Here is a 72089-nt window from a genome sequence, read left to right as displayed (position 1 = left end):
TTAATATATATAATAAGATTTGATTTTTCAAAATCATATTTTATTATTAATATTTCAGATTTATTATGTAAATCCCATTTTATTGTTTAATTTCTTTTTAGTCCTTTTCTACCTCTATAAATAGGGACTCCCATTTCACATTTACAATGTAATTTTTAGGTAGCAAAACTCTACCAAATTTTTGTCTCATTTCTCATATTTTCTCTCTAGAATTTCATGAGAATGTCTAGCGTAATAAGCTAACCTTCTTAGGAAGGTTAGGATGATCCTATATGCACTATGACTTTGTTTGGTATTTTTGATTCACCATGTGCTTAAAGTTTATATATGTGAGTGATTTATTTTCTTTCATCTCTATTTCTTCATCTTGTTATCTATAGTTATGTTTACTAATGGTATATAGATTTTGTCAAACACTTTCTATGTATTATCAAATTAATGAAAATAATATAGATAATATCTTTATCATTTTCTCCATCTCATTCATATATATTTACTTTTTCTAAAATCTATATAGAATTAGTCATGCTCTTTCTATGTATTTTATAAATAGTAAAAGTAATATTTGTGTTAGGTTTTATGTCCAATCTTTTATTGCATTATTGTCAATAGTATAATGTCTCTTTTAGATTTCTCATAAGATTTATCTCATCTTTCCATGGTAAAGAATAATAATCACTTGAATACAATTTTGTGAAACATATTTGTGCTTCAATGTTAAATCTTCCAAATAAATAGTTGGGATGTGAACTACTGATTTTTGTAATTTTTATGAATCAAAGAACCAAATAAATAAGGATGCAAATTGGTGACTCTTGATCCTTCCTACTTGTTACCTATTGTTACATCACACTTTAGTGTATCTTTATTTCTAATCTTTAAATCCCAAAAACAAGAAAAATATAACTTGTTCCATTTTCCTCATATTATTTATCTCTAAACTTATTTATTGATTAACTTTATTTCTTTACCTCCTTGTGGAATCGTCCGCCCGATCTATACTACAACCACCGCTTAGTGGATGCACGTTTTGAGCGTTAAACACCTAGTGATTTAAATTTCAAGTCTTGTAGTTTAAATTTTAAAGAGTTTTTGTTTAGATTTTAATGTGTTGTATGCTAATAAATGTGTCCCTTTATTTCTCCAACAATAACTTTCTCCATATAACCAACAATAACTAATATTCATGTATAAAATGTACCTCCAAAATTTGAGAAAAACAAACAACGCATCAATGATACTTCATTGTTTCTTGCTCATGTTCTATTTGTATTTATTTCAGTTTATGACTTTGTTTAGCTACATTTTGCTTGCGTACAGCACATGCACCTTATACTATAAGCAATAGCAAGACTAGCAACATAAAATGTTGAGACAAATATGAGAAGACATTACTGTAGTACCCATCTTCCTAGTGTTCAAAAGGTAGAAAGATAGTGTCACACAAAACAGTTTTAAGCATCAAACACATGAAATATAGTTGAGACATTTTATCTACGGACTAACTTATGTTTGAACATCTAATCATATTTATATTCCACTGTGATTACTTCACCATAAATATGATTAGCTATATGCTTGAGATTTAATAGAAGTTTATATTAAACAAATAATCATGAAAATAAGACATGTGAGCAAAGTGATCGAGCTTTATAAGTTTTGATCTTTCCATCAACACCTTGTTTCTTCTTATAGATCCACTTGCACCCAATGACCCTAAAGTCACTAGGTGCTTCACAAGATCCCAGACAGAATTTGAGAACATGGACTCCATTTCTTGTTTCATGGCTTCAAGCCATAGTTCCTTTTCAAGGCTAGCCATTGCCTGTTTGAAAGACAATGGATCATCGTCACTAGTGTCACCTGTTAGGGTTTTATGCCCTAATTAAAATCAAATTTCTTTGTAATCTCATTTTATTATAAATAATAGAATATAAATCATTTTTTGACTTGGTCAATTACTTTGCTCACATGTTTTATTTTCATGATTATTTGTTTAATATAAACCTTTATTAAATCCTGAGCATATAACTAATCATATTTATAGTGACGTAATCACAGTGGAATATAATATAATTATATGTTAAAACATAAGATATTCCTAAGATTAGTCAGTGCACAAGATTTACACTGACTTGCCAATTTATGATATGATCTACTTACACATTACAGTGTTATGTTCTTTCTAGAACATTAGCAAAGTAGATAAGATCGGATGTATTTGTTACATCGGACTGGACCGATATTGACAGTAGAAAAGATAAGTAAGTATAACATTATTATATATTCAAGTCATATCATATAGTTGACCATAGGTCAATTCAATCTCAATTATGATTGGTTAGTATTCTAACTGATTGTATTATTTGAGTTCTTTGACTTGTTTGTTACCAGCTTACCCTACAGACTAGCACATACTTACATCTTGGGAACTTGATAGTATAATTGAGTGGGAGTGTTGATCAATGATATGAACATCTATAACTTCTGATGAAGAAGTAAAATGATGGTTTCCTTTTAGTTTGGTTTAAGGTGCTAAATGATAGATATCTCATTTCAGTATTTAATATTAGTTTACTGAAATATCATTTACAAGGAACTAAGTATTTTAAGGTAAAATACAATGAGGAGTAAAACTATATTTTAGTCCCATTTCATTGTAGATCGTCTATAGAGGATTGAGTGATAATTATTGTTGTAACAATGGATAATTAATAACTATATATATTGCTTATAGAGTGTTCTATGAATTCAAGAGTGTAATTCTATGTTTTTAGTGGAGTCACGAGGAATTAATAAGTTAGTAAATTTATTTGGTAAATTTATGATAACTTATTGAAACTTGATTTCATAGGCCCATGGTCCCCACTGTACCTTAGATAAAATCATCTAAATAGTCTCAATTGATTGATCTCATTATCAAAGTTGACCAGATCAATATTTGATGTTTTCACAGAGTTATACAATTCAAAGAAGAAAAGAGATTTTATGGCAGATATATTAATTAAGACAAATTGTTGTAAAAATTAATAAATAAGTTTAAATCAATGTTAAAATTATAAATAATTAATTTGATAAAGGATTTAAATAAGTATTTAATTAATTAAATCGATAGAAAATAATACATGCCTTGATTTTAAAGTCCAATGGGCTTATAATTAAATGGGAAATTTCACGGGCCTAAAGCCCATGAAAATTTTGACTTAATGGATGATATTATCTGTTATTTTATTGATTTTTTAATTAAAGTAAATGACCTAATTGATCATATAAAAGGAATGCTAAGTGAGAGTTGAGATCAAATTTTTGAAAGACGATCTATCAGATGATCTGAAGATCTAGCTTCGATGTTCTAGGTTTTAGATTCTCTCTACAGCATAAGTCATTTTCTAAGCCTCAATATTCTCTTCTATTCGTCTTCTCTTTGTATCTATCTCATGTGTTGAGAATTTCCCACCCTAGTCTAGTTGATTCTAAGGATACTTTGGAAGACTGTGAAGAAATTTGAAGATCGGTTCAGTTTCTTGGTGATACCCTGCGACAGAAAGGATTCAAGGGTTAGAGAAACTGAAGGAATGACCATATTCTAAAATGATGTAGGCTAGGTTCATGACCATTCCAACATTCTAAAGGTGTTTTAGGGATTGGTTTGGATGGTATGATATGTAGAATGTTGTTTGAAGTTTCAATTGCATGTCCCCAGAATGAAGTTGGCAGAGTTAAATAACTATGTATGCAACTAACAATTTCCAATAAAGTTCTGTTCTGGCATTTCGCTACACTATTTTGTTGCGGAGTACCCGGGGCAGTAAGTTGTGATAAAATCCAAAGTTCAGTTAAATGATCTTGGAATTGCATATCCAAATATTCTCCACCCAACTTAGATCGCAAGATCTTTAACGTTCTACCTAATTGGTTCTGAGCCATAGCTAGGAATTCCTGAAACTTTGAAAATGTTTCTGATTTCCTATGCATTAGGTAAAGACATGAGTGTCTAGAGTAATCATCAATGAAAGTGATGAAATAATCAAAACCACCCCTGACTTATACATTCAAAGGTCCACAAACATCTGGATGAACAAGTCCAAGTGGTTATTTGGCCCTATCACCTTTTGCAGAGAATGGACACTTGGTCAGTTTGCCTTCTAGACAAGATTCACAGACAGGTAATTTACCCAAGGTGAGTTCCCTCAAAGGTCCGTCCTTTGTAAGTCTTTGAATTCTATCACAGCCAATGTGACCTAGTCTCAAATGCCATAAATACGTTATGTTATCGTTATCAGTCTTTTGATATTTATTGGTCCTACGTTTAGCTACTTTGAATAAATCATTATTAAGTGCGAGGGGTTTGTTAGGTCGCAGAATATAAAGCCCGTTTTCCAAACATGCAATACACAATTGTGATCCATTGAAAGAAATAGATATATTAGAACTTGTGAACGTCATAACAAATTGTTCTAATTACAACATGGAAACTGAAATTAAATTTCTACTAAAATCCGGAATAAAAAATACATCTTTCAAAATTAAATATTTATTTTTGAACTTCGGGCGAGCTCTTCCTCTAGCTTGGACCGTAACGAACACTCCATTCCTAACTCTAAGCTTTAAGCCACCTTCATCTACTTCCTCTCACGATTCAAGAAGTTGCAAAGAGTTACATACATGGTTATTAGATCCAGAATCAATAATCCAAATGAATTTATCATTGTCTAAAACAAATATTTCTAAGATAAATGAACTATAATCATTACATTTATTTTTTGTTGTTAGAAATTTGAGGCAATCTTGTTTCCAATGCCCATTCTCTTTGTAGTGAAAGCATTTACCTTTACCTTTCTTGTTATTCTTTTTCTTCCCCTTAGGCATCTGTGCAATTGGTTGTGCACTCGTCTTTGCAGCCTTTACAAGCTTGGGGTTGTTGTTTTGTCCATCTTTCCTCTTGTTTCCAGCTTTCAAAGACGAAGCTTGGTTAGCTTCAGCCTTAGCTGGATCAGAAGCAACAACAGTAGTCTTCTTTTCTCCTCCTTTACTAGGTCTACCCATGATAGACTCGAAAGTCTGAAGCTCATTTATGAGTTGCGTCAGACCATAGTTGAGTTGATCAAGAACGTGCAGAGACAGTGCCATCCGAGCATTGACATATTTCTTGGTGGCCACATAACGAGTCTACACAGACTTTGCACCAAACATGTCTTGGAGTTGATCCATGATTCCATAGGCCAGCTCGACATTCTCCATCTTTGTCTTGAGTGTGTCAACCATACTAGTCAACATGTAGTGTCGTGCCTTGTTATTAGCCGTCTGCCAACACTCATATTTCTCTTTTTTCAGACTTGGGAGCTCCTTCAGCTGGAACTTCTGGGGATTCCTCAGTCATGATGAACTTGGCGTTGTCACCAATCAACACTATGTTGATATTATTCTTCCACTTAAGGAAGTTTTCTCCAGTGAGTTTCTCCATAGAAAGTTGAGAAATGATGGGAGTAGACACAACCATATTTTAAACGACATATTATCAATAAAATAGAAATCAATCACATTTTCTCAATAAAACTTCTATTCACTCTAATTTCAAGAAATAACACAACATATACCATAAATATGTATGATATGGAAAAAAATACCAAAATACTCACATCTCTATTTCTTTAGGTTTTTAACTATTCTATGATATCGTTGTCCAGATGGGCAAGAGTCAAAAAAATATAATTAGTTAAATAGAGTTGTAATCTCATTTAATAATGGACACCATTATTAACAACCTATTATTCGATCAAAATAAGAAAAATCTTATTTTATGAGCTATACCCACGGTTTCAATAATGATAGATTTAGTCCTAGTAGTCACCGTAGGGGCGAGTCTAGCAGAATTTGACCTATAATTATCTATCTTTTGAAATCTAACCTTGCCAAAATAACTAATGAACACCTTCCGTAGGGGGACGAATCAAAGCGTCTCGATGCCCCATTAAGCTATTAAGCTTGTTAAACCAACGGTGGAGATCAAATATAATTCTTAAAATAAACTCATTATTTAATTAAAATAATATTTTTATTATTAATTTTCAAAAATTAATGACTATGGTTTTCCAAAATTGTTAAATTAAAATTTTAAAACCAAAGTACTATAATTTTCTATAAATTCAAAAAGGTCACATTGAAACAAATTCTATTAAATTATAATTAATTTGTTGCTAATCAATAGCTAAGTTTAACTATTATAATGAACCAATGCAATTATGTCCAACTCAATCAAATAGGCCTAAACAATTGATCTTGTATGGAGGAGGGCTGGGGCCAATGTAGTGCCTCGAAATTTTACTTAGCTAGATAGTAGTAGCAATATCTAGTAGTAGCTTGTAGTATTTTACTTATCGTGGCTATTGGTTCAAGCCGGGATTTAGTTGGAAACTCATAGAAACAATTATAGATTTTATAAGTTTAAACTATAGTTTAGAAATATTAATTATAATATAAGGTTTCATTAATATAGCTGGTCCTAGAAATATTATTTATTATAACCTAAGGTTTAGATAGAATTAATAAGAACGTGACACTTGTCACAAGCATGTTTATTAAGGATTTAAGCATTTTGGATGAATAATTTAATAAAGGATAAGTCTAGAAACTCTAGAATCTTCCAACAGCCTCAGACTCAGCCCCAGCCTCAACCGCGACAACAGCCTTAGCATACGGCTCAAGCACCCCAAATAGTAGGTCCATATGGGGGTTGGCCGATGGCGAATTATGCGCCTTATCCAGCTCAGTACATAGAGCCAAGTCTATGAGCATTTTCATAAGCAGAATGCTCCAAACTTTGAAGGGACAACCGACCCCTTCGAGGCGGAAGAATGACTCAGGAATGTAGAGCCAATCCTTGCACACATGAACCTCGACAATGCGGACCGCATATCCTGCGTTTCTTCTCTTCTGAAGAAGGATTCTAGAATCTGGTGGGATTTAGTACAACAAACTCATGACGTCGCCACCATGACATGGACTAGATTTGTGGAGCTCTTTCACAAGAAGTACTACAACTTGGCAGTCATCGCTACGAGGGTAGAAGAGTTCACCTGTCTGAAGCAAGGAACTTATTTGTAGTCGAGTATGCTCAACAGTTCAATCGACTAGCCAAGTTCATGCCAGAATTGGTCCCAACTAATTTCTTGAGGGTCACCAAGTTCACCAGGGGACTCAGACCAAAGATTGGTCTAGGAGTCAAGCTAGCGAATCCTGGAACCACTTCTTACGCTGATGCTTTAGAAATGGCTATAGAAGTGGAAAGGCTTCAGGAAAATGTTAGTAAGGAGGAGGCCAACAAGTCTAAACCTAAGCAATAGAATCAGACGCAAAATGGTCGGAACCACAACCACCAGCACAACAATAATGGCCAGAAAAGGAAGCATCTTGATAGTAAGCAGGTCGATGGTGACAAAAGAGAACGGAATAGCAATGGTAATAATAGATCGGGTTATGTAGAATATCCATAGTGCTCCAAGTGCTAGAAAAGACATCCTGGAGAGTGTCGGGTGAACACCAAAGGATGTTACAATTGTGGCCAGGAAGTTCATCGGAAGAAGGAATGCCCATAGCTCAGAACAGAAGAAAAGAGGGACAATAAGATGGCTCCAGCAAGAGTCTTTGCCTGGGAGAAGCCAAACCTGATAACAAAGTGGTCACAGGTCAGATTCCTATCCTCGATAATATATGTTCAGTATTATTTGATTTGGGAGTAATGTATATCTCGTTAGGAATGATAGAGAAATTAGACAAACCTTGTGAAAGATTTAGAACTAGGTTTGTGACAGAATTGCCTTCAGGCGAAGTAGTCTTATCATCACGAATAGTATGGGGTGTGCCAATCAAAATTGAGGACACAGAACTATAAAGAGACCTGATAGAGCTAGAGATCAAAGAATTTGACGCAATACTCAGCATGGATTGGCTAGAAAGGCATGGCACAATCATCGGCTGTACACATAAGCAAGTAATGTTCAAAACTCCTAACGGTCAGAAACTATGTTTTATGAGAAAGGTTTCAGGACTACGGACACCACTTATCTCATCTCTCAAAGCTCAAAGGATGATAGAGAAAGGAGGTCACACATTCTTAGCAAGCATCACAGATGTGGCAAAGGAAACACCACTAAAGGTTGGAGACGTCTGCGTTATAAAGGAATTTCCAGAGATATTTCATGACGACTTACCAGTGTTGCCACTTACTCAGGAAATTGACTTCACAATTGAACTAGTACCGGGAACCGAACCTTTCTCAAAGGCACCATACCGGGTGGCACCAGCCAAACTCAAGGAATTAAAGACGCAGTTGCAAGAACTCTTAGACTTGGGTTTCATTAGACCAAGCCATTTGCCATGGGGAGCATCGGTTCTATTTGTGAAGAAGGATGGAAGCATGCAGATGTGTATAGATTACCATGAACTGAACAAGATGATGATTAAGAACAAATACCCGCTACCCCGGATTGACGACTTATTTTTTCAACTCTGAGGAACGATCATGTTTTCTAAGAATGATCTGCGGTCAGGTTATCACCAGCTCAAGGTATGGGAAGAGGATATACCAAAGAAAACATTTAGAACTCGATATGGACATTACGAAATTCTTGTTATGTCTTTTAGTCTTACAAATGCTCCAGCCGCATTTATGGACTTAATGAATCAGATCTTCAAGGATTACTTGGATAAATTCATCGTAGTGTTCATTGTTGATATTTTGGTATACTCCAAGGAGGAAGTCGAGCACGAGGAACATTTAAGATTAACTATGTTTCGATAGAAGGAGGATCAACTTTACACCAAGTTCAAGAAGTGCGAATTCAGGCTTTCGCAAGTAGCGTTCCTCGACCATATAGTATCTAAGGACGGAGTCGCATTAGACCCAGCTAAAGTAGAGGTTGTGAAGGGTTGGCCAAGACCTTAGAGTGCATTAGAAGTTAGAAGTTCTCTCGGGCTAGCAGGCTATTATCAGAGATTTGTAGAAGGTTTTTCTAAGATAGCCACTCCATTTACCAACCTGACTCAGAAACAACAAAATTTCAACTGGACGGATAGATGTGAAGAGAGCTTCCAGTTGCTCAAGGATAAGTTATGCTCAACACCAGTACTTTGTATATCGACACCCAATGACAAGTTTGTAGTATACTGTGATGCGTCGAAGCAAGGTTTGGGTTGTGTGCTAATGCAAAATGACAAAGTGATAGCCTATGCCTCAAAGCAGCTGAAGGAATACGAGCAACGATATCCTACACATGATATGGAGTTGGCAGCGGTGGTCTTCGCATTGAAAATATGGCGCCACTATCTTTATGGAGAACGATGTGAAATTTATATGGACCACAAGAGCTTAAAGTATTTCTTCACACAGAAAGAGCTCAACATGAGGCAGCGCAAGTGGTTAGAACTAGTATAGGATTATGAATGTGAAATCCTATACCACCCAGGAAAAGGAAACGTAATTGCAAATGTGCTAAGTCAGAAGAGTTACAGAAATCTAGCAGCATTATCCAGACTAGAAAAGCCACTACAGCAAGAGCTGATCAATGCCGGAATAGAAGTATTCATTGATCAACTGGCTAACTTGTCCATCCAATGAAATCTATTAGAAGATATACAGATTAGGCAAGGGCATGATAACACATTAGTAACACATATGGCTGCAGTTAAAAAAGGCAAGGCCACAACTTTCTCTATATCAGGACAAGGGTTCTTGAGATATAAGGGCCAGGTATGCATGCTCAATGATCATGGAATTAAGATGAAGATTTTAGAAGAGGAACACACTACCCCATACTCAGTTCACCCAGGGTCCACCAAGATGACTCACGACCTTAAGGCACTATACTGGTGGCCGGGAATGAAGAAAGACGTAGCAGAATATGTGTCCAAATTCCTTCTATGCCAGCAAGTGAAAGCAGAGCATTAGCAACCTGCAGGCATATTGCAATCACGTAGTATTCCAGAATGGAAGTGGGAAGACATAGCCATGGACTCCGTGACAGGAATACCACGAACAAATAAGCAGCATAACTCGGCTTGGGTAGTGGTAGATAGACTAACCAAGTCAGCTCACTTCTTGCCTGTCAAGACTATGTACACTGTAGACCAGTACACATACATCTATGTTCGAGAAATACTACTACTACGTGTAATCCCTAAGACCATAGTATCAAATAGAGGATCGGTGTTTACATCGAGATTTTGGGGAAGCTTGTAGCAAGCCATGAATACTAAGTTAAGCCTTAGTACGAAATTTCATCCTCAGACCGACGGTCAGTCCGAGTGTACCATACATATTTTAGAAGATATGTTGCGTGCTTGTGTACTAGACTTCAAAGGATCGTGAAGTAAGTATTTTCCATTTATAGAGTTCTCCTACAACAATAGCTACCAGTCAACGATCGGTATGGCACCTTATGAGTTACTTTACGGAAGGAAGTGTCGATCGCCGTTACATTGGGACGAGGTAGGAGAAAGACAACTTCTTGGACCCGAAGCTGTTAGAGAGGCTCAGGATGTAGTGGTGTTGATTAGAAAGCGTATGCTCGCTGCTCAGAGCCAACAGAAAAGTTATGCTAATGCCAAGCGTCGAGATGTGGAATTCAAAGTCGGAGATCAGGTATTCTTAAAGATATCTCCTAAGAAATGAGTGAAGCGGTTTTGGAAGAAAGGAAAACTTAGTCCCCGGTTTATAGGTCCTTTTGAGATAATGGACAAGGTGGGAACAGTTGCATATAGATTAGCCCTACCGCCAGCTCTAGCAGATAGCCACAATGTGTTTCACATCTTGATGCTGCGCATATATGTGTCAGACACATCTCACATCCTCTAGTACGATACGATAGCACTCCAGAAAGACTTGAGTTATGAGGAACGACCAGTTAGCATCCTAGAGAAGGGGATGAAGGAGTTACGGTCTAAGAGTATTCCAATAACCAAGGTCATATGGAGAAATAGTTCAGAACAAGAGGCAACATTGGAGTAGGAGGAAGACATCTTAACACGGTATCCGGAATTGGTTGGTAAGTAAATTTCGGGGACAAAATTCTTTTACGTAGGGGAGAATTGTAGTGTCTCAGAATTTTACTTAGCTAGATAGTAGTAGTAATAGCTAGTAGTAGCTTGTAGTATTTTTGTTATCATGGTTATTGGTTCAAGCTGGAATTTAGTTGGAAACTCATAGAAACAGTTATAGATTTTATAAGTTTAACCTATAGTTTAGAAATATTAATTATAACATATGCTTTGATTAATATAGTTGGTCCTAGAAATATTATATATTATAACCTAAGGTTCAAATAAAATTAATAAGAATGTGACACTTGTCACAAGTATGTTTATTAAGGATTTAAGCATATTGTACGAATAATTTAACAAAGGATAAGTCTAGAAGTTCTTGAACCTTCCAGCAGCTGTTAGGATCACGTTTTACTCAGTCAAAGCTGTTTAAACAAATTCAAAATATGCTGAAATAGTGCAAAAACATGTTTGATATATCAACGTTTGTCGATATATCGTAGCTATATGGGCTGATATATTGCCTACAAAAGATACAGAAAACACGTCAACTTTGCACGAATGGAAGCACGGGACATAGGTCCAGGTGATATATCGCCTAGGGTAGGCGATATATCGGCCCTTAGGTCAGTTTTTGAAACTTCGTGGAATCTGAGCTAGAAGCAGGCCTCAACCACTTGGACTTGCTCTTGAACGTTTTTGACCGAATTATGGGCGTCTGTTGAAACGAAAATTCAAATCTTTTCAATTTATATTCATTTGTTTATTCAATTTAAAAGGGGTTAGTTTCACTCCTTGAACTCTATAAATAAGACCTAGCACTCAACCATTTTACTCATCATTCAAGCATTCTTCAGAGAATCCAAGCTGCTAATGTTACTCCAGAGAGAAACACTTGGGTTTTGAGTTAAAACCTTTTCCAATCTAAGCTTTATTAAACATTTGGGAAGTAAGATAGAGTGTTATTTTAGAATCGAGGTATAGATCAAAGTCATGGTCCATTCAAGGTATTCTTATCCTCAGGTTTAATCCATCATAGTTCTTTTATTTTCTTCCATTTTCTTTCAAATCCTAACTTGATTTTTCTGACTTCTTGGTTAGGTATTTAAGTTCTTGAAACTTAAGGTTCTTCGGTAAGTTTCTACTTTGATGATTTAGTTCTCTTTTTCATCTCCTTTTCTTTAGACACTCATGGTTTTACTGTTGGTTTTAGGAGTGTTCCAATCCCGCTCTTGTCTCCAATCTCCCGGTTTTTGGTAAGGAAAATAGGTTAGATTATATGTGGTATGATATATTTATGTGATATGTTATGTTATGATGATATGTTGTATATGTATATGAATATATGTTTTATGTTATTGTCGTTTGGGGCTTATTATTTCTTAGATAGAAAACCCCAAGATTTTTATCATTATCGTGGTTTAGAGTTATGATTTAGCCTACCTCGATTAGTAGACTGAGGACCTAAATGGGTTATCATATACTACCTTGTGATCTAACCTACCTCGATTAGTAGACTGAGTACCTAGATGGTTTTATCACATGCCATGGTAATGAGTTAATGGCCATTAATATTGTAGTCCTATATGATATGCATTTTTACGTCATATGTTTTATAGTATATTTTTTATGATATAGTCTTACAATTTATGATATATATTCTTAGTAGATTTTCCTTGCTGGGCATTGGGCTTATTCCTATTATTTTAGATGGTGCAAGAAAATGATTTTGGAAGGCGGGTTAGATTCGTGGTAGCTTGGCATGTGTATTGGGATGGATGGATTGAATGGACTGTTGGAGGATCGAGGATGACGTTGTTTTAAAGTCTTATAATTTTTGTTTTATGTGTTTCATCACTTATTATTTAAATAATTGATTAAATTTTATGTTTTTATGTTTTATGTACTAAACAATGGGTACCCATACCTTATTTTGTATTTCGTACCATATTTTGGATTTGTAATAAATTCTAATATTTTATGTATGTATGTATTCCAAAATAGAAGTTATGTTTAGTAGTTTTTAATGGTCCAAGGTCTAGAATTAGTCGGGGCATTACAATTGGTATCAGAGCCACAGTTCATATGCATGAAGTTCTCCTTGATACACACGCGCAAGCTCCAGATCTAACTGCCAATGTAAGTGTTTATGTTAATTGCTAGTGTTTTAGCCATTATGTTTTCAGTTAAAATGGATGGAGCCTTAACCTATCATGATATCCGAGCCATTAAGGCATTGAAAAGGATTAGAGAGCCAAGAAATACAATTGGAGTGTTAGAAAGAATCACTCAAAGATTGATCCTATTTCACAAGGGGATAGTTTACCTTCAAACTACTAAGAAAATTATGATGAGAGCTATGGAACAATATGTCCTTGTAATTAGGCTTTTTAAAGATTTTCCTTCTGTGATTTCAACATTAGAAGAATTATGGGAGACTATAGATGATGAAAATGATTTACCGGTAGCCACGAGATATTATTTTCTTATACTAAGGTTCACCTCTAAGTTTGAATTTCAATTCACAAATGAACAAAAGCATAATATCTTGATGAATATTCCCTGAGGTATTTTTGAGGCTCAAGATAATGATGATTATGAAGAAATAGATAATTGTATGCTAGATGAAGGGTTAGATGTAGAAGATCCTGATTTTTAGATTTACCCTAGTTACATTTTTTAGTATAGTTTCTTTAGGAGGAACAGCTGTGGGATTAACTGTAAATCCTTGAGTAACAATAAATGATTGAAGATCCATGAGGGATTCTTGCATTTGGCAGGTGTTTTCTTGTTGTTCTGCCATCCTTGCTTCTATGTCGAGGATCTATTATCTCAAACGGACCACCTCTGGGTCCTCCTGCTTAGTTTCCACATCATTTTTGTCGGTATTGACAAGATTCTTAGCCTCATGGTATTTATACCCCTCTCCATCTTCCTCGTAATATTATTCATCGTATTCACCCCCTTCTTCGAAGTTTTGGTAGTCGTCAGGCATGGACCCGTGATAAGGTATATCCTCTGGTTGGTCTTGAGGATGTTGTTGGTTTTGCAATGGTTCTCCATTGTCCTGTTGCTACTGCTGTTGAGCGGGATCGAACACATTATGTCTGGTATTCACCATCTTTGTAGATGACAAGGACTGGTTCAAGCATTATTTTGGCTCTCAACGAAAGCACCAAAATGTTTATCGAGTTTTTCGGAAACTACAAATATATTGAGAAATAATTGCTAGAAATAAAATAAAAGAAATGAACAAGATCACAGTTTTTACGTGGTTGGGGCGTTAATGAGCCTTAGTCCACGAGTCAATAGTATTGAGCTTTAGAGAGTTCAACAATGGAGGTTTTCTACAAGTTCATCAATGTTTATGCGTACATGAGAAAATCGGATCCCTACTACAAAGCACAAATGACCCTATTTATAGGTGGTCATGTGGCTTGGGCTGGACTAATCTGGGCCCAATAGGGATAAAATCACAAGTGCTCTCTAACGGAGCTATAATACATGAGTGTAACATGGTTACAGATTGTTAATCTAGGGCCACTGGGATGTCTTAAGCGTAGTAGAGCCTTACAATTTCCCTTTGTATGTTAGTACAGACTGATCCGTGTGGGCTACCAAGGCGATTCTGAGGACAGGATCTATCAGAGTAGTGGCGGTACCGTTCCCTAGGAACATCGTATGTTCCGTGTGTATCCCTTTCTATAGGTTAGCTAGGGAGACCAACTGTCGGATTTCTCGGGGACATGTCAAATGCATGAAGAACTGGCCTTGATCTACCCAGACACATGATCCAGGTTCGTTTACCGAGGTTCAGGTTTGTTTACTTAGGCTTAGGGCCATTTACTAAGGTTTGGGTTCTTCTACCAAGATGGACATCAACTAGTGATGACGGATCGCAGGGAAGATCCTGGTGGTGAGTTGGATCGAGAGGATAAAACTGAAAACTTCATTTGGATCCCACATGGTGGGATTTTTCCCTTGGGATGGACCGTCTTCCACAATTATCCAAACCCAGGACGGTGGAGATTGGGAGAGTCCAGGAAGTTGGTTCGGGCCTATGTCTTAGGTTCGGGCTCTTTACTATACGATTATTCACCAGTCTTTGAAGCTAAGACAGGTCTAGGCCTTCGAACCCCTAGCTGCTCAGTATTTGTTGGACCTTGACCTTTCTTGAGGGCCTATGAGGCCCACTGGGCAATGTTGCATGTCCAAGTTGGAAAATATGGGCAACAAGCTCAAATATATAATTTAATTATAGATTAATTATTCGCTAGTGAATTAATGGTATGTAAGGATCAAGAGGTAATTAGAAGGGTAAAATAGTAATCTTGACTAGCTCTAATTATCGAACAAATAAATGGAGGACAAAACTACATTTATTGATTATATTAGTGGACTACAAGAGAAAACTGTGTAAATAAAATTCTATAAATGTAACAACCCAAAACATACAAGACCAAAACCATGAGGAAATTTAAACTTTTACTTTAAATCATTGTACTGAAAATCCATATAAAAAAAAAACTTTTAAGAAACGATTGTGTGCACACACTTTCAGTTTAGCAAACGGAATTTCAACTACTCTTCCACAGAGTTATAGCAAAACAAATTTCATAAAAGAAATAACAAGCTCCCAGCTTTTTCTTTGAAAAATATTGTTCCATCAAAATCCTCCCCAAGTCAGGCCACATGTACATATCCACAAGCATACTCTGGCGCTCACTGCTCCTCTTTGCTTTTGCACTTACCTACAACATGAAACAACTAGGTAAGCGAAATTGCTTAGTAAGAATATCCTTACACACAAGTATACTAAAACCCAGTAATGGGTTAACCTAAGGTAGATATCGCTACCAGACATTAAGGTATTGGATAAGTTCCACCCCTATAATATAAATCTCAATAATAGCCCTAACAGAGAATCAAGCACATTGGTTGCGCCCAACAACCAATTTTCATACATATCAAAGCAACATGCATTCAGAAAATCACAGACATTCCAGATATACAACCATATCTGAAATAAATACTCTGGTTGTTTCTATCAACCAAGTTCACACATATCATGATAACCTACACTCAGAAAATTCCCAGAACATTCAAGATATATAACCATATTTGAAATAAATACCTTGGTTGTTTCTAACAACCAAGTTCACACATCACAATAACCTGAACTCAGAAAATTCTCAAAACATTCCAGATATATAACACACATCATAACTAATTAATAGATTAATAGCCAGGGAGGCCTCAACCCACTTCCCACATTTATGTCCTGGGTCCAACCCAGACTATATTACCATTGTCCTGGCTCCAACCTAGACTAAATTTTTACCATGTCTTGGCTCCAATCCAAACTATATTACCATTGTCCTGGCTCCAACCCAGACTATCTTACGCTAGGGTTCTGGCTCCAACTCGAACCTACTTACCATTTAGCCGCAGAATGCAAAAGCATTGTAAGAGTAGCCATTAAGCATACCCTGGTGTCAATGACCCAAACAAAACTAGTGTAATCTACTACTACAAGCACACACTAGTATATTCATGTTGTAGCCAAGAAAGAGAAAGGCTAACTTACTTGGAGTCCTTAGTTCCCAGATGAATCATTAACACCACTATTCGTTTTCCCTTTCGCACTTATTGTAATTAATACAGTGTACTCAGATTAAACATGGCAACTCTTATAGCTTATATTCTATGATAGCTACATGCAATAAGGTTCTCTTAGAGACTCTATACTATAGCCTCTTATAGGCCGAATTTCGTTTCAGTCTTTACGGTATCATGAGAAAATCAGTCGAACCGCAACACCCTCTCCGTGCTATGCATTTTAATATTATTTAACTAAAGAACTCTCTTATCAGATACTCGTATTTTGGTTTTTATAAAAATGAGTTTTAAAGAACTCTTAACTTTAGAAAAATACCTACTTTTCGCTCTCTTACGAAAGTTTACCATTTTCTACCATTTACCAAAATACCACTTTTTTCCCCTTTACAAATAATATCTGCCAACGTTACCCCTTTCTCTTAGAGTTTCTAAAAAACTCAAACTCCCTTTTTTACGATTTTTATCCATAACCTAGTATCTTTGTTTATGTTATTTTTGAAAAGAAGGGAAATTGGACCCTTAACATATAAAATGGTAAAAATTAACTTTAATTAACTTAAGTTGATTTGGGGATTGATTAAATCTCCAAATCCTTAGTTACCTTTGCACGAAGCTATTTCTTTTCATTTCTAAAACATTACTCTCACTATTTAAATTTAAAGTGGTAAAGTCTCATTTTTAAACTTTTGCCCTAAGTTGAGTTTTTTGGATCACAGATTGCTTGATCCGAAAATAAGAAGATGGAGGTTCCAATTTTGAAGATGAAGAAATGGAACCGTGTGCAAAAGACATCCTGGACGTTGTACTACCCAAGGGGTTCAAGATGTTGGATATACCCGCCTACAGTGGAAACACCGATCCTAAGGATCATCTATCCTACTACAACTGCCTAATGACTATAGCCCATGTTTGTGACAGTGACAAGTGCCTGCGCTTTTCGATCACCTTGGCCGGATTCGGTGAAGAGTGGTGGAAAAGGCTCAAGACAGGACCGATCCAATCTTTGTTTGGACTGTAATTGAATTTTCGTAAGAAATTCATAGCCGCCCAGAAACTTGACATGGAGGTTAGTACGCTGGCCAACATTAAGCAACATCCCACAGAGACCCTTAGGGCTTATATCCAATGCTTCACCGAAGAAGCTTCGAAGACTAAGGTGGATGATGGGCAACGGTTAGTAGCCCTCCAGTCCGAAATCAGAACTGGACCCCCTATTTGGGATGACATGCAACAAAGCAAGGCAGCCACTCTTGAAGAGTTTATAGAAAGGGCTGAAGGCTTCATCAACTGGGAAGAAACCCGAATCCAATCCTTTGAATGGCCTCCGACACCACAACAAATAACACAGAAAATTCCCAAGTATGGGACACAATACCCAGTAAATCCCTATTCGGAACCTCCAACAATATCCAGAATACAGTTCATGACATCGACTATCTATGTGCGCGCTCCATCGGGATATGCTCCAGCTTCTTCAGCCCCTTTTTTTGGATATGGAGTGGCCCCGAACGAATACAGTGTCGCTCCCGGAGTGGTTCAACAATCCCAGACTAAAGCGGTTGAGGCAAGCATAAACCCTTCCCGGGGAAAACGATCTAGCAAGAATTAGAGTCGGACCGAGCCCGCAAAGAAGGGAAATAGGGGGTACGAGCCCCAATACACATAATACATGAACTTGGTAGATACCTGGGAGAATATCTACCTTGTAATGGGCAACATAGCCCACTACCAAAAACCAACCCCCGTGTTTAAAAGGGGAAAGAACCCGAGGGACGTGAGCAAAATATGCGCCTATCACAAGGACATAGGCCATACAACTGAGGAATGTCGTCAATTGAAGGACGAGATTGAGAATCTAGTCAAGCAGGGGAACCTCCACCAATGGGTTAGAAGGTCGGTTGGAGTTCCAAGACAGCCCGTAGCTCCCGAACAACCTTTTGCCCAGGGAGAACTTGAGCAGTTCAGACCCCCTCAGGGAGGTTACGCTCCAGGACCGGGAGCATAGGCCCCAGTAGTGCGACCTCCTGGAGGCCCTATAGCTCCTGGATGCGGGATGCCATATCCTCTTGGAACTGTGCCCCCTCGAGTAGATGGCCACATCGCCACCATATCTAGAGGCTCGCACCTGGGGGGACCATCCTAGAATTACTAAAAGAGGTACCTCAGCGAACTCGACAATGACCATGAGATGTGTGCATTGGTCCAAACTCCTGTCCAGCACCCAAAGCTGGTGAATTTGCTGATAATGTTTACGGAGGAAGATGCCCAGAATGTACACTTCCCGCATCACGATCCCTTAGTCATTGACCCCCAAATCGCCAACAAAAGAGTATCCCGAGTTTTGGTAGAAAACAGGAGTTCTGTCAATGTCTTGTTCAAGCCGGCCTTCACAGCGACCGACCTAATAAAGGCAGACCTAGTATCATGTGCAACGCAAATCTACAACTTAAATGGAGATTCATTGCCCCCGATGGGCAAGATCCAACTCCCTGTTACATTGGGGAACGAGGTTCAAAACACGTTGAAGTACTGCACATTCATCATGGTGGATTGTCCCATTGCGTATAATGTGATTTTTTGGCATCCCGCTTTGGTCGACTTTTGTGCTGTTACCTCCATTTTCCACCTATGCTTGAAGTTACCACGTGATAATGGCAGAATAGGGACAATACGGGGATATCAAACTCTAGTCTGGCATAAGCAAAGGCCATTGGGCACGAAACGGGCAGAGGCCCTCAAATTAGAAATTGAGAAGTTATCCTTGACTAACTTGATCTAGGAAGCACTGTATCTCATTAGGCATCCCGGTGTTGGTGCCAAAACCAAACGAGACATGGGAAACTTGCATAGATTTCACGAATCTCACACAAAGCATGTCCGAAGGACTACTTCCCTCTGCCCCAAATAGACCAGATGGTGGATGCCACATCTGGGTACGAGTTTCTAAGCTTCATGGATGCCTACTCCGGCTACAACCAAATTTTGATGCACGTAGCAGACCAAGAATACACCAGCTTTCAGACGGACAAGGGTGTATACTGCTACATTTTCATGCCTTTTGGGCTAAAGAATGACGAAGCCACATATCAGAGGCTTGTTAACAGAATGTTCCGAAACCTACTCGCGAAGAACATGGAAGTATACATAGACGACATGTTGGTCAAATCTAAGACGTCGGCCCAACACGCAGATGACCTAGCGGAAGCATTCCCCATTATCCGGAAGTATGGGATGAAGCTAAATCCCAAGAAGTGCACTTTTGGCGTGGCATCCGAGAAGTTTCTAGGCTTCATCGTAAGCTCGAGAGGGATAAAAGGCAACCCAGATAAGATCAGAGCATTGATTGACATGCCATTGCCATGGAAACACAAGGATGTTCAGAGCCTGGTAGGAAGAATATCGGCTTTGAGCCGCATTGTGTCAAAGTGCACGGACAAGTGCATTCCGTTTTTCAACATACTTTGTGGAAACCAGAGGTTTGAATGGATAGCTCAGTGTGAAGAGGCTTTCCAAAAGCTGAAAGAGTATTTGGCTCAAGCACCAATCTTGTCAAAGCCGGTGGATGGGGAACCACTGTACCTATATTTGGCCATGTCAAAACATGCCATAAGCGCCGCCTTAGTGCGAGAAGAGGGAAAGGTCAGACTTTTGGGCTATTACGTAAGCAAAAGGTTGCTGGGCGTGGAGTCCAGATATCTTTTGATTGAGAAACTGACATTTTGCTTACTGACTGCCTCCAGGAAGTTAAGACCTTATTTTTAGGCCCATGCCATCAAGGTACTAATGAACCATCCCCTGCGACAAGTATTACAAAAACCAGAGTCATCAGGAAGACTTTTGAAGTGGGCCATGGAATTGAGCCAGTTCGATATTGCCTACGTTTCCAGAATCTCCATCAAGGGACAGGCCCTGGCCGACTTCATTGTAGAGTGTATTGGGATCATTGAGGACGAGGAGCCAATCGACCCTGTAGTGCCCTTTTGGAAGATATTTTGACGTAGCCTCTAATGAGAATGGGGTCGGGGCCGGGATCATCCTAATATCCCCCGAAGGCCATGAATTGTAAAGCGCCCTACGCTTCTAGTTTGAAGCATCAAAGAATGAGGCTGAGCAAGATGCCATGCTGGAGGGAATACACTTAGCTTGGGAAGTGGGGGCACAGAACATCGAAGTCCACGGTGATTCCCAGTTGGTGGTGAGATAGATTTTGGGAGAATACCAAACAAAAGGGGAGAAGATGGCTGCCTATGTGGCGCGAACCCAAGAGTTACTCCAGTCATTCAAAAGATATGTCATATGCCAGATTCTGAAAGAATAGAATCTGTTTGCGGACACATTGGCAAAGTTAGCCACAAATGTTGAAGCAGAAATCTCCGAAGTAGTCCCAATCGACCATCTATCGTCACCCAATATCCAAGCCCCCGCAATCGTAAAGGCCATCGATTACACAATGTCCTGGATTGGCCTCTCATCCAATATCTAACCACTAGAGAATTGCCCACAGATAGGGCCACCGCTAGGAATCTTCAGTACCATGCCCCCAAATACCTCATGATGGAAGGCAAGTCATATCCCAAGGGGTTATCCATGTCGTATCTTCGATGCGTATCTGGGACCGAGATGAGTGCCGAGATGTGACACAACCTTTTCTAGTAAAGTCAATGGTACTCTAGGAACAAGACATAGCTAAAAGGGTAAAATGGTAATTTTATTCACTTTTAATTATGAACCATTAATATAGGATTAACATTGTATGTAGTGATTATATCAATGGACACTTTATTCTTTAATAAAGTACTCTATAAATATATGTCTATAAATATCAAGAGTTCAATCTCATATTTATACTGGAGTAATCATGAGATTAATAAATATGATTATCTAATCAAAGAGCATTGATTAATAATCTAATATTTATTGGAGATTAATATTATAGGCCCATAGGTCCCCAGGTGGCTCTATCACCACCTTATCAAGGTAAGAGTTGATACAAGCGTAAAACTGTAATTTGGAAATTTGAGAAAAATTTTATTCTTTGGGTGAAGTGTACAATTATATGTTAATTGAGGTTAAATAATTAATTTGGAATTAATTATCAAATTTTCAAAAATATATTTATTAATTTAAATATATAATTTTAAAATTCATATATATAAATTATTAAATTAATTTTTTGAAATTAAATATTTTATTTGAGTAGCAGAAAATAAAATAGGTAAGCCAAAAAGTCTTCGATTCATTAAATTTTAAAAGATGATGATAATGATGATCATCAATTTGAATTTTGAATTTTGAATTTAAAATTTAAATTTTGAAATATGGTTGTCATCTTTTTCTTAAGAAGATAAATACCTTATTTTGTGGAAAATTGATTTTAGTTAAATAAATAAATAAAATAAAAATGAAATATCCCTGAAAAAGGAATATAGCAGTTCATGCATGACACAGTCCAGAGACTATGCCATACATGTAGCACTACACTAATATTGTATCAGTGTTGTTTTTATTTTATTTATTTAATTAATTATTAATTTGAAAATAAATATTTTCAAATTCAGTAACTTAGATATTTCCCTAAATCAATTTATGTCATCATTATGATATTAATATTATTTTACTATTATTATTAAGAGTAATATAGTAATAGAATAATCTCTATACATATGATATAGAATAATAATAAGAAGAGATATACAAGAGAGAAGTAATACACATATCAGTAAGAATTCAGAATCGTTTTTCGAATTTTTGTCAGACAAAAGATTATCTTCTTCTTCTTTATTCTAACCTTTCTCTTACCATAATCCAAGTTCTCATGTGTTGAGAAATACTTGTGATTCTTAAATTACAAACTCATTTTCTCTATGTGCCCACACACACTTTGAGGTGTAGAGAACACTCCGGAAGATCGTGGTTTGAATACTCAAAGATTTGGATAGGAAGATCGATATATATACGAAAAGACTCAAGGACACTTGATAGGCTTCAAGAGGTAAATCCTCATGTTCTTGAATATTTATGTATGTGTTTATATGATATATATATACACAAATATACTGTATATTTATATATATGTTGTATGATTAATAATATTGTATGTTAATGTTTCTGTCTGAATGTTTTCTTGATCATATAAACTGTTTATTTGAGAGATGGATATTTTTTGTTGTTAGGCCCACCACGCCCATTCCCCTGCGTACTCTAATTGTTTTTCCAACAATTTTCACCAGAGCAGGTCATTAATCTATGCATATTATTAATTATTGTGTGGGATTATGTGCATTTTTATATTATATATGATATATGTTTGAAATGATGGATGTTTATTTTCATGATGGCAGATTCTTAAGGGTTATTTAAATAATGGTGCTTTTGGATTTAGGAATTATTCATAAAATTTCTAGATGAAAAATTGTAAACCATTTTAGGGCATAGGAATTTTGTAATTTATTTTTAAATTCTAGATAAAATATTTTGTTGTGGCCTGAGCCCGAGCCTAGCCCCGAGCCGTGCCTGCCTGCGCCACCCACGCCCGTGCGCGCCTCCCTGCCCAGGCCTGCACCCCAGCGCCTCTCAGCCCTGCCCAGGCCTGCGTGCCCCTTTTGCACTTGCTTGCCTAGTCTTGCTTGCCCCTGCCACGCCTAGTCTGCCTAGCGTGCGCCCCTGCCAGCCTCCATTGGCGGACCTCCCTACCGTCGCCCCACTTGGTACACACCTAGGGTTTATCTCTTACAAACCCTAATGTGTTGTTACCTTAATTATTTTTATTATTCATTTAAATAAAAATAAAAAATTGAATTAAAATGGTTTTAATATGGACCTCAAAAGCCTCCTTGCTTCGTTTCAACTCCAGCTGGGCCTGGACCTCCAAAGCCTGGATTTGGGCCCGAGAGATGCAATCTTCTCCCTCTCTTGATGAAGTTTGGCCTTAGTTGCCTCCAAGAGTTTCTTGGTTGAAGCCTTCGAGCCGCGGGTACGGGACAATTTCGACTCCATGTTGTCCACCACCTTCTTGTGGTCAGCATCCTTCCAGGACAAAGATTCCTCATGTTGAGCTTGAACCCAGGGAGTCTCCTTGGTGAGGGCCTCCTTGGGAGCTTCTCGTTGGTTGACGGCCCCCTCCAGCTCCATCTGAGTCGTCTCTAGCTTCATGGCCTTCTCGGACACCAAGTTCGCATTTTTATGAGTTTGAAATGTGTCTTCGAACAATGCAAAGTTAGAAACAACACAAAAAGATAACATTAATAAAGAAACGAGATGAACAAGTGGTTTATCGCATTGGCCTGATGACAAATGGCCTGGAAGATGAAGAAGGCATCATTGTTAGCCAATGTGGTGGCGCATTTGAGCTGAAGGGAGGACATGGATGTCCCCACTTGGGCCAGTAAATCCACAACAAACGGGGCGACATCCTGCCCCAACCTAGGCCAAAATCCAATCTTGGCTCCCAACCGATCCACAATCTGCTGGGCAGCATTAATGGCCTCTGGACGTCCGGAGAACTCCATTTTCTGACGAATGATCAGGGCCTAGGCCACCTTGTCCTGTTTGTCGTGCCCCTCATCCCAGGCTTGGGATACCATCTTCATCCTCTCCTCTAGAACGATTGACTCCCCTTCCCCATGAAGGGTTGGGTTGATGGGAAGCTCGGTAGCTTCCGAGAGCTCCGACGTAATATTAAGATTTTCACCAGAAGAATGTTCCTCGATCACAGTGTAGTCCTCCTTTATCCTAGTCTTCTTGGCCCACTCTGCGGATGACGTGGCAACAAAGTCTGTCTTCCTTTTATTTGTCCCACCTCCTACCGAAGGCTCCTGCTCCAAGTTTATGATTTGGAGAGGAGCATGATGGGATTGATGCTGCTCAACAGGCACCACAAGGGCTGAAGCGACAGCTTGAGTTCATTCTGTGGCCCTTGAGCCAGTTCTGCGGCACCAATTATCAAGTCAATGAATTGATTCCAACCCGTACTATAACGGGGTGGAGAATTTGTATTGATTACCATAAACTGAATAAGGCAACCAGGAAGGACCATTTCCCCTTGCCTTTTGTTGATAAGATGTTGAACAGAATAGCAGGCCATCCTTATTATTGTTTCTTGGATGGGTATTTGGGGTACCATTAAATTTCCATTGCACCAGAGGACCAAGAAAAGACCACCGTCACGTGGAATGTCCTTTGGGTTATGTAATACTCCAACAACATTTTAGAGAATTATGATGTCTATCTTCTCCGACATGGTGGAAAAAGGTATAGAGATCTTCATGAATGACTTTTTAGTCATTGGAGTTTCCTTTGATGGATGTTTGGCTAATTTGGAGAGGGTTTTGAAAATATGTGAGGAGTCAAATTTAATATTAAATTGGGAGAAATATCACTTTATGGTGACAGAAGGAATAGTCTTGGGCCACAAAATTTCACGCCATTGTATTGAGGTAGACAGGGCATAGATATCTACAATAGAAAACTTACCTCCACCGGTGTCTGTTAAGGGGGTTCGTAGTTTTTTGGGCCACATTGGATTTTATAGGAGGTTGATAAAGGACATTTCGAAGATTTCGAAGCCCCTATGTACTCTATTTATGAATGGTGTGGTGTTTGACTTTGATGCTGAATGTTTAAGGGCATTTAACACGCTGAAGGAGAAATTGGTTTATGCTCCTATTGTTGTATCACCGAATTGGGAACTTCCTTTTGAATTGATGTGCAATGCAAGCGATTATGCAGTAGGAGTTGTTCTGGGATAGCGAGTTGACAAGGTATTCCAAACGATTTATTATGCTCAATTAAATTGTGCAACTATTGAGAAATAATTACTTGCAATTGTCTTTGCGTTCGATAAGTTCAGGCCATATTTAATTGGTCATAAGATGATTGTTTACACAGATCATTCTACTATTAGGTACCTTATGAGAAAGAAGGATGACAAACCCTGCTTGATTAGATGGGTCTTATTATTTCAAGAGTTTGATATGGAAATTCGTGACAGAAATGGCACAGAAAATCTAGTTGCAGATCATTTAACTAGATTGGAAAAAGGAGAAGATCCTAATGAGAAAGAAGTACAAATTTGTGATGCCATACTTCCTTAGAGTCGTTACAATGTGATTTATAAATGTGCCATTAGCTCGCTAATCGAGGTTTTAGGTTAAAAAATGTGATTAAATCAAAATAAAGACTCATTTGATGAAAATTAGATAAAAATAATTGGTCATTCATTAAAATTTGTAAGAATGTTACATTGGGATCCCAAAATACTGTTATAAAATACATTTACAATCCAAAGATATGGTACAATCGACCTAAGCGACAAAAGTGAACATTTAGCACGTGCTCCTCAAAACAACCCCAGCTGTGGCGGCCAGGTAGGCCAAACATGTACACACCACTCTATGCCCTCCAACTCATGGTTGTTCGACCTTTTCCTTGTCCTTACCTGCACAACAAAGCACCCGTGAGCCGAGGCCCAGCAAGAGAACTTCAAGCACAGCATAAAATATTATACTTCAACAGCCTAATAGTACAGCAGCACAACAATAAAGTAATACGGCAGTACAATAACACAGTAGTAAAATAATACGACAATACAATAACACAACAAAAAAATACTACAGCAGCGGCCCTCGCTGATCGGGGTGCGTTACTAAGCACCAAGTCCGCTGTCCTAGACTGTAGAGTCCAAGAACTTTACTTAGTTAATTATTTAGTAGTATTATAGTATGTATAGTATTATCTTTTTTACTGTGGATTTTTGGTTCAGACCGGGAATTATTTGGACACTCATAGTAGTACTTATAGATTTTCTAAGTTTAACCTATAGTTTAAGAATATTAAGTATAACCTAAGGTTTGATTATATGACTGATAATTAAGGATTATATTTATTATACTATAAGGTTTAGATATCAACCAATAGGATTTTAAGCACATGTTATGAATGGTAATTAAGGATTAAGTATTTTTGAGGATTAAATTAAATAAGGGTAAAGTTTGAATGTTATAGGGTCAGTCAGCAGCTTTGAATACGTTGAAGGCTTAGTCAAGGCTGTTTACTCCATTCAAACTTAGCTAAAAATGTGTAATTTCATGTTTAAATATTCAGCGTGTGCCGATATATCGCAGCACGTAGATACGGAAAACACAAGACGATGCACGGTCGCCTCGGGCATACTGGCCCAGGCGATATATCACCTCCTCCAGCATAAATTCAAACATTTTTGATTTCTTTTCCTTTCAACCATTCAAACTCCTCCATAAGTCCAGCATCTTTTGAACGAGTCTTCAGCCTCTGCTGAACGATTATTCAAATGATTTTCACCTAAAAAGCCATTATTTTTATTCAAGTAAAATCAAGATACTTTCATTCCCAAACTCTATAAATAGGACCTAGTACCCAGCCATTATTCACCTTTTGCTCTAAGTTCAGAAGCTGCTAGTGTTAAGTGAGTGTGAGAGTGTAAACACCTGGTTTGGGAAAATCATAAGCTTAAACATCATAAGCTTATCAAACACTTTGGGAAGTGAGGTTCTATAGTATTTCAGTTAAGGTGTAGATTGGTCTTTCAAGTCTTTGAGGTAACCAAAACTCTAGTTCATTTCTGTATTATGTTATTTTCTTTCTCATAGTCTTCTACTCAATCTCTAACCTTAATCTTCATTTTGGTTAGGGAATCTAAGTTCTTGAGCACATAAGTTTCGGTAAGCATGTTTCTCAAATGGTTTAGTCTTTCCATCCCTTTCATTTCATCTCCTTTCTTCTTTAGACTCACTCTTTCTAATGGTTATTAGGAGTGTTCCAAAAGGTCCCAACTCAGTCCACATATCCCGGTAACTTTGGTAAGGAAAATAGGCTAGAATCTATATGTTTATGTTTATGTTATCTTATGTGTTATTTTATGAAACATGCTATAAATTGAATGTGTATGTTGTAGGCTTGGGCTTATGCCCTATTTGACTAACAAGACCCCAAAAAGATTATGGGCATATGCCTACTTAGCTAGTAGGACCCCACTAATCTCATGGGCATAAGCTTTTTTAGTCTATGGGACCCCAAGTAATAATGGCCATTGTATTAAGTGTTATGATATGTCTTTACGTTTATTATGAAATTTATGTTTATGATTATGTGTTAGATTTTCCTTGCTGGGCATTAGGCTCATTCCTTTCTGTTTATGTGCAGGAAAATAAGCTTTAGAGGCGGTAAGATTCGTGACGCTTAGAGGATGTGTATCGATGGTGAATGGAGCCAAGGGGTCGAGCGTTATTCGATTCGAGGATGTAGTCTCATTTTACCTATTTTATGGTTTTACATTTATTTTCCGCATTTTCTATGTAACTCTTTTCACTTTAAGTTGTTTTTGTTTTAAAGACAATGGGTACCCATATCCTACTAAATTTTATGAAAGTAACCTTTGTTTCTACAAGTTTATAATAAATTATGGTATTTTCGCAAATGTATGTTTTAGTAAGGATTTGTATGTATAGTTCGATAATGGTACAAGAGTCTAGATTAGTGGGTCATTACATAGACGAGCAAGTGTATACAACACCCTTGAGGGTCTCGGCCTGGTAGGCTGCATTCATCATGCTTAATGCTTATCTCGACCCCTTGCCACTCCCGGCTTATGCCCCTTCCAGCTATTGCCGCTTCCGGCTCTTGCCGATCAGTCATAATCACATGTATGACATAACAACTATAAACAATATATACAACCATATACACCACATAGCTCTACATGCACAAATAGTTCTCTTACCTGGTGTCCCAAGCTGACAACCCAATGTTATCCCGAGCATGATTCCTAATCCTTAGCCTGAGCGGTAAAACCTAGTCACGACGTATTAATTAATATCCATCATGGTCTAAATTAATTAAGAACGTCGGAATATAATTCTATCCTTCGAGAACCGGGTAGTAGAATCCTACTTGAACCTAAACATTTGGGTTCCTGAGCCTAAAAACTTCATTTGGCCAAAATTGCCTATTTGAGTCGTGGCCCAGCCCTTAAGGGTCGTGGCGTGCTCAAGTCAGAGAGCATTCCTCTCATGTTTTGGGGAACACGGGCCGCAGCGCAAGGTGAGGCGTGCCGTGGCACCTGGGAAAAATTCCAAGGCCCCAGGCCTCTGTGTTCAAGTGGGCCGCAGCTCGAGTCCCAAAAGAAACCTCACCATTTTCTACGTTTTACCTTAACTCAACTCACCAAAAATCCATCCTAGACATAAACTTAAGCCATAATTAAGTCTCTCAAGCATTCCCAAATACCATAGACAACACAACCACACTAATAGCTAAGCCAAAACTCCATCACAGCCCAAAATTCAAACCTTGAGATTGAAACTCAACAACGCCGATATCAAACTCACAATTCAATAAAGAACCATACGAATTCACTTTCCCCTTCTACAAATGAAGACCCTAAATTAATCCTCAAGTGATCCTAGCTTGATTCCTCAGTCTCCAAGCTTTCAAATCTTCAATTCTTGCACCAATTCTCGAAGAACCCCCACTAGCTTCTATGCACACCAAAGGGGAGAGCAAACTGACTAGGGAGAGAGAGAGTGCAGGAGACAAGGTGAGAGTGTTTCTAATGTGTTCCTCAGCTAATTCTAGAGCCTTGTATTAGTTTGAATCTATCCTTGCTGCCTAATGACCAAAATGCCCCCAATTCTATCTTTAATGTTTTAATGCAACCACGGGCAATCCCATCATTTGCCACATTCCGCTAATTCCTCGAGTTTTCCTACAAATCCACATTTAATCCCGACATACCCAAATAATTAATAATAATTACCCATTACCCGGTAAACCCCAGGCACATGCCAAGTTCTCAAAATACCCCTAAGCTCACCCTGAGCCGGGAATCTGACCCCGTTGTGACTATTCCGCTAATATGTACCCTAGGATCGTCTCGGACCACACATCTCAAATATATCCCCATAACACTCGGGTCTCACTCATAACACATGCATAATTACATTTATGCCTCAACGGGCCAAAATTACAAACATGCCCCTATTCACAGAAATGGGCCCACATGCATATTTAATACACACAAACATGCATGTCTAATTATATTATCACACAATTCATTTATAACACATCATCATGCATATAATCCTTTACTCGCTCATATAATCCCAATTAGACCCTTTAGGCAGTTTAGTCAAGGGGCTCAGCCTTAATATCGAATTCGGGACGTTACAACTATCCCCTCCTTATCAAAATTTCATCCTCAAAATTTGGTCAAACATCTCGGGATACTAATCCCGCAATCCTGAACACATTTCCAGAGTCAATTCCTTTACCTCGTCTCTTCTTGCTATAGTTCCATAAGAATGATAGTCTTAATCTATAAGAATTTATCTCTTTATCCAGAGTTTCCATTGGTTTTCCTTACACGATAAGGTTCACTAAATTTCCAAGGTCTCCTGACCCAATCAAGGGTTGTACTCGTCACCCATTTCTTCAAAATTTGTACTGTAACACCTCATGAGCCTCTACCCATGCTGGAGTGAGGCCAATCTTTTGGCCCCTATCCTAATCCCTATTAGGATCTCATAAATGTATATCAACTCTAGAGTCAAACTCCTCTTTCCTTTTCAAACCACCATATCCTTGTAGTCGAAGAATACAAAGTCCTCAATCCTAGAACTCCACGTTCCCATATCTAGACTTACAAACTCTCATGTTCTTGAAATAACGTAGACACTCCTGCTCTCAACATTCCTTAATAATTTCACCGATCCTCTGAGCGATTTCTGAACTAGGATACTTCTTGTCCCTGGGTTCATTTTCTGGAATAAGCACTTCTCATTCACTATCTCACATTATCCTACTCATAGTCACTCTATGAACCTTTTTCCAGAACATAGGAGTCCATGGGTCTCAATCTGACACTATCGACCTCAGCGTCCAATGGAGACATACGGTCTCCTTTCATACCCACTCCCTCATTTGATATCTCACCCACACCAACCATGGTGTGCCAACCCAATAGGTCAAATCACAACTTTCGCATCCACTCACCTCATCTATAATCCAAGGTGGTCCACCCCTAGGGTTCATAACCATATTCCTCTATACTAACTCCATGATATACCAGAGCCATAATAGCCTTTCCGGCTTCTAATTATCATCTCTTGTTTACTAAACGATTAGGTCGTACATCCTCCCGATATAAAGATTGTGGTCTCAATACCCATTCAAACTTCTTGGATATAATAATCGTAAGAGGTAACCTAAGGTTCATCCCGTATCTTCCCCTCAATGCCAGTATCCTTCGGATCACTCATCCGGTCAACATATCTTAACCTTTCTATTCCAAAGTGGCAGGATTCTTAACCTTTCCTACAAGATCTTCTTTTTGTGTTTCACTGTTCATTCGTAGAAATATATATCAGCCAATTATCATTCACAGATTCCAAACCAACCCCAGTCATTATTTCATTCTAACTGTGGTTAATCGGCATAACTATCAACTCGACATCCACTGTAGGACATCTAAGTCCCATGCCGAGAATCTATGTTCTTATTCTCCTTTCCATCATGAAGCATGAACAACCTTTGTTTCTAGTCTACAGACGGGTGCACCCTAGCTTATAACATATTGCACTGTAATTCCATACTTTAAGCAAGGACGATGTCCTTCGCAACGTTCTATTGTACCAATCCATTACGTATAGACTCTAATACCATGACGTGGGAATCAATCTTCACTCTAACTTCTAAAAATCTGGTACGCAACTATCCATTTAGAAAAAACTTTATGTTCTCATGTCACTTTAGTCAAGGTATGGCTGTCCTAGAAGATGCTTCAAGTAGTAGCCGATGTGGCCCACTGGTTTAACTGTGCTTCTCGCCCCTAAGGCGTTCTGTTAGCAATTTCCTTACGATTTTCGATCTTAATTACCTCATACATGATCCCATAGCATGACCTTGAATGTCTTCTGGAGAAATTGGAACTTGTCCATCTTTGAACCTTACCTGTAACTCTGTTCTTTAACCTTGGTACTATTAATGAAGTTACTATTCACGTTCTGCTTCTAACTAGGAGTAGTCTGAAACATCCTTGATCAATCTGAATGCGACTTGTCCATACCATTCCTGTACTTCCTGCTTGTCAAACTTACCTGGGTCACTGAGGCATTAGTCTTTTTAATAGCCTTCACCGATAATCCATCACGACCTGCGTAGTGCAAGAGGCAATTCTTCTAATGTCTCTTGCCTTGATCCTCAACTGGCTAATTCTTGGTAACATTGTCCTACCCTCACAACCGAAAAATGAATCCTTCATTCTTGGCAAATGGTGTTGGTGTGTCTCATGATAAGATGTTCCGTTCGATCAACCCTCAGGTCAAATAGTTCTTCAATTGAACCTTTAATTCTTTTTGCTAAGCTAGTGTCATTCTTCATAATGTCCCAGATGCCGGTTATATCTCTGCCTTAATCCTGTTGCGTGTTAAATTCCCTAAATGTGACAATTATCCCAACGAATCCTCGTGAATCCATCTGGAACCTTATCGGCCAATCCAGTGTTCATCTGGTCTAACTTATATAAACTCAGTGGTATCTTCCTCAATAGCTAAGCACCCAGTAACTACAACCGGGTTCTTTCCTTTGAGCCTTAGAAGTCACCATCTTATTTTATAGTCCATGGTTGTCCCTTATTTGACCAGTAAATCCACACTCAAGATCACATCATATACCTCATAGAACCAGCTCAATCAATTACTACCAATTTTCCCAGGTAGATGCTAAAATCTCAAGCCCCATGGCATGACAACCATGAAGCATGTGCAACATGTTGATGTCTCTCTTAAGAGGTACGTAGCATCAAACTCAATCAGCTCAACTTATAAACAGGAAAAAGAATTAGAAAGCCAACCGGTCGCCTCTGAGGGACTAGCCTCAGGCTCTAACCATATCGAGACGGTCACTCGAATTGGGGTAGGTTATCTATACTCTTTAGTTCTTTCGTCTTTGTCTTTGGGAAATTCCCCTTGATGTGCCCTACCATTCTTCATCGATAACATGCCTTTGCTTGACATTCTCCCACATGATGTCTCATGCGCCTAGCACATACTAAGTAACCCCTCCAGACCTCATCGTCATCCTAGTGGCCGCCTTGAATACTATGAACCCTCCTGTCAGGACTAGGAGTAATAGACAATCGGGGCTCTTTCTTTCCTGGTTACTAGGCCTTCGCCCCTACCTGATCCTGCAAATGGCCACACCCTTGCCTGAGCTTTCCGCCCAACAACCCTCTTACTCCATCTCTTGCTCCTGCGTCCTCTATAACAAAGGCCCTCCCTACTGCCTAAGCGTAGGTAATAATCTCCTACACTAGAGTGATCCTAACACTCTGACCAATCCAAGGGTTCAATCCTCGAGTGGATCGCTCCTTTAGGGACACATCTGTTGGTACCAAATCAAAAGAAAATTTGGCCGATCTACGAAGGTCACTGGCATCACTACAAGAAATCTGATCTTTACCTACCAATATTTTACCTACCAATATATACTGGTAGGTAAAGGAAACCTTTACCAACCAATATTTATTCCTAAGATTTATTGGTAGGTAAATATTGCCAATATTATAACATTTTGGAAAGATGATTATCTACTAATAATATGGGTAAGTAAAGAGTGTTACCCTACACATATATTTGAGGGAAATTTTTTTTTCATTTGGCGCTTATGTTTCCCTCTTACCATTTTAACTTTTTATTAAAAATGATGCTGAGTTGTGTGATGATGTGTTAAAAATATCCTACATGTCATCTTACTTATTTTTAACAATTCATATTATTTTTAACAAATGGTACACATCTTAAAAACAAACATTACACAAACAAAAATTAAAATTAAATTAATTCTATAAAAACAAAATCATTATAATATATTTTTTCTCATTTAACTCTTTCACACACAAAAAAACCCTCTAGTCTCTCCTATTAGAAAATCGGTCGAACACAACCCAGTTCAAAACTCAAACCCATTTCAGTACACTAATCAACCACAAAATCTATAGACCCATACACAATCAGCCACAAAATCAGGATCTACAATCAACCATTATTCTGAAACCCATGCACAAACCAGAAACAATTTTCTGCAATTTTCTGAAGACAAGTACAGGAAAATCAAGTTCTGCTACCTTCAATCCGAGACTGCCGAGCCTTATTTGCGCCTCTCCGGTCTTGATCGAGATGATGTTCTTCGTCGATTTCTCTTCATCGAGGGTCCTGGTGTGTTCCACCAAGGCTCCGCGGTTGCACTCAGAGTGGCCTCCTACTTGCCATTCCCGTTCTCTGCTTTGAGCATTTTTGGGGTTGTTCCGACTCCGATCAGAGATTTCGTGTATGATTATGTTGCGAAACACCGCTATGAATGGTTCGGGAAGGAGAACGATTTTTTGGTTCTGCAGGAGAAGGAAATGCTCAACCGATTCATCGACAGAGAATAAATCATGGGTCGGGAAGTATCAGATTCGTAGTGAGGTCAGTTCATTCGATAGACTGATTTTCTCTATTGGGTATAATTCTATATTTGATATGGTGTAATTGGAAATGTTAATGTTTGTAGGCCTGTATGTATATACATGTAAAAGACCCCACGTGAATCCCACATCGGACCCACAAAATGAATCAGGCGCGTCACATAGTGTCTGGCATTTTTCGTTATAATAATATCTTAGGAATCTGTAGTCTCCATTGACTATCTGCTCGTCCCTTCTTTCTCCAAACACCAAAACCATATCTCATATTTTCCGCCGGATTTGACAGACGGTTAGCCTTATTCCGATGGATTCGGAACAGTACCTGCATCTGTTCTTGGAGGAGAGCAACTTGTACAACCACATTGTGCTTGGAACCTTACTCCCTGCAAGAGTTTGGGAGCCTCTTCCTCACTTCTTCCAGTCTTGGCTTCGCAACTATATAGGTGGCGTTCTTCTCTACCTCCTTTCCAGCTTCCTCTGGTGATTCTACATTTACTACTTGAAGCGCAATGTTTACCTTCCCAAAGGTACATCTTCATGTTTATGATTATCCTTCCCTTCAATCTCCCTTGAAATTATTACTCGGCACAATCGATCAATTATTATGTTATTGAATTTTTCTTTGAACAAAAATTTAATTTCGATATATTTTCTTGCATTTGAATTCAATATTTTATTTGAATTTATTCTTTGGAATTTCAGCTACCATCGATCATACTTTTCGTTTTTTTATTTGTGGTGGTGAATAAAAAGAAAAGAAAATAGATATATATGTATCACAATTTATGTATTTCTGAAGTGGATTCGTTTTGAAGGTCCATCGCAGATCTGTAATTCAATCCCTTGTTTGTTTGTTTTTTTGTCTTTTCAATTCTTAATAGGGGTGAAGGAGTTTGATGCTAGATGGATTGGTTGGGCTGGTGTAAATGTGCCTGATGAGACTGGACAAATTGCACTAAGCAAAGCTTTAGCTGAAAAGGTTCAAATAGCTACTTGTCATTATGTAATCTTGTATTTCTAGCTCTATACATATCAGCTACCCTTAACGAAATTGTTCATTTATTGCAGAGGTGCATACCAGTATTTCTTGATGAGGATTTTAATTGGTGGATTCTTGAGCTTCCAGTTTCCATACATACGATTATGCAAGGCATTTTGTGAGTGCTTGTACTCGTATACTTGGGCTAAAGGGTACACCTGAAGGAGTAGAGGACCAAGGAAAGCTTACTCGTGTTGCAGCGGTACAAATTTGGAAGCCTTTCCATCATTCTTTTATAGTTATTTGCGCACCTGCAAAATTAGCATTTCACATAGTACATAATACATAATCATTTGTACATTGATGTGGTGTAATGCATTAGTGTTAATATTTTCAAGCTAAGTTTCTGCACTTCATTATTTATTGTGATGCCTGCATTCCCTTCTTTCAATTTGGATGTGGAACTACAGTTTCCAATTGGCATAGACTCTGACCGGTTTGTTCGAGCTTTGGAAATTCCTCAAGTCAAGGAACACATGAAAGAACTGAAAGAGAGATTTGCTGGTTGGAAGGTAGTTGACCTACAACTTTTGGTTTCTTTGATAAACAATATGGTACATGTTTGGCTTGAAATAGAGGCATGCAAAATTATTTCCCAAAGAAGGGAGCCTACTAGGCTAGCTCGTCTACTAATAAGACTTGTTTTTCTGCTAATAATTAGATATGGTTGCAGTTTAAGATCTGTTTTGTTCAAATTCTCTTGCAATCTTTAGGTGTTTTCTAGTTATCTGTTTTCTTTATTCAAATTGCATTGGCTGAAGTGAACAGGTTCAACCAACTCGCATGGAATTCTTGACTTTAATATATATACAAACAAATGAGTTTTCGCCTCTAGTTTATTTTTTAACTTCTAATATTGCTCCTACAAGGTCTGAGGTTCGAGCCCTTCCTCGACACCTACATAGCAACTGCTATAATTTTCTGGTCACAACCAGAACAGATGTTCATGAGTTATTTTGGTGTTTCAGCAATGTATCTACATGAATTTTCCTTTCACAATTCTGGTTCCCTAATTTCCTATCATTGCTGTTAAATTATGGACAGGTGATGCTGGGGGTTGATCGTCTTGACATGATCAAAGGAATTCCACAAAAGATTTTGGCTTTCGAAAAATTCCTAGAGGAAAATCCAAGCTGGCGTGATAAAGTAGTTCTACTTCAAATTGCCGTGCCAACCAGAACAGATGTTCCAGAATGTATGTTCATGATCAAAATATGTTCCTACTCTAATTTGGCTTTGCAGTAACCACTGTCTGATGGATGATAATACTCATAACTGCCTCTTCTATTTGTAGTTTATTTTCTAGTGTTATTTCAATCATTTGACTATGAGTAGTTTTTCTGAGTTGGAAGTTAGTCAAGCTGAAACAAAAGCATGTGGTGCTATAACATTCATTTCTACTCTATTAAATTAATCTCATCTTGATAAAGTTTTAAAATAATACAGTTATTTATTTATCTATTTATTATTGTTTGTTACAAGCCAAGTTCATGAGATTGTGGGACGCATTAATGGGAGATTTGGAACTCTTACGGCTGTTCCCATACACCATCTGATTTGTCTTTTTTATATATCATGTAAATTAGAGACACTGTTTCAAGCGATCTTCTTTGTTCTGTTTTAATCACTTTCCCAACTTTCAGAAGACATTTTAGTGAAAGAAAAATCAAACAAAAAGAAGAATAAAAGGTCTGAGTTCAGGTCTTTTTAAGCAACAACATTTGATTAATATATGTTTTGAGACTGCAATTTAGTCAAATATTATGTATGTTATGTTTCTGTCTCTCATTTTCTTTGAACTTGATTTTCTTACAATTTTGTTCAATGATTATGTCAAGACTGCTAAACCATTTTCTCTTCTTTGTACAGGACCGATCTCTTGACTTTCACGCATTGTGCGCTCTGTATGCTGTTACTGGTACTCATTTTTGTTTTGTAAAAAAACCGTTAATCAATTTTGTCTTAGATAAGTAAATTGTTCCTAGGCTGCCTAGTTTGTAGTGATTCCTATGGTAACTCAATCATGTAATACATTAATATGGTGAAACAACAGAAGGCAATTGTGCCTTCAATTAATTAATTTTGTTTACCATGAGTAACTCAATTGCTATTTCTTTTTCCGGTGCAAATTTTATATATATGTGTATATATAAAAATAAATATAGATATTTTTCATTTCTGTGTATATGCATGTAATTTTGTTTATTTGTTTGTTTTTCCTTGTTTAGATGTTGCACTTGTTACTTCTCTTAGAGATGGAATGAATCTTGTGAGTTATGAGTTTGTTGCTTGCCAAGCATCCAAGAAAGGAGTCCTCATTCTGAGTGAGGTAATTTAACTTTATATTTTCTCTGAGTTTTCATGGTAGGTTTTTTCTATTGTTAAATTCATCAGAAAAGCTTAAATTATCAATAAAAAAAGAAAAAGGAAAAAAAGAATACTTTGTTGTGAATTCTGTTCAACGCATTGTCTTCATAGTTCTTCGGGCTTGCATCTTCTTGTTTATTCCATTTAAATTTAGTTTGCAGGTGCAGCACAATCGCTCGGTGCTGGTGCCATTTTAGTAAATCCATGGAATATCACAGAAGTTGCTGCTTCCATTTCTTATGCTTTGAATATGCCAGCTGATGAAAGAGAAAAGAGACACCAGCATAATTTCATGCATGTAACAACTCATACATCTCAAGAATGGGTTGCAACCTTTGTTAGGTATGCTCATATATAGCATTAGCATGTATGATTTATAGATAATGAAACCTTCTTAATGTGGAGATTGACATGTATTCTAGGATTTCAAATTTCACTTATGTTCTAAGAAGCAAAAATATTTATCTGTTCATACCAGCTAGTGTTTCTTTTTCAGGCTTTATTCTAATCTAGTGTCATTTTTTGTTTCTCCATTTCAGTGAACTTAATGATACTATTGTGGAATCCAATAATAGATTGCTTATACTGGTAGGCATCTTTCTCTTGCTACACTTTACATGCTGGAATTTTATATGATATCTGTTTTTCATTTCTATATTTTCATTTTCCATGTTCAATTATGTACAAATTGGGTAAGTGAAGTAAAACTTATAAAGTGACAGTGTGTTAATTTGTGTAATTTACTTTTCTTTTTTTCAGATGGAATAACAAATATACTGGTAGAAATGAATGTTATAGCACCACATGCTTTTGTTTCATAAGTTTGGTTTACCCACATCGTGAAAATATTGTGGGCAATCAACCAACTTATGAAGAGTTAGTTGAACGACTTAATGCTACAACTTCCCGCCTTAATGCTACTAACGAACAACTTAGTGTAGTTGTGGATATACTTCGTCATAACAATTTGATGGCACCTCCTCCTCCACCTCCAACAGACCAAGCTTCAGATGCAAATTTAAGAGAGTCGCCATCTATTTCAGTTCGGGAGTTACAAGATGATTCTTAGTTTATTTACATTAATTTACTAAGGAATGAACTTTATGAAGTTTTTTTTTTTATTTTGGTAGAGGTAACCTTAAAATGATAACTTTATGATTTATTTTAGTATTGAACATTATAAAGAATTTTAGCATTAAACATTTTATTATTGAATGGTTTTTTTCTAGTTTATTTCTAATATATAACATTTATAAATAACTGTTATTATATTTTACCTACACATAACCATTAAATTTGAACAAAATATAAATTGTGTAACAAACCAATAAAATAATGCTATGTGGGCTAATAAAATGACACCACGTAGGATGCCACATATGATGCCACGCAGAATGCCATGTAGGATGCCACATATGATGCCACGTAGGATGCCACGTCATCAGACACGTAAAACTACAAAAACCATGTCAGCATACACGTAGGATGCCATGTCATCAAACACGTCATATGATGACTCATCAATTGATTTATAACTTAGTGGGGTCCACTGATTCTTTTACCTACCAGTGTTAATAAGTGTAGGTAAAGACTCTTTCCCCACTAACTTTTACCTACCAATCTCTACCAATTCAATATTGGTAGGTAAACCATATTACCCACCATTAGGCTAGTTTTACCTACACTTACAATTGGTAGGTAAAGACCCCATTTTCTTGTAGTGCATACTCTATCACTGTGGTACTATTCTAAACTGAGTTCATAAACTCATCAACTTTTGCAATTCAAACCACGTCACTGTACTGCCTCTCGTTGAACCATTGTCCGAGTTCCTCTGAACCCATCATCACAATATTTTGGTTCTGGGGTACAACTTCCAACCATGTTTGGGCATACTCCTGCAAAACGTACGTGGCACAAACCACTCTATCATTGCCTTTCACTCCTATATAGCAGAGGACGAAGCTAACCATGCCCGTCCCCTGTTCAATTCTACACGGGTCCAAACCTCCCTCAGAAACTGGAGGATAACACTTCTGGAATCTTTCATATAATAATTCCCATATGTTTCCACCCTCAGGTTAAGTCGTAACTGGTGCCATTGTTGCCAACTATCACAGAGTAGTGTTCCCTGATGGAACCCGCTGTCTCAATCACCCAATCTCTTACTCTTGCCTTTACAATCCTGCTTGCATGCCAACAAACACCCATCGCCAATCTCAGAGCCGACGAATGAATCTGGCCTCAGCTGCCATCATTTGCACTGGATGATCCATTTTACTGCCTTGGATACAAAACTTCTGTAAAGAACGCCCTAAGCTAATACTTATAAAACATTCACATAACATAGTTTGTAAAAGAATACCACTCATTATCAAAGTCTCAGTGGGGACTTGCTTAAAAACCATGCAAGTTAGCGTCATTAGTTTTAAAAAGAAAACATAAATTTTTATGCAAAGTTCAGAATAAACAAAATGAAATAACTGAGTCCCACTGATAATTTAGGAAAAGTCTCTTATAACAAAACATAAATTAAATGGCGTTCTACGTTGATCGTTTTTCCGTCCATAGGATTACCCCACGCCATACACCCCATGATGATAGAACTCCTCACGTCACCACGCGTGCCATAAAGAAATCCTATTTGCTACCTGGAAGGAAAGTAAGGGGGGTGAGCTAAAAGCCCAGTAAGGAAGTACAAACAAATAAGCAAGTAAGAATACAACAAATACAAACACTAACGTCATCTAAAACATCATGGTATATCATAACATAATCGTAACATATCATCATATCACAAACATACAGCATACATGATGAGCATGGATCGCTAGTTGTCCAGGTCACCCTATGAGGTAAACAGGAGTCTTTGGTCCTTGAATAACCTCGGCGCGTCCGCCCTAGGAGTTACGTCTCAATGTCCTTAGTAACTCGTTTGATGTATCTAACATCGTAATCTGTTTGATGTCTCTAACATCATAACTTGTTTGATGTATCTAACATCCATACACATATCATATTCAACATATCATCACATTATGGCATTGATAATTCATAACAATTCATTCATACAACCGTCTTACCATTCATAGCATAAAATCATAGAATCTATCTAACTTCCTTACCTCAGGTCCAAGCTAAGAAATTTTCAGAATCTTTCAACGAGCCTATATCATAATCAAAACAACATTTCTTAGGTTCATAAAATTACTATTTGTCCTTCTATACAACTCATGTGTGCATGGGCCATGCACACATAATAACAGTTACACATAACACGCAATTATTCTTAACTACACATAAAGCTATAAAAGAATAATGCTCATTTTACCTATTTTACATGCATGATCATTTTATAAAAACCACGTAGTTGAATAGTAAATATAATTTTGGACGTAAATGTGGATTTGCATGTAACATGCATACGTGAGAACATTGCGTAATAGAGACGTTTAAAAAACGATAATTCTACATTTCTTACTTTTATTGTTTTAAAATCAATAGACATATAACATGCTTTATTTTTCTTAAAATTTCTAAGTTGATTAAATTTCTCAAAACATTATTTTATTTTATAAAATAATTTGATTTAGCTTAAAAATAAAATATGTGACAATTTCATTCATTAATCTCAAATTACAAAGAATTAACCAAAAACTTGGAATTAATTAAAATACCTATTTATAATATGTTTCTTTAGAAAAGTAAATTTTAACATTGGTTAGTTGTGTTACATAACTGATGTGAGAAAAATATATTTTTAAGCGTGGGAAAAATATATTTTTATTTAAATTATTTAAGACTTAGTTTTATGTAACATAAATCCATATGTGACAATTAAATAATCATTTTTAAACTTTTTAAACCAAACTTTCAGCCACTATTTAATTTCTTTAAAAATCACAATAAATAGAATCTAAATATTTTTCTCAATCAAAATAAAGGAAAATCATAACTTATCAAAATATGCATTCATACCATTTTAAAATACCATTTTTCAATACTACCATAACTTAGGATAATAATTTTGTTTCAAAAACTCATCAAATTTATTTTAGTGGAACACACTTCACGTTTTCTCACAAAAATTCCAGCAACTATTTTTATCTTTAAAAATTACCATATTCAATTTAAAAACTCATATTTTCTCAAAAATTCAATAAAAATTCTGTAGGTAATTATTTGAGTAAAATATCATTTTAATAGGACTTATAATACCCTTTTTAATTTCATAAAATTAACATAACATCAAGGACACTACTTATGCATGCAAATCATTTTTTTATCAAAATTTTACCCAATTATGTACAAAAATCAGCAAGCTTAATTTCTCATGAGATTCATCTTTTATCCCAAAAATTTCACATAAAATCATACATGTCCAAAATCTCATCATACTCTTATTATATACATAATTCTAAGAATATTACTAACATATTCACATGTAATCTTATAAAACCAATTTTTCTATTCCATTGAATCTACACATGAAATCCAACAACAATAACAATGGCAATAACATACATAAATTCATAAACACCATATCTCATAAACATGCCTTATAACAATCCTAACATATTTCTTATCATATTTCTAAAATCATCATTTACCATCTTACATAAATCAAAGATTAAAAAGATAACCATAGCAATATAAACATAACATATATCCTCATTATAAACCCTATCAAATCCATTTTCTCAATCATACCCATGAACCCTTTTTAAACAAATCATATTCTCTTAAAAATACAAATCATAATCATCAATCCTACAATAATCAACCATTAGCATCACCATCAAAAACCTCAAAGATAAACCCGTCAAAACCAATATATAGGCTAAGAAAGACCATTACCTCTCTTGATTGTAAAATCAAGAACACAATATGATCAACACCCAAACTTCACACCCCTTGTTCAAGCCTAGGGTTTTATTTGAAAACCACCATGAGGAGGAGAAAGAATCCAATCACATACAACAAATAAACAAAGTCAATAACATATAATCAAGAAAAGAGATTTGACAAACCAAAAATACAAGAAAACATACTCTAAAATGGGTTCCTCTTCACCTTCTTCTTCTTTCTTCCTTTCTTTCTTCTTTTCCCTCTCTCTCTCTACACGCCACCCTCTCTCTCTCTCTCTCTCTCTCTAGGTCACGGCAGCCACAAGGAAGAATGCCCTTCTCTTCCTTTCCTTTCCCCTTTATTCAACTCTCTCAATAAAACCTCACCAACACAAAATGGTAAGTTTCCTTTTTCTATTTTATTTTCTCATAATTCCTTCTTATTTTTCTTTTATTATAAAGGATTGGAGTCAAATGATAGTTTCCCAAAATGTCTATCCTCATCCAATTAAATTTTTATTCTCTTAAAAGAAAAATGGAAAAATAATCAATCAATCCCTTACACCACACGTCCACTACTCTTTCCATATCCTTTATTTATTTATTTTTTATTTAATTTCCTACTTATTAAAATAAACTACCCAAAAATATCAATAAATGGAAATTATAAAATGTGTAGAAAATCCACACATGTGCACCCTATTACCATACACTAGCACACACTAAAACACTAGGGTGCATCACTATCTACCATGCACCTTACTGCATTCAACCATAACTTACATAATTACCTCAATTATCACACTTATTTAAAATGTAACACTAATAGTAAAATAAACATGTTACACAATTAATCACTTATTAAATTAATTAACCAAACAAACAATTAACAAATTTAAATTCAAAAGATTATACCAAACAATTAAAACAATTAAATAAAATAATAAACAATCAAATTAAACAAACAACAACTAAATAAAATAACAATATTTAAATAAAACAGTTCATCACACTTAACATTTAAATAAAATAAATCACAAAATTTAAATAATCTAAAAAAAAAATTGTTACACTACAACTTCCAAATCTATCTGCAGCCGAAAACCTGGCCTACCGGCCCTGGTACTCTTATCCAGCACTTAACAAAAGCATGGCTAAACAACACAATAGCCATATAATACATATATCAAGACACAAATCCAAAATACTCATGCAACACTCATCAAACCTCAATCCCACAAAACACAAACATATCCATCATGCTCCCTATTCTAGAAGATAAGGCAAGTCAAATAAATAGTTAAACAATTATTGCATTTAATACCAACCAACCTTGAGTCGAGCTTGTCTCTGGCAGCGAGCGTACATGTTTGGTCAATCTCCATGAACCATAAAACTTGGCACGCTCTCATACCAAGTTGTAACGCCCTACTTCCTTAGAATCATTACCATGTGATTTATAAATGTGTCATGAGCTCGCTAATCAAGGTTTTAGTTTAAAAAGTGTGATTAAAAATAAAGACTCATTTAATGAACATTAGGTAAAAAGAGTTGGTCATTCATTGAAATTTGTAAAAATGTTACATTGGGATCCCAAAATATTGTTTTGAAATGCATTTACAATCCAAAGATATGGTATAGTTGACCTAAGCGAAAAAGGCGAACATTTACCATGTGTTCCTCTAAACAACCCCAGCTGTAACATTCCAAATTTCCTAATAAGGCTTAGGGCTTTGATTAGCGTGCCTGGAGGGCAATAATTGATTTAATTACACTACTATATGAATTTGGTAATTATGTGATTAGAAATTCATTTTTAGGTGAATTAAATATGCATGTGGGCCCCATTTGGCTGTTAGGGGTGTAGGATCTCAAAATTTAAATCTAGATGCATGCTTCCTATTATTTTTCCAAACACATAATAGAAACATAGAATAACACGACATACATATGAACATTAGATTCGTAAATTAACATAAACACAATGATGTAGAAACTTATGAATACGCAGCGGAACTGGAACAACTCCTTCCTTCAATCTCTCTAACTCTTGATTCCTTTCTGTAGCAGAGTATTATCAAGAGATTGAACTAGATCAGCAACACAGTCTTCCTCACCAAGCCTTTGATCAATCTAGAACTAGTGTGGGCTGGTTCTCAACACATGAGATAGAGATCTAGAAAATAAGAAGAGAAAGTGGCTAAGAAAGGATTAGAGTGTCTAGGTTTTCACTTACCCAATGAATCAACTGATACTGACCTATGAAAACCCTAGATATCATATTCTTTATATAGACAACTTAATGGGCTTTATTTAAATTTAAATTTAAATTTAAATTTTGAATTAATTAAAATAATAAACAAAAAGATTAAAGCCTTGGGCTCCCACAAATGGACTTGGGCCCAATACTTTTATTTTGAATTTAAATCCCAATTGGGCCTAAATTCAAAACCTTTTATTTATTTATTTTAATTAATTAACTAAATCCTTATTCAAATTAACTAATTATAATTTGAAACTTTATTTAATTTTTATTTATTTATATTGACACCAATTTATCAATATTAATAAATTTACCCAAAGATTCTCTTTTATTCTCTAAATCTCATATTTATAAATTTTCCAAAATTGACCTAGTCAACTTTAAAAAAAATCCTAATTGATAATTAAATCAATTAATTGAGACATTCTAGATGATTTACTCAAAGGTGATGCGGGGACCATGGATCCATGAAATCAAGCTCCAATAAGTTACCGTGAATTTATTTACGAATAATTTCACTACCTTATTAATTCATCGTGACTCCACTATAGACTTGGAATTGAACTCTTGAATTCATAGAACGTATTTTCCAAACCATAAATACGTTATCCATTGTTATAACCATTACAGTTAGTCAATCCTCTATCGATGACTTACTAACAAGCTGTGTGAAAATTACCGTTTTACCCCTCATCAGTATTTTATCCTTAACTCCCACTAAGTTCCTTATAAATGATATTTCCGTGAACTTAATCACAGAAATGAGATCTCAATCATTTAACCTTTTGAACAAAGGAATTAAGGAAATCATCTTTTCACTTCTCATACAGAAGTTATAGATTTCATATCTATGAATAATACTCCCACTCAATTTCATTACTAAATCTACAAGATGTAAGTATGGGCTAGACCGTAGGGTAAGCTGGTAACGAACAAGTCAAAAGATTTAAATAATATAATTAGCATAATATTATCACTCAGAATTAAGATCGACTTAACCTATGGTCAACATTGTCATATTGATTAGATTCGATAACAACGATACTTATTTATCAATCAATAATCAATATCGGTCCTAGTCCGATGTAACCAAATACATCCGATCATATCTACTTGGTCAATGCCTTGGACAAGACATCACACTCCTAATGTGTAAGTAGATCATATCGTAGATTTCCTAATCAGTGAAAATCCAATGCACTGATCTAATCTAGGACTCGTTCTTTTGAACATATAATTACAACTATAATCCACTGTCACCTAGTCACCATAATTGTAACTATCCATATGTTCAGGATCTTATGAAGGTTTGTATTAATTGAATAAACATGTAATAAAACAAGCGAACAATGCAATTGAATAAACAAAATGATTTCTACTTCTTTTATTGATAATAATAACGTGTTGCATAAGAAATATGGTTTTATTAAGGGCGTAAAACCCAACAAGGGGCATATTTGTAATTTTAGCCCATTGAGGGCATAAATGTAATATTTTTTTATATTGTGATTGATACCATGAGTGAGTGGTGATATATTTGTGATGCACAATCCAAGACAGTCCTAGGGAAAAGTTTATCTAGAAAGTCACAACGGGGTCGAATACCCTGCTCGGGGGGAGCCTAGGGGTATTTTAGGAACGTAATGTGTGTTCAGAATTTATCGAGTAACGGGTAGTAATTTAGTAATTATTTGGACATATCAGAATTAAACGAGGATTTATGGGAACACTCGAGGAATTAGAGTGACTTTGCAATTGACGAAACTTCCCTTGGTGGTACTTGAGGATTAAGAAAGACTTTTTGGCTAAGGCATATGCTTAAGCTTAGGTTGCTGAGATTCTATGAGGGGTTAGAAGGAATAGAAGGAAGACTCTCAACTCTCTCTCGCTCATTCAACTCTTTCTCCCTCCCTTAGACTTTGGGAAGCTGTGAAATTTGGGAGGAATCAAGTCTGGGATTTGAAGCTATAGGTTTGCTGAGCTTGGGGAGAATTAAAGTGTGTGGCAACTGGAATTTAGCTCAGGCCAAAGTTAACACATGGGTAAGGGATTAAAGCATGTTTCTATTTAAATTTCTTTATTTTTTTAGAGTTTTTGGAATTGGATCTTAGGTGATTAAATTTAGGCTATGATGAGGCTTTCTGTTGGATTTCTAGATGTTAAAACTAGTTATGTTGTTTGGATATGAATCCTAGGCGAAATTCTAGGATTAAGGCTTGGAATTAGTATGTTCCAGGGAGGTTAGCTCGTAAAATGCATGGGAAATCTAGGTTTAGAGGCTCGAGCCGCAACCCTGTTCTTTAGGTACCGCGGCTTGTGTGTGTCGAAGAGGCTGGAAAGCCTCTGTCTGCATAGGCGCGCTGCGACGCAAGGTATAGCGCGTCGCGGCTCGTTTCCCTCAGCTGAGAGGCATTTTTCCTCTGACTTGGGCGCGCCGCGGTTCAAATGTAAATATTAGCTGTTTTAAGGTTTTTAGCTCGAGAACTCAAATGTTAAGGCTCGGGAAGGATTTTACTACCCGGATTTGTAGAATCCAAGGTCTTGGAGGCTAGAATTATATCTCGAAGCGATTTATTTGTTTAGAACTTGATGGTTGGTTATTATCAATGTGTTGTGACTAGATTTTCATCGAGGCTCAGGTTAGAGGACTGTGCCCGTAGTCACGGTGCTCAAATAGCTCGGGACACAAGTAAGAAAATTATTGTACCCGTAGAGCAGGACATGGCCCTAATGTTTGTATTGCAGGACGTGGCCCTATTTATTGAATTGCAGGGTGTAGCCCTATTGTTTATGTTTAGTGTATGTTTAAATATCTATTGATATAATGCTATGTGATGTATATTTGTGAGTGAATGGCGAATGCCGGAAACGGCAAAGGCCGGGAATGGTGAAGGTCGAGAACTGCAAGAAGCCGAGTACGACAATGGTTCGGGATCGACGTTGAGCATGCAGAGTGCAGGCCGTTAGGGCGAGACCTTCCTAGGATGGGCCATCCTTTCGGTGAAGACTGCGAACCTAGGGCCTAGTAAAGTGCCTGGGATCGTGTTGGTCATTATATGTTTAGCCTGTTGGCTGTCTTACTGTATATTATTGACAAGTGTGCATATGTTATATGTTATATGGGAGTTTTCTTGATGGGCTTCGGCTAATGGGTGCTCTGTTGTGCAGGTAAGGGAAAAGGAAAGGTCAACCAACCATGAGTATGGAGAGCGTGAGCGACGAGTACATGTTTGACCTACTTGGCTGCCACGACTAGGGTTATTTTGGGAAGATGTAATGTATTGGTTGATTTGTCGCCTAAGTCGACCTTAAATATATTTTGAGATGTAAAATATTTTCCAAACGGTATTTTGGGAACCCAAATGTATAACTCTTTACGTTTTCAATGAATGATCACATTTTTATATTAAATGCCTTTAAACGACTTTTTATTACAGTTTAGCTACACTTTTAACCTAAAACCTCGATTAGTGAGCTAATGGCACATTTTTAACTCACTTAGTAACGACTCTAAGGAAGTAGGGCATGACAACTTGGTATCAGAGCGAACCAAGGTTTATGGTTCCTACAGATTGATCGAACATGTACGCTCGCTGTCAGTGACAAGCTCGACTCAGGGTTGGTTGTTAATTATTGAATTATATGCTTAACTACTTGTTAAAGTGCCCTATTTTTTTGAGTATTTATATAGAGCATGATGAATGAGTTGGTATATGCATGATGCTAGGGCTTGGCCCCCTTGATTTTTGTATGCTGCTTGTGATATGTGGCTTTGTTGGTTGTGATTGGTTGATGAATTTGGGAGGTGGTTTTGGATGTTGTTAACATAACTGATAAGAGGCGTCATTGATTGCAGGCATATTGTGGTAATGCCTCGGTGATCAATCAGACTCTGCAGCAATAGGGCCAAGGATGACAACCAGGGTCAGGACCCTCCACCTGCCCCACCAAATTGGCAATAGTTATTTGACGAGATGGAAGCTACACTTCACCGAACTGAAGAAGAGCTTCGATAGTTAAGGCAACAAGCCTCTCCTCAAGGCATTAGGTTACAGGTTCCACAGGCTGTGGCACCAGTGCCAACCCAGCCCGTTGTGGAGAATAGATGAGAACCTTTGTATGAGAGGTCCAGGAAGCAGTATCCTCCCACCTTCGAGGGTGGTCCACACCCACTGCAGGCAGAGCAGTGTATGAACTTGATTTCTTCCATCCTGGATTTCATGAGGGTGGAAGGGAATGAGAGAGTAGCTTGCGCCAGCTACATGTTGAGAGAAGATGCCCGCATCTGGTGGGATGTAGTGTCTCAGAGAAGGAACATCGTAGTTATCACCTGGGAAGAGTTCAGAAACATTTTCAATGAGAAGTATTACAGTGTCACAGTCCGAGCTGCGAAGGTAGATGAGCTTACCAACCTGACTCAGAACTGGATGACGATTACTAAGTATGATTTGAAGTTTAACCGGTCAGCAAAGTTTGTTCTGGATTTGGTGCCGACTGACATGGCACAAAAAGGTCAGTTTGTGCGGGGATTGAATGTCATGATCACCCATGACATCAAGATAACTTTGGATTTGAGGACTATCACTTATGCACAGGTAGTGGACAAGGCCCTTACAGCTGAGGGGGCCGAGGACCAGATATGGAGAGAGGGCGCTGCTAGGTGCGGTGCTCGGAGGAAGGTGCCTCCTTTTACTGGATCTAGTTGGGGTAGTGGCCCCAGTGAGTAGAAGAGAAAGGCCCGAGACTCTTTCGATGGAGACAACTGGACGGGGGAGACAACTGAAGGAGCTTCCCAGTGTGTCCTCGGTGCAAATGACAACATCAGGGAGAGTGCAGGATCAGGGCCTGCTTTACTTGTGGGAGCATTAGTCATTTGAGGAAGGACTGGCCATAAGCCAGGAAGGAAGAGCCAAAACAAAGCGATAGTCTCACTCTTGCCAGAGTATTTACCTTGACCCAGACTTAGGCTGAGGCTTGCCCCTCGGTCATGATAGGTCAGATTTCTAGTGCGTCAACTGGGGAGCTAGTAATCTCTAGGAGATGGGTTAGAGCATTGCTAGTAGAGATTGATAGTAGGGAGTTGTCTGTGGATCTGATTGATCTAGCAATGGATGACTTTGATATAATCCTAGGGTTGGATTGGTTATCGAAATATGGGGCAACGATTGACTGTAAGCATAGGATGGTGACCTTTGAACCGGGAGGGGAGGTACCCCTTCTATTCGTGGGGACAGTGAGTGGACCGCGAGTACCTATGATTTCGACACTGAAGGGTAGAGACCTATTGCAGGAGGGTTGCATAGGATTCCTAAAAAATATTGTGGATACCTCCAGAGTAGTGTCGGTTGGACCGGGTGAGACCAAACTAGTATGTGAGTTTCCTGATTTATTTCTCGCAGATTATCCAGGGTTGCCGCCACATCGAGAGATTAAGTTTGTCATAGAGTTGGCATCAAGGGCGGAGCTAGTATTTAGGACACCTTATAGAATGGCTCTGATAGAGTTGAAGGAACTTAAGATTCAGTTACAAGAGTTACTGGATTTGGGATTCCTCAAATCAAGTTTTTCGCCATGGGATGCTCCAGTATTGTTCATCAAGAAGAAGGATGGATCCTTAAGGATGTGTATTGACTACAGAGAGTTGAACAAGTTGACCATTAAGAACAAATACCCACTACCTAGGATCAATGACTTGTTTGACCAGCTACAGGGAAAAACAGTGTTCTCTAAGATTGATCTTTGGTCAGGCTACCACCAGTTAAGGATTAAAGAGGAGGACATACCAAAGACCTCTTTCCGCACAAGGTATGGACACTATGAATTTCTAGTTATGTCCTTTGGATTAACCAACGCCCAAGCAGCCTTTATGGACTTAATGAATAGGGTTTTCACGGATTATCTAGACAAGTTTGTGATCATATTTATTGACGACATACTGGTGTACTCTCAGTTAGAGATAGAGCACGAGAAGCATCTACGCCTGGTACTACAACGGTTAAGGGAGCATAGGTTATATGCTATGTTCAATAAGTGTTTGTTTTGGCTACCCAAAGTAACATTTCGGGGTCATATTATCAGTAAGGATGGGATTTTGGTTGACCCAAGCAAGATTGCGGCAGTGAGAGATTGGCCTAGGCCGAGTAGTGTACCAGAAGTTAGGAGCTTTTTGGGATTGGCAGAGTACTATCAGCGGTTCATCGAGGGGTTCTCCAAGATAGCCACACCATTGACCGAATTGATGCGTAAGAAGACTAAGTATGTATGGACAAAGAGGTGTGAGAATAGTTTCAAGGAGTTAAAGCGGCGACTAATCACCGCTCCCGTCTTGAGTCTGCCACCAGACAACGAAAAGTTTGTAGTCTATTGTGATGCTTCCAGATAGGGTTTGGGGTGTGTACTGATGGAAGCTGGAAAAGTAATAGCCTATGCATCAAGACAGTTGAAGGAATACGAGAAAAGGTATCCCGCACATGATCTGGAATTGGCGGTGGTGGTATTTGCATTTAAGGTTTGGAGACATTATTTATATGGCGAGAAGTGCGAAATATACACCAACCATAAGAATTTGAAGTACTTCTTTACTAAAAAGGATATGAATATGCGCCAGAGATGTTAGCTGGAATTGGTAAAGGATTATAATTGTGATATTCTATACCTCTCTTGGAAGGCCAATGTGGTGGCCGTCGCACTGAGTCGGAAAGGTCTAGGACAGTTGTTCAATTTGAGGTATATATCAGATAAGTTAGTTGAAGAGATGACTGGAGTGGGTATAGAGTTGGTGGTTGGTCGGTTCAACATCACTCTTTAGTCTACGCTCCTTGAGAGGATCAAGGAGGCACAGGGGGAGGATCCTCAATTGAGAGAGCACAAAGAAGGCGTCTTAGCCGGAGTGGCTAAAGACTTTTCTATTTCGGAGATAGGCTGAATTTGTGTTCCAATTGATTCCGATATCTGGCGAAGGATTTTAGATGAGCCTCATACCACTCCCTATTCTTTACATCCGGGTACGACGAAGATGTACCAAGATTTAAGAACTCTATATTGGTTGTCGGAAATGAAAAAGGATGTGGTGGATTATGTGGCCAAGTGTTTAACTTGTCAACGAGTAAAGGTTGAACATTAGAGGCTAGTAGGGTTGTTGCAGCCTCTAAGGATTCCGGAGTGGAAATGGGAGGATATCACCATGTACTTCGTGGTTGGATTGCCGAAGACCTTGGGTCAACATGATTCAGTGTGGGTGGTTATGGACAGGTACACCAAGTCCCCCCACTTTTTGCCTGTTAAGGTGACATATACTGTGGAGCAGTATGCTGAATTATATGTGAAGGAAATCATACGACTTCATGGGGCTCGGAGGTCGATAGTGTCTGACCGGGACCCCAACTTTAACTCCAAGTTTTGGGAGAGCCTGCAGAAGGCTATGGGCACACAGTTGCAGTTTCATACCGCTTATCATCCTCAGACAGATGGACAGTCAGAAAGGATGATTCAGATACTAGAGGATATGTTGCAAGCCTGCGTACTGGATTTTGGGGGATCTTGGAGTAGGTATTTCCCTTTGATTGATTTTTCGTACAATAACAGTTATCAGGCGACTATCGGAGTGGCTCCATATGAGATGTTATATGGGAGGAAGTGTGGATCACCTATCCATTGGGATGAGATGGGTGAGAGGAGATATCTAGGTCCTAAGGTTGTTCAGAGGACCAATGAGGCGATTGAAAAGATTAAAGCTCGAAGAGTTACTCAGACTTGAGATCCAGGAGCGTAGAGTTTCAAGTTGGTGATCATGTATATCTCTGAGTTTCTCCCTTGAGAGGAGTGAACAGTTTGGTGTACGGGGCAAGTTAAGCCCTAGATTTGTTTGCCCTTTGAGATTCTAGAACGGATTGGAGAGGTAGCTTAGAGATTGACGATGCCTCCAGCCCTATCAGGGGTTCACAATGTGTTTCATGTGTCCATGCTTTGGAAGTATGTGTCAGATTCTACGCACGTGCTGAGTTATGAGAACTTGGAGCTGGATCAGGATTTATCATATGAAGAGAAGTCGATTCAGATTCTTGACCAAAAGGATAAAGTCTTGCGGAGCAAGACCATCACCTTAGTAAAAGTGTTGTGGAGGAATAGCAAAGTAGAAGAGGCGACGTGGGAAATTGAGAGAGATATGCGGGATTGGTATCTCATGTTATTTAGGTAATTTCGAGGATGAAATTTCTGTAAGGAGGGGATAGTTGTAGCATCCCAAATTTGCTAATAAGGCTTAGGGCCTTGATTAGCGTGCCTAGAGGGCAATAATTGATTTAATTACGTTAACATATGAATTTGGTGATTATGTGATTAGAAATGCAGGTTTAGGTGAATTAAATATGCATGTGGGCCCCATTTTTCTGTTAGGGGCATATTTGTAATTTTAGTCCATTCAGGCCATAAATGTAATATTTGTGTATATTGTGATTGATACCACGAGTGAGTGGTGATATATTAGTGATGCAAGATCCGAGACAGTCCTAGGGAGCAGTTTATCTAGAAAGTCACAACAGGGTCGAATACCTAACTCAGGGGGAGCCTAGGGGTATTTTGGAAACGTAATGTGTGTTCCAAATTTATCGGGTAACGGGTAGTTATTTAGTAATTATTTGGACATGTCGGGATTAAACAGGGATTTATGGGAGCACTTGAGGAATTAGCGGGACTTGGCAATTGATGAAACTACCTTTGGTGGCACTTGAGGATTAAGAAAGACTTAAAGGGTATTTTAGAATTTTTGGCTAAGGGATAGGCTTAAGCTTAGGCTGCTGAGATTCTAGGAGGGGTTAAAAGGAACAAAAGGAAGACTCTCAGCTCTCTCTCTCTCATTCGACCCTTTCTCCTTCCTTTAGACATTGGGAAGCTGTGAAATTTTGGATGAATCAAGCCTAGGAATTTGAACCTAGAGGTTTGCTGAGCTTGGGGAGAATTAAAGTTTGTGGCAACTAGAATTTAGCTCAGGCCAAAGCTAACACAGAGGTAAGGGATTAAAGATGTTTTTGTTTAACTTTCTTTGTCTTGTTAGAGTTTTGGGAATTAGAACTTTGGTAATTGAATTTAGGCTATGGTGAGGCTTTCAGTTGGATTTCTAGATGTGAAAACTAGTTATGTTGTTTGGATATGAGTCCTAGGAAAAATTCTAGGATTAAGGCTTGGAATTAGTAAGTTTCATGGAGGTTAGCTCGTAAAATGCATGGGAAATCTGGGTTTAGAGGCTTGAGCCACGACCCTGTTCTTCAAGCGCCGCGACTTGTGTGTGTCGAAGTGGCTGGAAAGCCTCTGTCTGCATATGCGCGCCGTGACGCAAGGCATAGCACATCGCGGCCCATTTCCCTTCGCTGAGAAGCATCTTACCTCTGACTTGGGTGTGCCGTGGCCCTTAAGGGGCTAGGCTGCGGCTCAAATGTATATATTAGATGTTTGAAGGTTTTTAGCTCAGGAACTCAAATGTTAAGGCTCGGGAAGGTTTTTACTACCCGGATTTGTAGAATCCAAGGTCTCGGAGGCTAGAATTATATCTCGAAGTGATTTATTTGGTTAGAACTTTATGGTTGGTTATTATCAATGCATTGTGACTAGATTTTCTTCGACGCTCGCGTTAGAGGACTATGCCTGCGGTCACGGTGCTCAGATAGCTCGGGACACAGGTAAGAAAACTATTGTACTCGTAGAGCAGGACATGGCCCTAATGTTTGTATGCAGGGCGTGGCCCTATTTATTGAATTGTAGGGCATAGCCCTATTGTTTATGTTTAGTGTATGTTTAAATATTTTTTGATATTATGCTATGTGATGCATATTTGTGAGTGAACGACGATGGCCAAAAACGGCAAAGGCCGGAAATGGCGAAGGCCGAGAACGGCAAGAAGCTGAGTACGGCAAGGGGCCTGGATTGGAGTTGAGCACGCGGAGTGTAGGCCATTAGGGCGAGACCCTCCTAGGATGCTGGAGTCATCCTTTTGGTGAAGACCGCGAACCCAAGGCCTGGTAAAGCGCCTGAGACGACGTTGGTCGTTATATGTTTAGCTTGTTTGCTGTCTTGCTATATATTGTTGACTGTTGTGCATATGTTATATGTTATAAGTGAGTTTTCTTGTTGGGCTTCGGCTCATGGGTGCTCTATGGTGTAGGTAAGGGCAAAGGAAAGGTCGACCAACCATGAGTACGGAGAGCGTGGAGCGACAAGTACATGTTCGGCCTACCTGGTTGCCATGGCAAGGGTTATTTTTGGAAGATGTAATATATTGGTAGATTTGTCGCCTAAGTCGACCTTAAATGTACTTTGAGATGTAAAATATTATCTAAACAGTATTTTGGGATCCCAAATGTACAACTCTTTACATTTTCAATGAATGATCACATTTTTATATTAAATGCCTTTATACGACTTTTATTACAGTTTAGCTACACTTTTAACATAAAACCTTGATTAACGAACTAATGACACGTTTTTAACTCACTTAGTAACGACTCTAAGGAAGTAGGGGGTTACACCCGCCGTGGCGGCCAGGTAGGCCAAACATGTATAAACCACTCCATGCCCTCCAACTCATGGCTGTTCGGCCTTTTCCTTGCCCTTACTTGCACCATAGAGCACCCGTGAGCCGAGGCCCAGAAAGAGAACTTCAAGTACATCATACAATACTATACTTCAACAAATACATACTTAATCAGAACAACAAACAGTTACCAATTCCTATTGGAATGCACAACAATACAACAGTATAATAGCTCAATAACACAATGGCATAACAACCTACTAGTACAATAGCACAACAATACAGTAACATGCCAGTACAATAACACAGTAGTACAATAACATGACAGTAGAATAACACAAAAACACAATACTACAACAACAGCCTCGACCGATCAAGGTTTGTTACTAGGCACCAAGTCTGCGGTCCTAGCCGAATGAGTGTATACAATACCCTTGAGGGTCTCAGCCTGGCGACCTGCATTCGGCATGCTGAACGCCGATCTCATCCCCTTGCCGCTCCTGACTCTTGCCGCTTCTGGCTCTTGCTGATCAGTCACAATCACATGTATGACATAACAACTATAAACAATACATAAAATGCTATACACCACATAGCTCTATGGGCATAGACAATTCTCTTACTTGGTGTCCCAAGCTGACAACCTAATGCGATCCCGAGCACGATTCCTAATCCCAAGCTTGATCGGTAAAACCTAGTCACAATGTATTAATAAATATCCATCACGGTCTAAATCAATTAAAAACGTTAGAATATAATTCTAGCCTTCAGAACCTTGAATTCTACTAAACCGGGTAGGAGAATCCTTCCCGAGCCTGAACATTTGGGTTCTTGAGCCTAATTCCTTCATTTGGCCAAAATTTCCTATTTAAGCCACGACCCATCCCATAAGGGCCATGGCGCGCTCAAGTCAGAGAGCATTGCTCTCACATTTGGGGGAACACAGGCCGCGGTGCCTAAGCGAAATTCTGAGGCCCTAGGCCTCTGTGTTCAAGCGGGCCATGATGCCTGATGAACAAGGCCGCGACTTGAGGCGCAAAACCTAGAAACTTCACCATTTTCTACGTTTTCCCTTAACTCAGTTCACCAAAAATCTACCCTAGACGTAATTAAAGCCAGAATTAAGTCTCTCAACTATTCCCAAATACCATAGACAACACAACCATACTAATAGAGAAGCAAAAACTCCATCACAACCCAAAATTCAAACCTTGAGTTTGAAACTCAAGAAAACCAATATCAAACTCACAATTCAATAAAGAAACATAGGACTTAACTTACCCCTTCTGCAAATGACGACCCTAAATTAATCCTCAAGTGAACCTAGCTTGATTCCTCAGTCTCCAAGCTTTCAAATCTTCAATTGTTGCACCAATTCTCCAAGAACCCCCACTAGCTTCTATGCACATCAAAGGGGATAGCAAATCGACTAGGGAGAGAGAAAGCAAGGGAGACAGGCTGAGAGTGTTTCTAATGTGTTCGTTAGCTAATTCTAGAGTCTTGTTTTAGTTTGAGTCTATACTAGCTGCATAATGACCAAAATGCCCCCAAGTCTATCTTTATTGCCTTAATGCCACCAAGGGAAATCCTGTCATTTGCCATATCCCGCTAATTCCTCGAGTGTTCCTACAAATCAACATTTAATCCAGACATACCCAAATAATTACTAATAATTATCCATTACCTGGTAAACCCCAGACACATGCCAAGTTCTCAAAATACCCCTAGGCTCACCCCGAGTTGGGTATCTAACCCCGTTGTGACTATTCTGCTAATCTGCTCCCTAGGATCGTCTCGGACCACACATCTCAAATATATCCCCATAACACTGGGGTCCCACTCATAACACATGCATAATTACATTTATGCCCTCAACGGGCCAAAATTACAAACACACCCCTATTTACAGAAATGGGCCCGCATGAATATTTAATACACACAAACATGCATGTCTAATCACATTACCACACAATTTATTTATAACACAACATCACGCATATAATCCATTATTGCTCATATAATCCCAAATAGGCCCTCCAGGCACTGTAGTCAAGGCACTCAGCCTTAATATCAAATTTGGGACGTTACAAAATTGATGAGAACTTCCTGGATGAACAATTATTTTCCATTGAAAGTGACGAAAAGCTGCAGTGGTTTTATGATTATGTAAATTATTTAGTAGCTAAAGTTGTGCCTCCGAACATGTCAAGGCAGCAACTTAAAAAGTTATATTCGGAAGTCAAGCTTTATTATTGGGATGAGGCCATTGTCTTTTGTCATGTTTTTGATCAAGTAATTAGAAGATGTGTCCCGGAAGAGGAGATGATTTCCATTCTTAATCATTGCCATACTTTACATTGTGGCGGTCACTTTGGAGGAACAAGGAAAACAATAAAATTTTTGCAATGTGGGTTTTATTGGCCTACGTTATTTAAAGATGCTAATGCCTTTGGCATGAGTTGTGATCATTGCCAAAGGACCGGTAACATGTCAAGAATAGATCAAATGCTAATGACTCGAATTTTGGAAGTTGAGTTGTTTGATGTGTGGGGAATAGATTTTATGGGAGCTTTCCCATCGTCTTATAATAACAAGTACATTATGCTCGCAGTAGATTATGTTTCTAAATGGGTGGAAGCTGCAAAAAATCCTACTTGTGATGGTAAAGAGGTACTTAAATTCCTTCATAAGAATATTTTTACTCGGTTTGGTACTCCAAGAGAAATTTTTAGTGATAAAGGAAGTCATTTCTACAACAAGTCATTCACAGCTCTATGCGCTCGTTATGGAGTTCATCATCGAAAGGTTTTGTTTTATGATTCACTTGGAAATGGTCAAGAAGAAGTGTCAAATTGGGAGATAAAAAGTATCTTGGAGAAGACTGTAAATACATCAAGGAAGGATTGTTCAAAAAGGCTTGATGATTCATTGTGGGCATATTGCACAACCTTCAAGACTCTGATTGGTATGTCACTGTATCGACTTGTGTTTTGAAAGGCATGTCATTTACCGATAGAACTTGAGCACAGAGCTTACTACGCAGTAAAAAAGGTGAATGTTGATCTATTTAAGGCGGGATAGAATAGGCTTATGGAGTTGAACGAGATCGATGAATTTCTGAATGAAGTCTATTAGAATGCAAGGATTTATCAAGAAAATTCTAAGGCATTTCATGATAATAGGATACTTAGGAAGGATTTCCAACTGGGAGACGAGGAGTTATTATTTAATTCTCGATTGAAGCTTTTTTCTGGGAAAATTAAAGTCGAGATGGTCGGGTCCGTACACAGTTGATGTCTCATTGCCTTATGGAGCGGTGCAAATTCATAGTGAGAAGACAGGACATTTTAAGGTGAATGGTCAGAGATTGAAGCACTATTTGGAAGGATCGGTGGAAAAATAAAAGTCTGTGTTGCTCTTGAAACCCCTTTGAATTGGGTGTTCAGCGTCTGGCTAAATGACGTTAACGACGATGCTCATAGGAGGCATTCTTATGTTTATTTTTAATTTTATGTTATTTGTTTTTGTTTTTATTTTTGATTGGATCAATGTTTTTAGATATTTTGTTTTAGTTACTTTTAGTTTTAATCTGGAAAAATTCTGATGTAACTCGTAAACCGTGAAAAATGTGAAAAAATTGAAGTTTAGGTGATTGTAACGCTACAGCGCCACATTCCAAGCGCTACAAGCAGAGGCTGGGGTAATTTTTTTTCGAAAAGATAGTGCTACAGTGCCGAAAACAAACGTTATGACGCTCCAAGTTGTTAAAATTCCCAAAATTGCTAGCGCTACAGTGCTATGAATACGGCACTACGACGCTAGTTCTAGAACCATTTGGGTTTCCAGACCCAGTAGCGCTACAGTGCCCGTAGTCTTTAGAAAATTTAAAATTCAGGGTTTCGAAATTTTTTCCCCCAAACCACATTTTTTATTTTCCCCCTTCAGTTTTCCCTCCTTCTCCCTACCCAAACCACCGCCTATCACCCAATATCCTCCATTAAAGCCTCCTCCAAGGTATTTCAACAACTTTCTTCTTCATTTTTTTTTTCTGTTCTAAAACCCATTACCCATAAATCCACTCTTTTACACCAAAACAATCTCCAAATTAAAGTTTTAAACCCTAAAACTCAGAACTTGCTAATTTTTTGAAGATAGTTCAAATTTTCAAGGGGCTTTGGTCAATCAAGCATGTGGAAGGCAATCTCAAGGGCTAGTAAGTATTTTCACTCCTTTTTGTCTCAAGATTCTATCAAGATTAGGGGTGGGTACGAATTTTGATTGTGTTTTGGTAGAAATTGGTCATTGTTGTTGTGCTACATTGTGTTTGGGTATATTGTCATGTGATATTGGATTTTTAGGGTGATTTAGAAGAATGAAAGTATATAAATTAAGGGGAGCTGCTGCAGAATTTTTTATTTTTTTTTGGGATTTTGTGGTGTTGGGTGGATAGGTACTATGGCTCCTAAGAGTAAGGATGAGAAGTCTAAGGAAAAAGGCAAAGGAAAGGCTTCTAAATCTCAACAAATGGAGGAAACACTGGAGTTGGAGTATGATGAAACCAGGTTTATTAATTATTTGGCTCAAGAACGGTATGAGAGGTTGGGACGAAAGAATGTGATTCCAGAACGCGAGGTGGAATTTCAGAATGAGCCCTTTGAGCATCAAATTTTTGAATTGGCTAGAGTCAATTTAGGGGCCAAAAAGTGGGACAGATTTGTTACTAACTTGGACCAAGCCAATGTATCCTTGGTCTTATGAATTTTATGCAAATCTGCAGGCTAAGCACAATGATAAGGTTTTTGTTAGAGGCAAAAGAGTGTGGTTCACTGTTGAGTCTATTAATGGGGTGTTTAGAGTGCCACACATCCGAGAGCGAGATGAGGAATATTCCAATTTTTTGAAAGGAACCACAGATTATGTTGCTGTGGCTGAAAAATTATTTTTTGAGGGAGCTCCTTGGAATTTATCTGGTTCCTTGCCTAAGCGTATTTCTTCATCTTAGTTGAACGCAAAGGCTAGGTTCTGGGCTTTCTTTGTGTGTGCCAGGTTTATGCCGATGAGTCATGTGTCTGACATGACTAAGGATAGAGTGCTTTTGATGTATGCCTTTATAATTGGTATGTCTGTGAACATTAGGTAGAGGGTTCTGGAGAATATTCAGTTTATATAAAAAGGCCATACTGCTGGGGGATTGGGCCATGGGTCTATGATCACCATGTTGTATTACAAATATGGAGTGCCCAAATATGTAACGAATATTTATCAATCCCGGCAACAACCTTTATCTATGTATTTAATGAAATATTATTCGAAGACTATTCTTTATGTGCCACGGATAAGAAAGAAAGGAAAATGTCGTGTTGAAGCTGAGGTGGATGAGACTAAAGACCGTCATTGATGGGGGGTCGCATTGACCGTCATATGCAGTATGTTCATGATAGGTTGGACTGTCTTGTTCAACAAAATCAATACATGGTTCAACAACATCAGATGATGCATTAGTACATGGGGCAGCAATATGAGTACGAGGTGGACCATGTTAATTGTTTAAACACTTTGGTGCATTGATGGTCCTTGAATGATGCCAACCAAACTTATTTTGCTCCATCACCCCCACCTCCACCATTTTTTGGGTTTCCGCTGCAGCAGCTGCCGCTGTCTCAACCATTAGAGGGACCTTCGTCCCAGCCTCCACAGTTGCCATACTGATGTGGCTGCTCAAGTAAGTCTCTTTTCTCATTTTTTATGCACTTTAATATTGGGGACAATGTTTAGTTTTAAGTTTGGGGGAGAGAATTATTTTTAGTTTTATGTAATTTGATGTGTTTTTTAGTTTGGTTTGCTAGTTTGTTTGTATTGAGTCATGTTTTAGAGTGTAAACTAAGTTGATAATAATTGCCATTTTGATGTGATTGACTGTTATGCTGTATAATCCAAAGGAATAATTGATGTGCTTCTTAAAAAAATTTGTGTGCTTGGTCTGTATACTTTATTTCTTTCACCGTGATCTGTTGACATTAGAGATCTATTGCTCATGAATTGCAAATGTTATAATTGAGTTATTTTTGCATCTTGAATTTGGATTGTGGATTGAAAAAGATTGAAAAAGCTCTAGAACTGGGTTGCTTACTATTTGAGATGAAATTTGAAACAATGCACATTTACGGAATGATATAGGCAATTTTTGGACTGGTTGTGCCTTTCAAGCTAACCCTATTAAATTTTGTCCTTAGTTAGCCCTTTTGATCCTTATAACTGTTTTCATGTTAACATATTTCTTGAGCCTAGTGGTGAATTTGATTACCATTTATCCTTTTCACCAATACCATGAGCATGAAAATTATTATGTGGGGAGTGAATGTGCAATGGGAAGTTACGTATAATGTGTTATTTAGAAAATTCCTTGTGATTGAGAAAAGAAAAGAAATGAAAAAAAAAGTACGAAAGGATTACACTCCTAAACAACTATTTATTGAAAAATCTATGTTTGGGGGAGTGTAATATAAAAAAAAAAAAAAATGTGTGGTTTGTATAAATTTCTCAATCATTGCACAGAAAAAGGGCTAACAAGTGGTTTGAAATTTCTAGGAAAGTTTGTTTGGTTGGAATTCTTGTGGTGCGATTAAGCCTAAAATGTTTTTCTAATCTACCCGTACCTAAGCCTTCTATTACAACCTCTGTAAAGTCTTATTGATTCTTAATTGTGCTTTTTTTTATATTAATGGGGAATAGTAAGTAATAGAGATATATGGAATAATTTGGTTGTGTGGTTAGTTGGTGAGAATTTGAGGTGCATAAAGTCGTTCAATTATTTTATTTGCAAGTTATGAGTAACTGAGCTTTGGCATTAATAGATTGCAGTGAAGGGTTGAAGTATTTTGATTGAAAATCTAGATTAATATTTTAAAAAGAATGTTGTTTTCCTGAGAATTATATGTGCATGGCAGTTTTGAGTGTTTGAATTGGTTAGTTATGTCAACTTGGTTTGTTTAAGTTTGAGTCTAGTTAGATTCTTCACTCGAGGGTGAGTAAAGGATTAGTTTGGGGGAGTTTGATAAACGAATTTTAGGCTCGTTTATGGTCTACTTTTTAGGAAGGTTTTCATTAGTTTAGGTCTATTTTATTGCAGATTTATGCTTGGTTATTCATGTTTTAGGATTTCAATGTTAAGAAGGTGAAAAGAGATGAATGAAGTAAAAGTGGGAGAAAATGGAGCAATTTTTAAGAAAATCGAGTCGTTTTAGAAGCAAGGAGTTCGAGTCATGCCACTGTGAATAGCGCCCCAACGCTAGCATAATAGCGCTACAACGCTAATTGGTTGTTTTGAAGGATTTTGTCTCTGTAACTAGCGTTACAACGCTAGTTCACTTTAATTTGGCAGCCTGATGGTAGCGCTATAGCGCTAGTTCGCAAATTTTCAATTGAATTCGATTATGTAAATAGTGCTATAGCGCCCAAAACCTAGCGCTACAACACAGTTGACGCGATTTTGTAATTTGAAGCCACTGTTAGAAGGACAAAACAGTATTTTCACTTGGGAGCATTGGAAAACTATTTAAGTGACATTATTCTGCAAATTTGAGGAGAATGATTAGTTTTGTATACCCTAGATTAAGAAAAGACTGCTGGTTTATTGTTTCTAGATTTCTTCTTCTCTTTTATTGTTTTCTAGATTTCTTCTTCATCTTAATTCCTTAGGTTATTTTCTGTGAACAATTATCTGAATGTTATTGTTATTATGTCTGATATGAACTAAATCATCTATCTAGGGGTTAATGAAGTCTCTTGGATTTCTATTTAATATTATTGTGATGTTCTATTGATACTTCTTCTTTATTCTAATCTATATAATGTTTGTCTAATGCTAGCAAATACTTGATCAATATTTGCTTGATTTATGAACTAAAATATCTATCTACGGGTCAATGAAGTCGCTTGGATTTCTAGTTAATGTTATTATGATGTTCTATTGATTCTTCTTCTTTATTCTAATCTATATAATGTTTGCCTAATGATAGCAAGTACTTGATCAATATTTTCTTGATTTATGATTTTGATTCAAAATTCGAAAGATGCGAATTGAATATGCTATTGTTATATAGACATAGGTTACATATTAGAAGAGAGTATATGTATGACTTGTGTAGCAATTAGGTTACCATTCTTAATGTCTGCTATGTGTTTAAGTTTATCACTGAGATGTAGAAAACCTGCATATAGATTGAGATTTTATATCTTGAAAAATAATAGGAATCGATTTTTGTTAACCTTATATTAGAATAGGAAGAAGAGATTTAGAAGTGATTAGTAAAATTCATAGAATGAAAAGTTGATGAAGTTAATACCCTGGGCTTTTAATTATTAAAACAATCTTTATTATTGCAAAGTTTATTTCAATTTTAACTCTTAGTTTAAAAATCACTCTATTTTCGACAACCAAATAGAAATTTAAAAACAATTATTGGTAATTGGTTGATAGTCCTTGTGGGGACGATATTTTACTTACTATTTTATTACTTGAATCAATTGTGTATACTTTTAAAACTATTTAAAAATATATTTTATTAATTATATTAATATAAATTCAAATGTTTATAAAATATCATTAGATAATTATTAATTATATTTATATAAATTAAAATATTATAAAATATTATATTTACAATAATATATAATATACAAGATTAGATATTTAATAATTATATCAATATAAATTCAAATATTAAGAATAAATATTTAGCAATTATATTAATATAAATTAAATTATTACAAAATATTATTATTATAATAAAATTTAAGACAAAATTAGATATTTAATAATTATATTAATATAAATTCACATAGGGAAATTTACATCCTAATTCTAGTTTTCAAAATTAATTTTAAGAATAACTTATGATTTCATTCTTTCATTTACACAATATATATCTTTTAGATTATATGTTTTAACGCATGATAAAGAGTTTTATATTCATTAATAACTAAAATTAAAATATACATATATAAGAAAAATACTGAATTCCTAAGCATAAGGATTACATATGACTTTAGGGATTATATTTTAATTTTCAAATAGTGCGTTTAAGATAAATTATTTAAGCCATATAATTAAATTTTATTTATATATTAATTTATTTTATAATCAAACTTCTCAAATTTCAACAATAGTTTTATATATTGTTTGTTTGTATACTATATAGTATCCAAACTATCTTCTTCTTCTTTTTTTTTTTGTTGTTGGTAGGAGTATTTGTTGACGCGGTTCTTTTGCGAATAGTATATTAAGAAATCAAACAGGTAAATTAGTGCTAAAATATAAATCGTAATGAAATAATAAATACTCTCTTGAACACACACAACTTTTACGTGGTTTAGTGGTCAAAATCCTCCTAGTCCACGAGTCAATATTATTACTTTTCTCTCTTAATTTCTGCAGAGTTTTAGTAATACAAAAAATGGCCGTCCCCTTCCCTGTCCTTTATTCCTGATATTTATAGAGAAATTTCCTAGACAGGTTTGGGTAACCGCGTGAATAAATAAAGTATACATTTAATACAGATTATTCCCATTTACACTGTGATATGATTTGATAATAGAATAGAATATACTCCTGCAATGTTGGATAATAAATGATAAATATACGATACAACATGGGCATTAATGAGCTCATAAGGAGCCTCCGAATCTCTTGGGATCCTTCAGTGTGCGCTTTATCCAGGTTTCCATGAGCTGAATATCTCACCCGAGGTCGTGTTCAGAATCTATCTGAACCCTAGCTCGTAGTAAACTCAGAGCGCTCAAAGTTGGATCTGATCATTATAAGTCTTGAACTCAATTTTCATCCTGAGTGGCGATCTGATAATAACCCGCGTATCATGTACGAACTAAATTGAGTCTCGAGCTTTCTCACATCATCATTAACCAAATATCCTACTTGGCTATTTTTCCACATATCCATCTGCCAGTTGTACCCCAAGCTGAGTAATTGAACTCGTGCTAATTTTAGGGTACAACATTTCCCCCCAAGCTCCTTCTCGTGCTCAATGTCGTCATTTTCTGACATGCACAGTAGGGGCTTTTAGGCTTCTGCCATGTAAAATCATGCATACTCACTACTCAAGTACTGGACACGTGGTTACCTGCAATTATCATTCGTTAGGGTTTCGAGGACTGTAACAACTGTCCTGTCATTTTTTTGTTACCGTATGGTTTATTTAATCTTGGCCTTGGATCTCGAGCTAACCCAATCAGATGGCCCAAATTAATTCCCATATTTTACGTATAAATAGGGTGATTAGACCTGAAACCTCATCAACTTTGGATTCAAAAATTTTCCTTTTCAAAAAACAAAGTTTTCCCTTTTCTTCTCTAACTTCTCCCAAAAACCCTCTATCACCCTTCAGGTTCTCAAAGGCTTTCAAGAAATTTCCTGTGGACATATCAACACTTCTCTAAGGCGATCATATCAACTGTAAGTATTTCCTCACTTGGTTCTAATTTTTCAAGTCCTTGTTTTCCAGTAAGTTTTTTTTTTTTACCGTGAAAACATCATTTGCCCAATGTCGTTTAGGATAAGTCTATTTGTAAATAGGTGATAAGATTCAATTTAGGCTAAATGAACGATATTAGGCTTATTTAAAAACAAGATTTTCATAAAACTAGGCAAACTTTCTGGGTTTTTCAAAGAAAATCCTAATGGTAAATCAATTTGAATACCTGTTTGAGGTGTAGAAGCCGAAGGGATTTTTGGTTTAATCCTAGGTAGCTTAAAGGTTATGATTCCTTCAGTCGCCTACTAATAGGCCGCTTTGTCGTCAGGCAATCTGAATCATGGCACCCGCAATGAAGAATGTCACGAGTTCCTTTGCTCAGAATATAGATAAAGGCAAGCAAGTCGCCTCTGACTCTCCCTTCCCTCATTTTGGGTCCTGTGGTGGAGAGAGAAATTGTGGTCGACCCCGACGCATTCTTCAAGGCCGAGCACATAGTCTCCTGGATAACGACTCAAAGAAAAGTTAACAAAATCATACTAAGTCATAGGATAGAGATGGGAGTTGATGGCCATATTTCCTAACTTGCGTTGGAGGGAGAGCGGAGCTGCGCCCCTCTTCAAGAGGACTACGGGGCTTGGAGAGATGAGCACTTAAAGGCCGATGCCTTCCTCCCATTGGACCAGTGTTTCGCAGAATTTCTGAACTAAGTCAAAATGGCTCCATTCCAACTCCCCCTAAACTCATGCAGGCTTTTTGTGGGGTTAAAATATTTGTTTCCGAGGCACGAGTGGGAGGTCCCCACTCCGGCAGACATCATGTACTTCTTCTGCCTTAAGGCCAGTCCTGACCAAAAGGAGCGAGGTGATGGTTTTTACTACCTCACTCATTTCCCAATCTCCGCCTTTTTCATCGACCTTTCCAGCCACCCAAATGACTATAAAGATTTGTTCATTATGGCAAATGGCAAATGGGTTTAAGAACTAAGAACATCGATACTTGGACCGTCCTCGTAAGTCTTCTATCTTTGTGAATTCAGCACGTAAACATTTTATCACTTGTGCACTATATATTTTTTTGTTTAAGGATTCTGACTGAGTTCGTTCTTTGTGCAGCTATATTCGCGAGGACATAACGGTCTATGACCCTTTGGGGTCAGTATGAGACCTTGTCTAGTCTTCCTCCCAAGGAGAAAAACTATCGTCAGATTATAAATGACGCCACCATGGTGGCTTGCAATCTGACCAGCAAGGGCCAGACGTTAGCTCTGAGGACCCGAGCTCTTGTTCCCGTCATCCCCCAGCTCCCCCTTTCTCAAGAGGCTTTTCCAGTCAATGAGGACGCTGAGGAGGAAGACGTGGCACCGCTGGTGCATAAAAGGTGAGCTCCTGAAGATAATCAGGGGCTCGATCCCGAGTGAGCTGCATTCGGGGCAGCAGCCAGCCCCTCCAGCCAAGGTAACCCATACCCTTACAGAGAGTTAGATCGGGCTGCAGCCAGTTATAGGCTAATTCGATTCAATCCTAACCAGCTCGTTAGTCGTCACCCCACTAACCCGAACCTAAACACAACCCTCCTCCAGTGCGTGGACCATTTGGTGGTATGCTATGATCACAGCTACCCCAAAGGTACCATCATAGTAGACAACACTCTTCATTTTAAGTCCACCATTTTTTAGGAGTATGGGACAAACTATAGGTCCTGGAATTCCCTGCGTCAGGGTGCGTATGCCCCTGGTTTTAGGTAGTACGTAGATGAGTCCAGCCGCGAGGAAGGACCTGAACACCCTAGGATCTAGGAGGTCATAACTGTTAGGAAAAAATGTTTTGCCTCAACGGAATTTGATAATAATATTACAACTCTATGCAATATATTACAAATAATGATTGATTAAAAGGAGTTACAACTCTATAACTGAAAATTACAAATAAACAAAGGAAATGAAGAAGATGATGAAGAAGAAGAGAATAGTAAAATACAACTCTAAGCAAAAGGTTACAAATAAAGTAAAGTGTTTGAAACAAAAGAAAAGAAAATATTACAACTCTTGAACAAGAAATACAAGTAAAAAGAACAAGAGAATAAGAAGAAAACAATACAATAGAAAGAAGAACAGAAATACAAGAAACTCTCACTTACACAACCTAAGTGAAGAGGGTTGGGGATCACCAACTTGAACAAGGTTTAAAACCTTTGTCCAAAAGCTTATTTCCCCCAACTCAAGCACTAAGGGATCTCTCTCAGATATTGGAAAAGCTTTATGGAATTATCAAGCCTCAAGGTGTTTCTAGCCAAGTGCTCTAATGGATAGAAAAGTTGTTGTCTTTCAAGTGAGCTATAGGCTCCTATTTATAGAGTTTAGAGACACCCTTTGAATTTCAAATTCCACCAACCCCCATGGTTGTTACCAATGTTTAATTGGATTAATATGGAATTAAAAATGAGATTTGGGAGTTATTTGGGTTTTTTGAGCCGTTCAACAAATATTGAAAAAACTGAAAAATTGGTCAATTTTGGCCTATGGCCGCGGCCAGAGACATTAGCGGCCGGTCTCTGACCCACAGGCTGCGGCCACTGAATGTTGGTGGCCGCGGCCACCGACCAAATTCAGCACAAAAAATATGTTGTTTTTCCAAACGGTTCCAAACCCTCCCAAATGATTTTGTAACTCCCAAAACACATTATTGGTGTTAAAATCATATCTCTAACCGCCATATCACATATGGCTTTATGAAATTCATCTCAATATTGTGTAACAACAAATTTACACAATAAAGGGTAATATTTGGAAGTTAGAAATTTGTAACACCAAATATGTTACATTATTTGGATATATCTTATATATCTAAATATTGTAACTCTCTATTATATGTTACGATATGTGACACACTTTGTCACATTTATTTAATCTAAGACATTATATTATAATATAAGATAATATTACAATATATTATAAAATAATATAACATTCCCTCACTAGATTAAATAGTTATCTATTGTAACACTTATTTAATCAATCATTATATTTTGAAATATAACATATCCCCCACTTGATTGAATAAGAACTCTCTCTAATAGGAGTCATTGCATTAGTGCATAAAGCAAAGTGTTTTTCAACTTGAACTTTACTATAGTGTAATTATCACAAAATTTGTCGAAAATTAGGTTCCACTAGGCATTGAATCATCTTTTCATGATGACAAATCAGTGATAACACACACACCTTTGCGATGTTCACTTGAGACCTCTATGTCTCGCTTTGCACCGTTAATGGCCATGTGCACTTTCCATTCATGGACGTTCTTGAGAATACTCCCAATTCTCATGAGAGGCGGCACCACCCCTAGGTCCATATAGGTAGAATTCTTACAGTATTTTGTTACCAAAAATACTTGTCTTTACAAGACTGAATTGTATTAAAAAACCTTTCGGTTTTAACCCTCCACTTGGTAACACACAAGTACTCAATATCTCAGATGGGACTTGTTTTGAGTATAACTAATATTCACTTGATTGACTTGTTACCTATTGAACCTAACACTAGTTGAATAACTAGTGTTAAGATAGGTTACCATCAATTGTGAATCTCTTTAGGGAGTTTAAGTCCCATCCCTCGAGATGATGCAGCCACTAAATCCCTCGTTAGTGGCTTAGTGAAAGGATCCGCCAGATTTTCACTTGTTCTCACATAGGATATTGAGATGACTCCTCTTTGAATCAATTCTCTTACATATCCATGTGTTAGACTAATGTGTCTAGACTTCCCATTATACACTCTGTTGTATGCTCTAGCCAATGTTGCTTGGCTATCACAATGTATCAATATAGTAGATACGTTATCTTTGATTAGGGGAATCTCTATCAACAGATCCCTTAACCATTCGGCCTCTTTGCCGGTAGCAGCTAGAGCTATGAACTATGCTTCCATAGTGGAATGAGATATACAGGTTTGTTTCTTGGAACCCCAAGAAATTGCACCTCTACCAAGTGTAAATACCCAACCAGTTGTGGACAAGTTGTCCCCAAGATTGGATATCCAACTTTCATCTATATATCCTTCTAATATCGATGGAAATTTGAAGTAGTGAAGGCTTAGTCCTTTGGTTTTCTTGAGATAACCTAGGACTCTTCCAATTGCCTTCCAGTGATCCACACTTGGATTACTTGTAAACCTACTAAGTTTACTTACTGCAAATGCTATATTAGGTCTAGTACACTGGGCAGCGTACATTAGACTCCCTATAGCACTAGCGTACTCCAATTGAGCCACTGCTCTTCCTTCATTCTTCTCTAGTATTACACTATGATCGAATGGAGTATTGACATCTTTAACCTTGAGATGGTTAAATTTGTTCAATACTTTCTCAACATAGTGGGCTGGCCCTAACGCAAAACCCCCACTATGTTTCTTTACTTTGATACTGAGTATGGTATCAACTTCTCCAAGATCTTTCATCTTGAAGGTTGATGATAGAAACCTCTTCGTTTCTTCTATCCCTTTCATGCTATTACTTAGAATAAGCATGTCATCCACATATAAGCAAACAATGATCACATATCCCTTATAAGTTTTGGAATACAAACACTTGTCTCCATTGTTATGTCTAAACCCATTAGACATGATAACTTGATCAAATTTCTCATGCCATTTCTTAGGAGCTTGTTTCAATCCATAGAAGGATTTTACAAGTCTACAAACTTTATGTTCATATTTTGGTAGGACAAACCCTTCGGGTTGTTCCATATAGACCTCCTCATTGAGGTCACCATTAAGGAATGTCGTTTTGACATCCATTTGATGAACATACAAGTTGTGTATAGAAGCTAAAGCGAACAAAATTCTTATAGAAGTTGTTCTTGCAACAGGCGCATAGGTATCGAAATAATCGATACCCTCTTTTTGCCTAAACCCTTTAGCTACTAATCTAGCTTTAAAGGTTTGGATAGTGCCGTCAGTGTGATATTTTTTCCTAAATACCCACTTACACCCAATTGGCTTAGATCCCGGTGGGAGGTCTACCAATTCCCAAGTGTTATTGGAAAGAATGGAATCCAACTCATCATTGATGGCATCTTTCCAAAATGCACTATCTCTCGATTGCATAGCTTCTCTATAAGTCTTAGGATCATCCTCAGCGAGAAGTACAATAGGAATTTTCCTAATGACTTCCTCTCTATTTCCTTCTACCATGTAGAATGAAATTCGTTGAGAATCTATCTCATCCACTACTAGACTTTTATGATTTTTAAGCCTTTGACTTCTTCTAGGTTCAAAGGGTTGCTTTACATCCTTTTGAGAATTCTCCTCTTGAGAATCAACTTTGGATGTAGAAGCTTGAGAATTGTTCTCATATAACAAATTCTCCTTTAGAGATGTTGAAGCTTGAGAATTGTTGTCACATAACATATTCTCAAAGAATTCAACTTCTCTAGATTCAATCATAATATTAGACTCTAAGTCTAATAGCCTATAAGCTTTACTATTGTTGGCATAACAAGCAAAAGCACACTTTATGGCTCTTGAACCTAACTTTGTTCTATTAGGTTTGTTTTTCTTGCAATATGCAAGACACCCCCACACTTTGAAGCACCATATGTTGGGTTTTCTTCCTTTCCATAACTCATACGGAGATATCTCATTTTTCTTCATCGGTATTCGATTAAAAATGTGACAAGCGGTTAAAAGCGCTTCACCCCATAAGTTGAAGTTCAACTTAGAAAACACCAACATAGAATTTATCATCTCTAAATAAGTCCTATTTTTCCTTTCGGCAACACCATTGTGTTGTGGTGTATAAGGTGCAGTGCACTCATGAATTATACCATTTTCTTCACAAAATGTATTGAATTCATTTGAGAAGTACTCTCCTCCTCTATCACTTCTTAACACCTTAATCTTTTTATTTAGTTGATTTTCAACTTCAAATTTATACAATTTAAAAGCGTCAAAAGTTTCATCTTTATGCTTTAAAAGAAACACATAGGTATATCTACTAAAATCATCTATAAATGTAAGAAAATACATTTTACCACCTCTAGTTAAAACACCATTTAATTCACAAAGATCACTATGGATTAAATCAAGTAAATTAGATGATCTTTCTACACTAGGAAATGGTTTCTTAATCATTTTTTCCTTAACACATGTTTCACATTTACCATAGTTTTTAATATTGCATGCAATCATACCACATTTTACTACTCTTTTCATGGTAGAAAAACATATATGCGATAGTCTAAGATGCCACAAAAATAAAGAATCATACTCAACAATATAGGCGGAATTAGCATTTTTATTGATAACATTGAAAGTTAAATCAATGGTGCACAATTTAACCATACCCTCACAAGAGTACCCCTTTCCCAAAAATACATTTGATTTGGTAAGTATAAGTTTACCGAACT

The 72089-nt window shown here is 37.4% G+C and overlaps 2 protein-coding genes across 2 annotated transcripts; both read left to right on the top strand.

Annotated features, from left to right (window-relative positions):
* Positions 1 to 32439: 32439 nt before the first annotated feature.
* Positions 32440 to 34120, top strand: LOC133779224 (uncharacterized). Its single transcript, XM_062219212.1, has 2 exons — positions 32440 to 32477; positions 33757 to 34120. The coding sequence occupies exons 1-2, from the start codon at positions 32440 to 32442 to the stop codon at positions 34118 to 34120; spliced, it is 402 nt and encodes a 133-aa protein (XP_062075196.1).
* A 1018-nt stretch (positions 34121 to 35138) lies between these two features.
* On the top strand, positions 35139 to 38628 carry LOC133779223 (alpha,alpha-trehalose-phosphate synthase [UDP-forming] 1-like). The gene is made up of 6 exons (XM_062219211.1): positions 35139 to 35394; positions 35603 to 35704; positions 36237 to 36387; positions 37421 to 37521; positions 37714 to 37901; positions 38319 to 38628. The coding sequence occupies exons 2-6, from the start codon at positions 35669 to 35671 to the stop codon at positions 38626 to 38628; spliced, it is 786 nt and encodes a 261-aa protein (XP_062075195.1). The 5' UTR covers positions 35139 to 35394; positions 35603 to 35668.
* Positions 38629 to 72089: the final 33461 nt, after the last annotated feature.

The sequence above is a fragment of the Humulus lupulus genome, chromosome 5 (genome assembly GCF_963169125.1).
Source record: "Humulus lupulus chromosome 5, drHumLupu1.1, whole genome shotgun sequence".
NCBI lineage: Eukaryota > Viridiplantae > Streptophyta > Magnoliopsida > Rosales > Cannabaceae > Humulus > Humulus lupulus.
Note: the sequence above shows the minus strand (reverse complement) of the source record. Positions and strands in the feature narration are given on the sequence as shown.

Bases quoted from the DNA above. Each gene is read 5' to 3' on its own strand.
- LOC133779224 (XM_062219212.1), top strand. From the start codon at position 32,440: ATGAAGCATGTGCAACATGTTGATGTCTCTCTTAAGAG. The intron at 32,478-33,756 runs GTACGTAGCATC...TGCACAAACCAG, and splicing joins GTTGATGTCTCTCTTAAGAG to AAACAATTTTCTGCAATTTT.
- LOC133779223 (XM_062219211.1), top strand. From the start codon at position 35,669: ATGAAAGAACTGAAAGAGAGATTTGCTGGTTGGAAG. The intron at 37,522-37,713 runs GTAATTTAACTT...ATTTAAATTTAG, and splicing joins GAGTCCTCATTCTGAGTGAG to TTTGCAGGTGCAGCACAATC. The intron at 37,902-38,318 runs GTATGCTCATAT...TCTTTTTTTCAG, and splicing joins TGGGTTGCAACCTTTGTTAG to ATGGAATAACAAATATACTG.